General features: G+C 43.8%; 3 protein-coding genes across 8 annotated transcripts in view; 1 reads left to right on the forward strand and 2 right to left on the reverse strand.

The window, feature by feature from the left end:
- Positions 1-23,197: 23,197 nt before the first annotated feature.
- On the reverse strand, positions 23,198-34,555 carry LOC120049647 (palmitoyltransferase ZDHHC21-like). Of its 3 annotated transcripts, XM_038995971.1 has the most exons (9): positions 34,467-34,555; positions 33,723-33,923; positions 33,533-33,631; positions 32,904-33,015; positions 32,394-32,532; positions 31,553-31,669; positions 30,258-30,301; positions 29,809-29,987; positions 23,198-23,242 (listed from the first exon to the last, which is right to left on the reverse strand). In XM_038995971.1, exons 2-8 carry the CDS (start codon positions 33,874-33,876, stop codon positions 29,843-29,845), a joined length of 810 nt encoding a protein of 269 aa, XP_038851899.1. In that variant the 5' UTR covers positions 33,877-33,923; positions 34,467-34,555; the 3' UTR covers positions 23,198-23,242; positions 29,809-29,842. The 3 variants fall into 3 exon arrangements, with proteins under 3 accessions (XP_038851899.1, XP_038851898.1, XP_038851900.1); XM_038995970.1 differs by lacking the exon at positions 23,198-23,242 and having other exon boundaries at positions 28,854-29,987; XM_038995972.1 differs by lacking the exon at positions 23,198-23,242 and having other exon boundaries at positions 28,854-29,987; positions 33,723-33,887; positions 34,467-34,553.
- Positions 34,556-34,823: 268 nt separating this feature from the next.
- LOC120049648 (phospholipase A-2-activating protein-like) lies at positions 34,824-53,879 on the forward strand. The gene is made up of 14 exons (XM_038995973.1): positions 34,824-35,040; positions 35,545-35,738; positions 35,876-35,976; positions 36,143-36,263; positions 36,359-36,526; positions 39,762-39,897; positions 43,171-43,340; positions 43,672-43,823; positions 48,026-48,245; positions 48,976-49,041; positions 49,166-49,237; positions 49,417-49,524; positions 49,762-49,929; positions 53,159-53,879. The coding sequence occupies exons 1-14, from the start codon at positions 34,892-34,894 to the stop codon at positions 53,731-53,733; spliced, it is 2,400 nt and encodes a 799-aa protein (XP_038851901.1). The 5' UTR covers positions 34,824-34,891; the 3' UTR covers positions 53,734-53,879.
- A 10,022-nt stretch (positions 53,880-63,901) lies between these two features.
- The window catches only part of aco1 (aconitase 1, soluble), a 12,378-nt gene continuing 4,190 nt past the window's right edge, over positions 63,902-72,089 (reverse strand). For all 4 annotated transcript variants that reach the window (XM_038995975.1, XM_038995977.1, XM_038995976.1 and 1 more), the window contains exons 7-21: positions 71,899-72,038; positions 71,442-71,613; positions 70,997-71,097; positions 70,604-70,720; positions 70,245-70,404; positions 69,842-69,977; positions 69,382-69,466; positions 69,029-69,185; positions 68,604-68,728; positions 68,255-68,359; positions 67,867-68,009; positions 67,433-67,580; positions 67,029-67,151; positions 66,100-66,285; positions 63,902-65,773 (exon numbers count right to left, since the gene is read on the reverse strand). In XM_038995975.1, the coding sequence (XP_038851903.1) occupies positions 65,657-65,773; positions 66,100-66,285; positions 67,029-67,151; positions 67,433-67,580; positions 67,867-68,009; positions 68,255-68,359; positions 68,604-68,728; positions 69,029-69,185; positions 69,382-69,466; positions 69,842-69,977; positions 70,245-70,404; positions 70,604-70,720; positions 70,997-71,097; positions 71,442-71,613; positions 71,899-72,038 (2,015 nt within the window). In that variant the 3' untranslated portion in view covers positions 63,902-65,656. The remainder of the gene's footprint in view (positions 65,774-66,099; positions 66,286-67,028; positions 67,152-67,432; positions 67,581-67,866; positions 68,010-68,254; positions 68,360-68,603; positions 68,729-69,028; positions 69,186-69,381; positions 69,467-69,841; positions 69,978-70,244; positions 70,405-70,603; positions 70,721-70,996; positions 71,098-71,441; positions 71,614-71,898; positions 72,039-72,089) is intronic.

A 72,089-nucleotide genomic window follows, 5' to 3' on the forward strand; every position in this document is an offset into this window, starting at 1 on the left:
TGAGCGGAAGACTTTGGACCAGCGCCCCGTTCAAAAAGAATCGCAATGGAAAATTCCCCTCACAGATACAGTAAGGACTCGAGACATTATTCGAACTCTGTTTTACATACAGCTTTAACCGGGTCGATCATTTTCCTTTACTGTATACAGGCATATGTAACAGAAAATCCAATAGAAATGCCCAATATAGCGTATAATAAACTTCTAAAATGCATTTCTCACTCACTCCACAATATATACAATGACCCCCTCTACTTACAATACATGTTGAAACACCTTTAATAAAACTGAAAATAGTTTAGAATTTCTGCAAAAAGCTCAGTACTCTCCTGAAGAAATGTAACCACTCTCAAATGCATAGACTGAGCTATGGATACAAGGACTGGCCATCCATGATATCAACATTATAGTTTTAACCATGTTTTGAGGTTATATAATGTTTGTTTACATGGACATTCTTTACAAACATTGGAGTAAAAACAGCTTTTGGGTTCTGATGAGGCATGACAGTTGAACTAAGCTCGTGAGGCATTTATAAAGTATATTCTTCAAGAATCAATGGGTACATATCATTAATTTATATGTCCAAAAATGGATGTAGCAACTGTATATTGCCACTTTAAATGTCGGCAAATATATAGCATATGGCCTTTCTAAACTATGCCAGTTACAGGAAACTGTTCAAACCGTGGTATGTCACCGTGGCGCGTGGTTCTGATGTAATTTGAATAAACAGTGGACTGGTTCCAAAACTCTGACACACCTGAGGTCATTACAATTTCCGCATGACCCACCACATAAACGAGACAACAACATTTTCCAACACCACAACTCATAGCTACGACCTATGAGGTCCCGACTAGTCATCCAGATCCACCATTTAGGAACTACTGGAACAGCGCAGAGGACAGCCTGTCAACGACTCTTCGCTTCAACTCCACAGTAATATACATGTACTGGCCTAAACTACCATTTTGTGTCAAACATAGTAAACAATGTTTCATTATTAATCCTGAGAGAGTAAAAAGCGATTATGCGTAAAAGTATTCTCGACAACTTCGCCAATTGCACGTAACCTGTTTTTCATTGCACGCGGAGGAACATCGTGTTGTTAACCTTTTCACGGAAGTTACGGCTCATTATTGGACTATATAGCAATGATATAAATATGGTGTAAATTAGAACAATTATCCCTACAAATGTGCACTTTTTCGTTAGCAGAAAACTAGACATTGTTGTAAACGCCTTGCCTCTGTAATCTCCTATAGAATTGCTCCATACATTACGAATGAAGTTCATTGCCAACAAAGGGGGCAGGGGAGGTTAACGCAGTATGTGTGCCAATACATTTTCTTTGGGCGCCTCTCCGACCAATGAAAAGCATTTGCATATCTGTTAACGGGTCTTGTCCAGTTGTGATTGACATAATTCTATTCCTGCTCAACCAGAGCGGGTTGCAGTGAAGAGCAAGTCAACAGTAGGAAAAGGCGATGTTGTAACAGTTGTAAAATGACACATTATTGCAATAATAATCCACGTTCACGTACCATTGCACTGTATTGCATGGATTTAAAGGGGGATCCTGGAACCTGGGTGAAACACAAGCCGATGCCTTCACATTTCTCACGTTCAACTTTGTGCTTTTCAGGCTTTTTTTCTTGATAGTGCTTGCAACAAAAAAAAAACGGAAGAGAATTCTTGGCAGAAATGCGCGTAAAATCAAGTCGCCCCCCCCCAAAAAAATCTTCCTTCCTCTTCAAGTCTTACTTTTGGATGGGTTTTGGGTTGTTCAGTTGTTGTTGAATGCGATCCAGAAGAGGCTGAGTTTTCGGAACTGGGCAGGTCTACGCCTCACTTTCCCTATCTGACTGCCTTCTCTGTGCCGCTCTGCGCAGCCAAAGAGAGCTCCGCACTAGAACTTGAATTCTCGCCTCTCATTGGTCAGTGCAGCGGCGGCCTCACGACTCCGCTTGTAGACCCTTCACTTCCGCTCGCTACTCAGTGTTTGTGGCAATACATGACAGGCTGCAAACTGCTGGACTGGCAGAAGTTGTGGTTATTCAGTGGTTATAGATGTGAGTTAATTTATGTTATCTGTGGTTACAAGGAAACCCCCCAAAAATGTGTTTGTTATTAATATGTCAATTAGACATATAGTCACAACACAATGTTATTATATTATAGGCTATAGCCTACTGGCCACTAATAATAATAATACTCTTTATGAAATTGCTTTTAATAGGCATACTATTATTAGCATATTACCATGATTATTATACCAGGTACTTTTATTGTTTTTACAGCCCATCATCTAAAATAGTTTTCAAATTGTACGAAAGGCTACCAACAGTGAGGCTACTGTCGTTTATTGATTTGAACTAGGCTTAAAGAACTACTCTTGGTGAAGTATTTCCATAATATGCAAATCATTCATATTCTATATGAGGCAATTGCATCAATTCTCTGGACCAATACAGTAGGGAAGGTCAGGCTTGGGTGACTCCAAATGATAATGGATAATGGACTGTGACAGGATTTATACAGTCCACAGACTCTGCATTTTGTTTCATACATTGCCATTGTAGTTCAATGTTTTATAATTAAAAATGCTTAATGAATGATAGGCTAAGTGAATATAGCCCCAGAGGACGCGACATAAATATAAATGCCCAACAGAACGTGGATATGGCCTAGAGAGGTCACTGAATCTAACCGTCTAATATAATAAAGCTGATTAGAAAGTTATTTATTTGTTCTATATAACTTGTATAACTCCGAAATGAAAACAAATATGTATACGCTATATAATTTAAGTGTTTTGCACAGACCTTCAATCAATGCAACAATATTCCATTTGCCAATTAACATTGATTGTTCAATTTGCTATAAGAGCAAATTAGGCTGCTTTATTCAATTACTTTTGATATTGTCCTTGATATAGTCCCTGACATGCATGCAAGGGAAGAATGCACTCTGCAAAAACTCAGAGGCAAATGAACTAAACTAGCGCTATATGTTATAACATATGCTCTCAAAATGTATGCCTATCTGACAAACACATGTTTTACGATAAATAGGTTACCGGTAATAAAGAACTTTTACCATTGTCCTCATCTGATTTCAACGCCTAAGCTTTTTTTTACAGCAGTCCTTCCCTTCTTACGAAGAGGGAACTGGTGTATAAATCGACACCATGCACGGAGAGAGGTTGGAAAAATTGGTCAACCGAAACATCGAAGACTGCATGATCCCTTTGGTGCACTGACTCCGCTGAGAGTGAACTTGAGAACATAGGTTATTTCATGAGAGAAAATGTGAGTTTTCATACTGCCTCTTTCACAGTAGGCTACTCTATTTGAAATGCTGTGTGTTTTGACACTCTCTAGATAACTTTTGATTTGGAGTATTTTTGGCACGCAATTATTTCTAGATAAATGCATGAATAAGATGCGACAAAATCTAAGACGTAGCCAAATAAAATTTTCAGATCTTCACATTAATTAATGTTTTTTACCCATTTTACGCACGCATTACGCACAACGTGCCCACAGTTTTTACATGTATTTTTTTTTTGCATTAAATGCGTTGTATATGGTCTTCTTTGCTATAGCTTACTGTATGCAAATGGTAAAAATCTTTTCAATGATAATATACATTGTGCTTATGTCGACCCATATGTATTTGGTCACGCCTTACAAAACGCTCAAGTGACGGCGAGAAGATTTCAGTGCGCTCAAAGTCACTGAACCTTGTTCTATTGGCCGTTGGACATATGTTGGCAATATGGATGTGATTAATATGTTGCCTTTTGATCAAAGTGCATGCTGAGTTTAACCACGTAATGTCATTGCATAATATTTTGATTAGGATTATTCACTAAGATTTCATAAAAGAATCATAATTTCGAATGTCCATTGTTCGTTTGAAACCATGAACTCCAAGTCGCATTCGACAGCTACTATCAGGACCTTTGTATTCTACATTTTCTGTAAATTATATTGTTTTCCAACACTGTACACTCACTGTACTCTAACAACACTCATACTTAATGTGGCACTCATTTGTGTGTGTGTGTGTGTGTGTGTGTGTGTGTGTGTGTGTGTGTGTGTGTGTGTGTGTGTGTGTGTGTGTGTGTGTGTGTGTGTGTGTGTGTGTGTGTGTGTGTGTGTGTGAATTTGAATGCATGAAAGACAGAGGAAAAAGGTCCCTTTCCCTTAAAGTTACCAGAAGGACTGGTGTATATTGATATAATGCTAAAAAGAGAGGTGGAGTATATTGATAAATACATTGATGAATCAACAGACTTGTATAGCAGGTAGGCGTAGCACAGAGATAGAAAGCATGTAAATGAGGTCATCAGTTGCAGTTGCAGTTGCTGGGAAGATTTGGACCAGATTCATGGATTGGAGGAGAGAAAGGAGAGGGGAAAGAGAGCCCTGCTGGTGTCAAACTGGGCCTGTAGACTATACAAGGAGCCAAATAGTGGGCCAGACAACAACATTGACTTGGAGAACAGACAAGGAAGATTGCGAAAGAGTCATAAGTGTATCAGACAAGATTATTAATAATGTTACCCCTGTTTTTTATAGTTATGTGAAAATTAAATTCAGAATTAAATTGATTAATTGACCACCATTTTCAGCAGTGATCATTGATTGACTTGATGGTTAAAAACACTATTGACTGCAACCCTATCCGATTTTAAATATCTGTCTTATCTTTGTGACTATTGTCCCCCAGTGGTGTTGTGTGGGATTACATCGCACATACTTTCTGAAATAGTCTATTGCAGTGGCGAAAAAAATGTAAGAAAAGGTCTCTCTCATAGTTTCTCATTTTAACTTTATATTGATGTTGAACTGCAAACCCAGTGTGGATATTACATCATCAAAAGCCTTCCCTAATCCTAGCAAGACATTACTAAACTTACAAAAAAATATGTATTATTGGTATATGGATAAGTTCTCACTTTACAATACATAAACTTTATACCATAGTAATAACATGCTACTGCCTATGTAAGTACAGTGTAATGACAGTGGATGTACATGCATTGTAGAGTGAGGGGAGGTTCATAGAATTGAGATTGTATTTCATTTTCTATTCCAGTAGGAGGCGCTAGTGTTCTTGATTGTGATAACTATATCGTGAGTTTGGCACAACAGTGGCTTGGGACTGACAAATCCTAATTCAAGTGTCAACATCAAACAGACATGAAAGCACAGTGTAGAAACCCACTATGTGCAATGACACAATTCCGGCAAAAGCAGGCTATGGTCTGTATCCCATTGTGAGGTTTGACACTGTTAGGAATAGATTTCTAAATAAACTGGACCTCAGAATTGATCTCCTATTGTCCTAGACCTAGACACAAAACAAGCTGGACAAATGAGCTTTAGTTGAATAAAAGTTTGTCAAACCACAGATGTAAATTCCTTTGCTCTGGAGAGAAGTTTCTCCTAGATATAGATCTAGGGTCAGCTCCCCCTCCCCTTAACCATTAGCGGGGGGAATGCAAAACTGACCTAAGATCAGTGTCTAGGGGTAACTTCCCGCTACACGACTTCCTTCACCCTGGGAAATGCACGGGTACAACTGCCTTTTGTCTCAGATCGCTAAATGAACATAGTAGAGGTGAACTGGAGGAAGGCTCTCAAGACAGAACAACAGTCGAGGTGAACTGGAGGGAAGCTCTCATGGCAGAAACACAAACTCCTCGCTATCTCATCATAACCATAAAAAATGTTTTTAAATGTCTCTCGTCCAACGTCTCCTAATTTATCTACACTGTCAATTCTTTCCACCCCTTCTTCAGGTAGGAGGAAACCTTTCATTCATTTGGTATATTACATCCAGCACACTGATCAAATCCAATAATAATATCCATCTGGAGAAACACATGAACAGGAAAGCAAAGCTAGCCTGCGGATGTACAGTATCATAAATAGGGTTGACACCAAATCAGACGGGAAAAAACTGAAAATCTGGAATCCTCCAACTATAGGATCTCTAGGAAACCGTAAACATGACATAAAAAGGATAACAATGAAAACCTGAGCAGTTGCTAAGCAAAGGTTAGAAGGAGCGATAGGACTTGGGACAGAGAGGTAGTGGTATTCTGTAGCCAACCCAGGGATGCTCACTAGAAGACATTAAAGTGCTAGAGAGGGCTGTTTCACACTTACACAAAGACCACCACCGTTGAGGACACCCTGTTCTCATTATAGCAGCCATTCGGGAATGTCAAGTTCCAGTAAGCTCATCTGTGATTGCTTGACTTAGTCATCTAAACAAGTACAGCGTTTGGAGAAGTTGTGATCGCTGGGTGGTCAACAAGCTGATTATGAAGCACTGTAGCTGTAACATGTCTGTTACAGTAAAGAACCATTGCCAAACCGTTTCAAACGTAGCCCTTCTAAAAGCTGCTCAGGCTTGACCTGTAGACACAGTGTCACAGCTCAAAAGAGAATTAAAGCGAATGAGGTCTAACATATTGACAGGTATTGTAGCGAAGTATAATACAGTAGCGGCGCCAGTGGTCAGACTTACTTCAAAATGTATTGCCTCTTAAAAAAAGCAATCTGGGCAACTTGGGCCAACGAATATCAATTTGTGCTAACTAATACCTTACATAAATGCCCTTTAAATTCGATCATATTTGCAGCTGAAAAGTACAACTCACAGCAACGTTGAGCTTGGTCAAAACAGGATGTAAAAGAGAGGGAGTAACTAAGTTGCTAACCGTAGGTCGCTCTGGATAAGAGCGTCGGCTAAATAACAAAAATGTAAAGGTAGAACGACAGCAACATACAGAGACAGTGAGAGAGAAAGAAACCAGAACTTACCATCCACCAGGTTCTGGCTGACATATCGTAACATAGCTGCCATTTGATGGCACTGTCTGAAGCTTTCTGTCCAGCCATTGTTGTGTTTGCTACCTTCATCGGACGCAGCTCAGTGGAGGATGAGACACCTAATCAAGGAGAGATCAGTCACAAGTGGCATGCTGTGCTACATGTAAGCCAATCCTACCTGACAGACTGCATTATGGGAAGGAGGCTACAACACGACCACTGACCGTGTCCAGACTCCCTCATATACCCAACCAGCTTTCTCTCAGTCTGTGTGTGTGCGTGTGTATGTCTGTCTATTTCTCTTTCTCACACATGCAACACACACACACACACACACACACACACACACACACACACACACACACACACACACACACACACACACACACACACACACACACACACACACACACACACACACACACACACACACCTTCAGCCTGGATTAATCTTGAGAACAGGAGCATCATTCTTTTGTAAGGTCTCAGAGTCAGCCAGTGGTTGTTAAGCTGCTTTGTTGTGATGCAGTGCTGGCTGAAGTTTACTTGTATTCTTGAGTGTTTCAACTTGTCTTACCTATGTTCCATATAAACATTTTATAAAACAACAAAAAAGTCACATAGTCGACTTCTGCAGATTAATGTTACATACTATACATCCCCAAACAACCAAGAGAATACCAGCTTTGTTACTTGGTTAGGCCACACAAGAAAACAAGTGATTTTTCTTCTGAGAAACAAGTACCAACATATTATTTAAAAGGGCAGTAGAAAAGACCGTCTCTCTCCTGCCACATTCCAAGCCACCAACTGGTCACATTGTCCTCTTCCAGGCAGCTGGGTTACCCCACGTGAACCGTGGGTGGACTGAGCAGTAAAACATGAATGGCAGTGGTTCTGAACTGTTGGCATTCAGAGTCCATGGCATTTAGACAGAAGGCCATTGGAAATAATACCTTGAGTGTTGTGCAAATAACCTCTTGCATGCATTTGCCCCCATGCTCGTAGAAGGGGACTGTGAGATCTGAACTCTTCGTTTTGTGAAGCACTTACTGCATGCTGCTAAAGTTAGCTACCTGATTAGTTAATACCAACACAATAAGTATCTGTTTCCCGGACACTGAATTAAGATTAGTGCTAAATAAAAAGCTATTTCAACTAAGATTCTCCATTCACCGTGCATTTCAGTCTAACACTAAGCTAAATCTGTGTCCGGGAAAATGTAGGCACCAGCCAACAAATGGCATAATTTTATTACTGTTATTGTTCTAAATAGTACTGTAACATCGTATTAAAATTGAAGGATCTACGCCCATTTATACTTACTTGAAGATCATTTACTTTAAGATAATGTACTTACCTTAAGGGTCTCATTCACTATACTGCTTAGACCCCCAAAGCCTCTCAAACCACATGGAATAATCTGCAACAAACTAAAAACAAAATACATTACTGCCTTGGCATAACTTACACAATACAATTCTGAATATTGTCAAGGATAAACAAACAAACACTGATAACCAAAGTCAACATGCAGATTTGCAGGTGTTATAGCAGGTGCAGCAAAATGCCAACAGGGCAGTAGAATGCCTTATGTTACCAGCTCCAACAGGGCAGTAGAATGCCTTATGTTACCAGCTCCAACAGGGCAGTAGAATGCCTTATGTTACCAGCTCCAACAGGGCAGTAGAACATCTCATGTTACCAGCTCCAACAGGGCAGTAGAACGTCTCATGTTACTAGCTCCAACAGTGCAGTAGAACAAACGTCTCATGTTACCAGCTCCAACAGGGCAGTAGAATGTCTTATGTTACCAGCTCCAACAGGGCAGTAGAATGTCTTGTGTTACTAGCTCCAACAGGGCAGTAGAATGTCTCACAAATACAATACAAATACACAACTAATCTAAAATCTAAACTAGAAATCAAGAACTGACAGAAGAGATCAAATTAACAATCAAGAGTGTCAGAATCCAGAATATAAATATGTGGTGTGTATAGACAGTATATCAAAGAAAATGCCATGTACAGTAGTATGGACCACACCCCAAAATTGTCCAGTGTAGCTCAGTTGGTAGAGCATGGTGCTTGTTATGCCAGGATAGTGGGTTTGATTCCTGGGACGACCCATACTTAAATGTATGCACTCATGACCGTTAAGTTGCTTTGGATAAAAGCAACTGCTAAATGGCAGTTGTTATTATTTACTCTCCAACGGAATGGTCGCCCTCAAACAAATAGACTGATGCAGCAACGGCAGATAAAAACTGTACATTCAGAATGAAGCTTTCACCTGAACAGGGTTATGACTAGTTACCACAGCCACAACATCAAAATTGTCTATTATAAAAATTCATAAAAACGTCATTTAAGGTTAGGATTAGGCATAAGGTTAGCAGTGCGGTTAAGGTTAGGGTTTGGTTTAAAATCAGATTTTAAGAAATAGGCAGGGTTTAGCCATAATTATGACTTTGTGGCTGTGGTACCTAGTGATGACCGCTGAAGAGGTCTATGGCTGCTATTATACTATTTGTCATGTCCCTTCCTAATTAGGGTCCCCTGGGAAACACTGACCAAATAAATGGTATCTGCCCTATGAAAATACTTTATGGCACAAGGCCACTTGTGCAGGCAGCAAAAACATAGGACATACATCATGAAACATGGAAATACAAGTTATAAAAGTTGATTTATTGAAAGAGCATAGCCTAGTTGCTTAGGCTTGTTAATGTGGTTCAGGCCGGCAGAAAGGAAAGTAAAGGACCACGCTCACACACACTGAAGGGTCGACAGTCGGCACGCACCACGCGCTTTATTGATTTGGAACGAAAAATCGATAGATTTCGTAGTCTTGATTGGATTAGGCTTAACTGTTTGGAGATCCTGCTTTAATTGGATTTCTACACTCTTTTTTTCAACTACAATGACATCTAATGTGAAAATCAATATGCCAAATCAATACCTTCACTGACCAGTCCAGAAAGTGGTTCTGCTACAGCTGCTAGAGTTGGGAGGAGGGACATTCCAACCACCTGCTAATGGAGACACAGTAATGAAGAAGAAACCCCACTTTTAGAACCACCTGCTAATGGAGACACAGTAATGAAGAAGAAACCCCACTTTTAGAACCACCTGCTAATGGAGACACGGTAATGAAGAAACCCCACTTTTAGTACCACCTGCTAATGGAGACACGGTAATGAAGAAACCCCACTTTTAGAACCACCTGCTAATGGAGACACAGTAATGAAGAAGAAACCCCACTTTTAGTACCACCTGCTAATGGAGACACGGTAATGAAGAAACCCCACTTTTAGAACCACCTGCTAATGGAGACAAAGTAATGAAGAAGAAACCCCACTTTTAGTACCACCTGCTAATGGAGACACAGTAATGAAGAAGAAACCCCACTTTTAGAACCACCTGCTAATGGAGACACAGTAATGAAGAAGAAACCCCACTTTTAGAACCACCTGCTAATGGAGACACAGTAATGAAGAAGAAACCCCACTTTTAGTACCACCTGCTAATGGAGACACGGTAATGAATGAAGAAACCTCACTTTTAGAACCACCTGCTAATGGAGACACGGTAATGAAGAAACCCCACTTTTAGTACCACCTGCTAATGGAGACACGGTAATGAAGAAACCCCACTTTTAGAACCACCTGCTAATGGAGACACAGTAATGAAAAAGAAACCACACTTTTAGTACCACCTGCTAATGGAGACACGGTAATGAAGAAACCCCACTTTTAGAACCACCTGCTAATGGAGACACAGTATTGAAGAAGAAACCCCACTTTTAGAACCACCTGCTAATGGAGACACAGTAATGAAGAAGAAACCCCACTTTTAGTACCACCTGCTAATGGAGACACAGTAATGAAGAAGAAACCCCACTTTTAGAACCACCTGCTAATGGAGACACAGTAATGAAGAAGAAACCCCACTTTTAGAACCACCTGCTAATGGAGACACAGTATTGAAGAAGAAACCCCACTTTTAGAACCACCTGCTAATGGAGACACAGTAATGAAGAAGAAACCCCACTTTTAGAACCACCTGCTAATGGAGACACAGTAATGAAGAAGAAACCCCACTTTTAGAACCACCTGCTAATGGAGACACAGTATTGAAGAAGAAACCCCACTTTTAGAACCACCTGCTAATGGAGACACAGTAATGAAGAAGAAACCCCACTTTTAGAACCACCTGCTAATGGAGACACAGTAATGAAGAAGAAACCCCACTTTTAGAACCACCTGCTAATGGAGACACAGTAATGAAGAAGAAACCCCACTTAAATCAAATCAAATCAAATTTTATTTGTCACATACACATGGTTAGCAGATGTTAATGCGAGTGTAGCGAAATGCTTGTGCTTCTAGTTCCGACAATGCAGTAATAACCAACAAGTAATCTAACCTAACAATTCCACAACTACTACCTTATACACACAAGTGTAAAGGGATAAAGAATATGTACATAAAGATATATGAATGAGTGATGGTACGGAACGCCATAGGCAAGATGCAGTAGATGGTATAGTGTACAGTCTATACATATGAGATGAGTAATGTAGGGTATGTAAACATAAAGTGGCATAGTTTAAAGTGGCTAGTGATACATGTGTTACATAAAGATGGCAAGATGCAGTGGATGATATACAGTACAGTATATACATATACATATGAGATGAGTAATGTAGGGTATGTAAACATTATATTAAGTGGCATTGTTTAAAGTGGCTAGTGATACATTTTTACATAATTTCCATCAATTCCCATTATTAAAGTGGCTGGAGTTGAGTCAGTATGTTGGCAGCGGCCGCTAAATGTTAGTGGTGGCTGTTTAACAGTCTGATGGCCTTGAGATAGAAGCTGTTTTTCAGTCTCTCGGTCCCTGCTTTGATGCACCTGTACTGACCTCGCCTTCTGGATGATAGCGGGGTGAACAGGCAGTGGCTCGGGTGGTTGTTGTCCTTGATGATCTTTATGGCCTTCCTGTGACATCGGGTGGTGTAGGTGTCCTGGAGGGCAGGTAGTTTGCCCCCGGTGATGCGTTGTGCAGACCTCACTACCCTCTGGAGAGCCTTACGGTTGTGGGCGGAGCAGTTGCCGTACCAGGCGGTGATACAGCCCGACAGGATGCTCTCGATTGTGCATCTGTAGAAGTTTGTGAGTGCTTTTGGTGACAAGCCGAATTTCTTCAGCCTCCTCCTTTTAGAACCACCTGCTAATGGAGACACAGTATTGAAGAAGGAACCCCACTTTCAGAACCACCTGCTAATGGAGACACAGTATTGAAGAAGAAACCCCACTTTTAGTACCACCTGCTAATGGAGACACAGTATTGAAGAAGAAACCCCACTTTTAGAACCACCTGCTAATGGAGACACAGTAATGAAGAAGAAACCCCACTTTTAGTACCACCTGCTAATGGAGGGAGACACAGTATTGAAGAAGAAACCCCACTTTTAGAACCACCTGCTAATGGAGACACAGTAATGAAGAAGAAACCCCACTTTTAGTACCACCTGCTAATGGAGACACAGTATTGAAGAAGAAACCCCACTTTTAGAACCACCTGCTAATGGAGACACAGTAATGATGAAGAAACCCCACTTTTTGAACCACCTGCTAATGGAGACACAGTAATGATGAAGAAACCCCACTTTTAGAACCACCTGCTAATGGAGACACAGTATTGAAGAAGAAACCCCACTTTTAAAACCACCTACTATTGGAGACACAGTAATGATGAAGAAACCCCACTTTTAGAACCACCTGCTAATGGAGACACAGTATTGAAGAAGAAACCCCACTTTTAAAACCACCTACTAATGGAGACACAGTAATGAAGAAGAAACCCCACTTTTAGAACCACCTGCTAATGGAGACACAGTATTGAAGAAGAAACCCCACTTTTAGAACCACCTGCTAATGGAGACACAGTATTGAAGAATTGTCACGATCGTCAATGGGAGAGAGAGAGGACCAAGGCGCAGCGTGTGGAAAATACATCTTCTCTTTAATTGGAAGAAGGACAACGAAACAAAACAACAAACAGACGAACGTGAAGCTATCAAAAGACTAAGTGCAAACATGCAACATAGACACAGACATAGACAATTACCCACAAAACCCTAGTGCCTATGGCTGCCTTAAATATGGCTCCCAATCAGAGACAATTAATGACATCTGTCTCTGATTGAGAACCCTTCAGGCAACCATAGACACAGCTAGACTTCTATACTAAACATAAACCCAACTACTCTAATAAACCCCCTAAACCTTCCAACCACCCTAGACACTACAAAAACCACATACATTCCCCATGTCACACCCTGACCTAACTAAAATAATAAAGAAAACAAAGAATACTAAGGCCAGGGCGTGACATAACCCCCCCCTTAAGGTGCGAACTCCGGGCGCACCAGCATAAAGTCTAGGGGAGGGTCTGGGTGGGCGTCTGTCCACGGTGGCGGCTCTGGCACTGGTCGTGGTCCCCACCCCACCATAGTCACTACCCGCTTACTTAACCCCACTAGAATAAGGGGCAGCACCAGCCTAGGGGGCAGCACCGGACTAAGGGGCAGCACCGGACTAAGGGGCAGTACCGGACTAAGGGGCAGTACCGGACTAAGGGGCAGCACCAGGATAAGGGGCAGTACCAGGATAAGGGGCAGTACCAGGATAAGGGGCAGCACCAGGATAAGGGGCAGCACCAGGATAAGGGGCAGCACCAGGATAAGGGGCAGCTCCGGACTGAGGGACGGCAGCTCCGGACTGAGGGACGGCAGCTCCGGACTGAGGGACAGCACCGGACTGAGGGACAGCACTGGACTGAATGGCGGATCCTGGCTGGACGGCTCTGGCGGATCCTGGCTGGACGGCTCTGGCGGATCCTGGCTGGACGGCTCTGGCGGATCCTGGCTGGACGGCTCATGGCTGGCTGACGGATCTGGCTGCTCATGGCTGGCTGACGGATCTGGCTGCTCATGGCTGGCTGACGGATCTGGCTGCTCATGGCTGGCTGACGGATATGGCTGCTCATGGCTGGCTGACGGATCTGGCTGCTCATGGCTGGCTGACGGATCTGGCTGCTCATGGCTGGCTGACGGATCTGGCTGCTCATGGCTGGCTGACGGATCTGGCTGCTCATGGCTGGCTGACGGATCTGGCTGCTCATGGCTGGCTGACGGATCTGGCTGCTCATGGCTGGCTGACGGCTCTGGCAGATCCTTTCTGGTTGGCGGCTCTGGCAGATCCTGTCTGGTTGGCGGCTCTGGCAGATCCTGTCTGGTTGGCGGCTCTGGCAGATCCTGTCTGGTTGGCGGCTCTGGCAGATCCTGTCTGGTTGGCGGCTCTGGCAGATCCTGTCTGGTTGGCGGCTCTGGCAGATCCTGTCTGGTTGGCGGCTCTGGCAGATCCTGTCTGGTTGGCGGCTCTGGCAGATCCTGACTGACGAATGGCTCTAGCGGCTCCTGACTGACTAACGGCTCTGACGGCTCGGGACAGACGGGCGGCTCTAATGGCTCGGGACAGACGGACGGCTCAGACGGCACTGGGGAGACGGATGGCTCAGATGGCGCTGGGGAGACGGATGGCTCAGATGGCGCTGGGGAGACGGATGGCTCAGATGGCGCTGGGGAGACGGATGGCTCAGATGGCACTGGGCAGACGGATGGCTCAGATGGCACTGGGCAGACGGATGGCTCAGATGGCACTGGGCAGACGGATGGCTCTGGCCGGATGAGGCGCACTGTAGGCCTGGTGCGTGGTGCCGGAACTGGAGTCACCGGGCTAAGGACACGCACCTTCAGGCTAGTGCGGGGAGAAGGAACAGGGCATACTGGACCCTGGGAGCGCACATTAGGCCTAGTGCGTGGTGCCGGAACTGGTGGTACCGGACTGGGGACACGCATCTCAGGGCTAGTGCGGGGAGCAGCAACAGGACGCACAGGACTCTGGGGACACACAGGAGGCTTGGTGCGTGGTTTAGGCACTGGTGGTAAAAGGCTGGAGACACGCACCATAGGGCTAGTGCGTGGAGGAGGCACTGGTGGTACTGGGTTGGGGCGGGGAGGTGGCGCCGGAAATACCGGACCGTGCAGGCGTACTGGCTCCCTTGAGCACTGAGCCTGCCCAACCTTACCTGGTTGTATGCTCCCCGTCGCCCGACCAGTGCGGGGAGGTGGAATAACCCGCACCGGGCTATGTAGGCGAACCGGGGACACCATGCGTAAGGCTGGTGCCATGTAAGCCGGCCCGAGGAGACGCACTGGTGACCAGATGCGTTGGGCCGGCTTCATGACATCCGGCTCAACGCTCAATCTAGCCCGGCCGATACGTGGAGCTGGAATGTACCGAACCGGGCTATGCACGCGTACAGGAGACACCATGCGCTCTACTGCGTAACACGGTGTCTGCCCGTACTCTCGCTCTCCACGGTAAGTACAGGGAGTAGGCGCAGGTCTCCTACCTGACTTCGCCACACTCCCTTTAAGGCCCCCCCCAAGAAATTTTTGGGTTGTACTCACGGGCTTCCAGCCTTGCTTCCGTGCTGCCTCCTCATATCGCCTCCTCTCGGCTTTCGCTGCCTCCAGCTCTTCACGAGGGAGGCGATATTCTCCCGGTTGTGCCCAAGGTCCCTTTCCATCCAATATCTCCTCCCATGTCCATGAATCCTGTGTAGGTGGGTCCTGTTGCCGCTTGACACACCGCTTGGTCCTAGAATGGTGGGTAATTCTGTCACGATCGTCAATGGGAGAGAGAGAGGACCAAGGCGCAGCGTGTGGAAAATACATCTTCTCTTTAATTGGAAGAAGGACAACGAAACAAAACAACAAACAGACGAACGTGAAGCTATCAAAAGACTAAGTGCAAACATGCAACATAGACACAGACATAGACAATTACCCACAAAACCCTAGTGCCTATGGCTGCCTTAAATATGGCTCCCAATCAGAGACAATTAATGACATCTGTCTCTGATTGAGAACCCTTCAGGCAACCATAGACACAGCTAGACTTCTATACTAAACATAAACCCAACTACTCTAATAAACCCCCTAAACCTTCCAACCACCCTAGACACTACAAAAACCACATACATTCCCCATGTCACACCCTGACCTAACTAAAATAATAAAGAAAACAAAGAATACTAAGGCCAGGGCGTGACATAACCCCCCCCTTAAGGTGCGAACTCCGGGCGCACCAGCATAAAGTCTAGGGGAGGGTCTGGGTGGGCGTCTGTCCACGGTGGCGGCTCTGGCACTGGTCGTGGTCCCCACCCCACCATAGTCACTACCCGCTTACTTAACCCCACTAGAATAAGGGGCAGCACCAGCCTAGGGGGCAGCACCGGACTAAGGGGCAGCACCGGACTAAGGGGCAGTACCGGACTAAGGGGCAGTACCGGACTAAGGGGCAGCACCAGGATAAGGGGCAGTACCAGGATAAGGGGCAGTACCAGGATAAGGGGCAGCACCAGGATAAGGGGCAGCACCAGGATAAGGGGCAGCACCAGGATAAGGGGCAGCTCCGGACTGAGGGACGGCAGCTCCGGACTGAGGGACGGCAGCTCCGGACTGAGGGACAGCACCGGACTGAGGGACAGCACTGGACTGAATGGCGGATCCTGGCTGGACGGCTCTGGCGGATCCTGGCTGGACGGCTCTGGCGGATCCTGGCTGGACGGCTCTGGCGGATCCTGGCTGGACGGCTCTGGCGGATCCTGGCTGGACGGCTCATGGCTGGCTGACGGATCTGGCTGCTCATGGCTGGCTGACGGATCTGGCTGCTCATGGCTGGCTGACGGATCTGGCTGCTCATGGCTGGCTGACGGATATGGCTGCTCATGGCTGGCTGACGGATCTGGCTGCTCATGGCTGGCTGACGGATCTGGCTGCTCATGGCTGGCTGACGGATCTGGCTGCTCATGGCTGGCTGACGGATCTGGCTGCTCATGGCTGGCTGACGGATCTGGCTGCTCATGGCTGGCTGACGGCTCTGGCAGATCCTTTCTGGTTGGCGGCTCTGGCAGATCCTGTCTGGTTGGCGGCTCTGGCAGATCCTGTCTGGTTGGCGGCTCTGGCAGATCCTGTCTGGTTGGCGGCTCTGGCAGATCCTGTCTGGTTGGCGGCTCTGGCAGATCCTGTCTGGTTGGCGGCTCTGGCAGATCCTGTCTGGTTGGCGGCTCTGGCAGATCCTGTCTGGTTGGCGGCTCTGGCAGATCCTGACTGACGAATGGCTCAAGCGGCTCCTGACTGACTAACGGCTCTGACGGCTCGGGACAGACGGGCGGCTCTAATGGCTCGGGACAGACGGATGGCTCAGACGGCACTGGGGAGACGGATGGCTCAGATGGCGCTGGGGAGACGGATGGCTCAGATGGCGCTGGGGAGACGGATGGCTCAGATGGCACTGGGCAGACGGATGGCTCAGATGGCACTGGGCAGACGGATGGCTCAGATGGCACTGGGCAGACGGATGGCTCAGATGGCACTGGGCAGACGGATGGCTCAGATGGCACTGGGCAGACGGATGGCTCAGATGGCACTGGGCAGACGGATGGCTCTGGCCGGATGAGGTGCACTGTAGGCCTGGTGCGTGGTGCCGGAACTGGAGTCACCGGGCTAAGGACACGCACCTTCAGGCTAGTGCGGGGAGAAGGAACAGGGCATACTGGACCCTGGGAGCGCACATTAGGCCTAGTGCGTGGTGCCGGAACTGGTGGTACCGGACTGGGGACACGCATCTCAGGGCTAGTGCGGGGAGCAGCAACAGGACGCACAGGACTCTGGGGACACACAGGAGGCTTGGTGCGTGGTTTAGGCACTGGTGGTAAAAGGCTGGAGACACGCACCATAGGGCTAGTGCGTGGAGGAGGCACTGGTGGTACTGGGTTGGGGCGGGGAGGTGGCGCCGGAAATACCGGACCGTGCAGGCGTACTGGCTCCCTTGAGCACTGAGCCTGCCCAACCTTACCTGGTTGTATGCTCCCCGTCGCCCGACCAGTGCGGGGAGGTGGAATAACCCGCACCGGGCTATGTAGGCGAACCGGGGACACCATGCGTAAGGCTGGTGCCATGTAAGCCGGCCCGAGGAGACGCACTGGTGACCAGATGCGTTGGGCCGGCTTCATGACATCCGGCTCAACGCTCAATCTAGCCCGGCCGATACGTGGAGCTGGAATGTACCGAACCGGGCTATGCACGCGTACAGGAGACACCATGCGCTCTACTGCGTAACACGGTGTCTGCCCGTACTCTCGCTCTCCACGGTAAGTACAGGGAGTAGGCGCAGGTCTCCTACCTGACTTCGCCACACTCCCTTTAAGGCCCCCCCCAAGAAATTTTTGGGTTGTACTCACGGGCTTCCAGCCTTGCTTCCGTGCTGCCTCCTCATATCGCCTCCTCTCGGCTTTCGCTGCCTCCAGCTCTTCACGAGGGAGGCGATATTCTCCCGGTTGTGCCCAAGGTCCCTTTCCATCCAATATCTCCTCCCATGTCCATGAATCCTGTGTAGGTGGGTCCTGTTGCCGCTTGACACACCGCTTGGTCCTAGAATGGTGGGTAATTCTGTCACGATCGTCAATGGGAGAGAGAGAGGACCAAGGCGCAGCGTGTGGAAAATACATCTTCTCTTTAATTGGAAGAAGGACAACGAAACAAAACAACAAACAGACGAACGTGAAGCTATCAAAAGACTAAGTGCAAACATGCAACATAGACACAGACATAGACAATTACCCACAAAACCCTAGTGCCTATGGCTGCCTTAAATATGGCTCCCAATCAGAGACAATTAATGACATCTGTCTCTGATTGAGAACCCTTCAGGCAACCATAGACACAGCTAGACTTCTATACTAAACATAAACCCAACTACTCTAATAAACCCCCTAAACCTTCCAACCACCCTAGACACTACAAAAACCACATACATTCCCCATGTCACACCCTGACCTAACTAAAATAATAAAGAAAACAAAGAATACTAAGGCCAGGGCGTGACAAGAAGAAACCCCACTTTTAGAACCACCTGCTAATGGAGACACAGTAATGAAGAAGAAACCCCACTTTTAGTACCACCTGCTAATGGAGACACGGTAATGAAGAAGAAACCCCACTTTTAGAACCACCTGCTAATGGAGACACAGTAATGATGAAGAAACCCCACTTTTAGAACCACCTGCTAATGGAGACACAGTATTGAAGAAGAAACCCCACTTTTAAAACCACCTACTAATGGAGACACAGTAATGAAGAAGAAACCCCACTTTTAGAACCACCTGCTAATGGAGACACAGTAATGAAGAAGAAACCCCACTTTTAGTACCACCTGCTAATGGAGACACAGTAATGAAGAAGAAACCCCACTTTTAGAACCACCTGCTAATGGAGACACAGTATTGAAGAAGAAACCCCACTTTTAGTACCACCTGCTAATGGAGACACAGTATTGAAGAAGAAACCCCACTTTTAGAACCACCTGCTAATGGAGACACAGTAATGATGAAGAAACCCCACTTTTAGAACCACCTGCTAATGGAGACACAGTATTGAAGAAGAAACCCCACTTTTAAAACCACCTGCTAATGGAGACACAGTATTGAAGAAGAAACCCCACTTTTAGAACCACCTGCTAATGGAGACACAGTAATGAAGAAGAAACCCCACTTTTAGTACCACCTGCTAATGGAGACACAGTAATGAAGAAGAAACCCCACTTTTAGAACCACCTGCTAATGGAGACACAGTATTGAAGAAGAAACCCATTTAAAACCACATAACCTTTTACTGCACCTCAATGAAAGTGATTCAAAACAACTGGTATCAAGTAAACATTGTGTCCTACATAAAAAACAGTTGATTAAATCACACATTTTCTGTCAAGTAGCCATGGCATTTTAAAGATTGCAGGTTTGTGGATATACTTTTGAACCTCTGACATTCATGCTGGGCATGGAAAGTTCTATGTGGTTGCTCTTATGTGAGAAGGCACAAAATGTTTCATTTTTATGGAGATGCGACATGTTGGTTGTTTTGGCTATGATTTGCTTTGAAGATAACTGTGTTAGAATTAATAAAACATTGTTGGAAATATAATGAATGTCCTAAGGCAATTCCAACACACTACTAGATGCATATTGTAGATAAATTAAACTGACCAAAACATTTTTATGTGTAGTACATGTTTTGGAAGTTTTTTTGTTTACCAACGGAAATAAAGAGCACATCATAAATTCTATTAGCAAAGTATCACCAGCCGTTTCTATGCCATAATTATTTGGCAAGCAGACAGAGTGCTGCCCAGCATTTGTCATATAGGCTTGGATTAAACATGACCCACCTGGAAACAAAGAGACCTGAAGTAAAAAAAAAAAAAAAGACTGTCTGCGATTAATTACCAATTTAAAAAATGTAAAGATGTTTGACATGTCTATCACATACTTAATCCTAATCTAGGTGCGGTGAAATGGAGCAGAGCCATTTGTGGCAGTAATGCCTCCAATCATACTCCTAATAAAGCTCTACGTAGACATGGCTTGCATCCTCCACGCTTTAGTTATGTTTATATCAAGCCTATAATTGTTTCCTTTGTTCAGCCAGATGTCCTCTCCTGTACTGGTAACAGGTGGCCCACTTGTTTAATTAGTCCACTTGACGAAGCAGGGCCAGAGATTAAGGAAATAATTTAACATGGACTCTAGGTAGAACATTTTCATATCATATAATTACTTAAAGAAATATGCCATTGGCATCGACCACTCGTGATGGGTAAGAAGTAGGCCCATCTCATCTTCATCAGTGACTTTGTAAGTTCACTCAGACATACACAACATATGTGGACATGTCTAAGCATGGTTATATAGGGTATGTTTCAATGTCAATGTTACACCAAAGTTTAATTGGTTGATTTTAAAAATCCATGTCATTATCTGAATACTAATTCACAAAGGGATTTGTCTGGTCCCGTGTGGCTCAGTAGGTAGAGCATGGCACTTGCAACGCCAGGGTTGTGGGTTAGATTCCCACGGGGGACCAGTACAGAAATGTATGGACTCACTTAATCGCTCTGGATAAGAGCGTCTGCTAAATGTCAAGTCTTCTTGGGCCCAGACTTTTTAAAAACATTTTTGCACTAGGTACAAAGTTTGCACCTGTTATTTCCTAAAGTAAATAAAACATTTAGAAATAAACAAAAAGGTAAGATTTAGTCAGAAGAAATAAAACATTAAGGTAAATTGTAATGTCACTGGATTAGAGAATAGCCCCACAGTACCCATACACTTAAGTATGAAACATTTAACTTTGTAAATTTAAAAGACAGAAATTGCCTCTATGTCAGTTTTGCTAGGGACATCCAAAAGGCACAAGTCATCAGAGTTTGCGAGGAACGTGTGCCATACATGTTGCCACCAACAATGGTGGCATAAATTAAATTCACGGATCATGCACACATTATGAACACTTCATTGAGTTGTTTGGACCTGGGGGATAGGGACAACGGACAATGTAGGAGGACCCACATATTATTTTATTGAATTTTAGGACACCATAGTTACACCATGGTCATCTTACGTATGAAGTCATTCAAACAGTGAACAGTCAGTCATAACTACATCACACACCTATAACCACTACATACATGTGACATAACAGCTTTATAGATAATTACATTATCTATTTTTATGTATACTTCATTTAAATAACCAGGAAGATCATGACATAGACATTTAAGAGCTTGAATGTACAGGGGTCAACGGCCAGCCTGCTCTACTGAACGTAGAAGGGTTAATGGCCAGCCTGCTCTACTGAACGTAGAAGGGTTAACGGCCAGCCTGCTCTACTGAATGTACAAGGGTTAACGGCCAGCCTGCTCTACTGAACGTAGAACGGTTGATGGCCAGCCTGCTCTACTGAATGTACAAGGGTTAATGGCCAGCCTGCTCTATTGAATGTACAGGGGTTAACGGCCAGCCTGCTCTACTGAACGTAGAAGGGTTAATGGCCAGCCTGCTCTACTGAATGTACAAGGGTTAATGGCCAGCCTGCTCTACTGAATGTACAAGGGTTAATGGCCAGCCTGCTCTACTGAATGTACAAGGGTTAATGGCCAGCCTGCTCTACTGAACGTAGAAGGGTTAATGGCCAGCCTGCTCTACTGAATGTACAAGGGTTAATGGCTAGCCTGCTCTACTGAACGTACGGGGGTTAACGGCCAGCCTGTTCTATTGAACGTACAAGGGTTAATGGCCAGCCTGTTCTACTGAACATACAGGGGTTATTGGCCAGCCTGTTTTACTGAACGTACAAGGGTTAATGGCCAGCCTGTTTTACTGAATGTACAGGGGTTATTGGCCAGCCTGTTTTACTGAACGTACAAGGGTTAATGGCCAGCCTGTTTTACTGAACGTACAAGGGTTATTGGCCAGCCTGTTTTACTGAACGTACAGGGGTTAATGGCCAGCCTGTTTTACTGAATGTACAGGGGTTACTGGCCAGCCTGTTTTACTGAACGTACAGGGGTTATTGGCCAGCCTGTTTTACTGAACGTACAGGGGTTAATGGCCAGCCTGTTTTACTGAACGTACAGGGGTTATTGGCCAGCCTGTTTTACTGAACGTACAGGGGTTAATGGCCAGGAGAGGGCATTATCGGCCTTGCCAGCAGAGACTGGAAACACATTGTGTGACCAAGACAAAAGGTCTGTTAAGTTTATCCTTCCTCAATGTCTTTGGGTGTGCAGGCTTTTGCTCCAACCTTATTCCAACACCTGATTGAGTAAGTGATTAGTAGAACCAGGTGTGTTTTAGCAGGGTTGGAGTGAAAGCCTGCACACCCAGGAGCTCTCCAGGAGGAGCAGTCGACCACCCCTGCTGTACAGAAATGATCACGTAAGAAACAACAATAAAACCCATTTCAGAACTTTGTTACACCATTTATTTAATACATGATAATAACTCTTGGCAGCATTTATATTCCCCATGATTAAAACATATGGTAAAATAAAATGTATATATTATAACCCAGATAAATTAATATTCAACATTTGTACATTAACTTCACATTATTTCTCTCCTTACATGTTCCCAAAAGATATTTGAACTGAACAATTAAAAAAAAAACTTTTGGGGATAATAAAAGGCCACTTTAAAATGTGCAGTTTTGTCACAAAACACAAAGCCACAGATGTCTCAAGTGTTCAGGGAGCGTGCAATTGGTATGCTGACTGCAGGAATGTCCACCAGAGCTGTTGCCAAAGAACTGAATGTTAATTTCTCTAGAGAATTTGGCAGTACGTCCAACCGGCCTCACAACCGCAGATCATGTGTAACCACGCCAGCCCAGTACCTCCACATCCGGCTTCTTCACCTGCGGGATTGTCGGAGACCAGTCAACCGGACAGCTGATGAAACTGAGGAGTATTTCTGTCTGTAATAAAGCCCTTTTGTGGGCAAAACGAATTCTGATTGGTTGGGCCTGGCTCCCAAGTGGGTGGGCCTATACCCTCCCAGGCCTACCCATGGCTGCGCCCCGGCCCAGTCATGTGAAATCCATAGATTAGGGCCTAATTAATTAACTTCAATTGACTGATTTCCCTATATGAACTGTAACTCAGTAAAATTGTTGCATTTATATTTTTGTTCAGTATATGTATTATGAGTGCAATAAAAAAACTGTAATGGCGTATAGGTGGCCCATCAACATCTTAGAGACATTTCCTTTAAATATATATATATATATTATGTTGTGTATGGAGACATCAGCATTGAGTAGAGTAATTGAGATACAGTTAAATTCAATTCCAGCTTATTGCAACCTCCTGGGGACAAAAGCTTATTAAGCTTCAAGCCTCTATAAATTCTAATACATCCCCAAGTGTATGTCTTGATGTCCGGTTAGAGTCCAATTCATTACACAACAGTCAGGAAGATATAAATGCTATATGCACAACACATGCATTCTCCCTAATTACACTGAGAAAGAAAAGTTGTTGCCGCACAAAAGGCCTAATGAGAATCAAATAGCAAAACGTACGAGTCAGCACAACTTTGGTCCTTCAAGCTGAAATCTCTAACCGTGAAATATTACAGCTTATTTTTTAAATATAAGAGCAGCAAACAATGTGTAAACGTTTATCTTTGAACATGCGTGACTCATCTATGCCAATTAAATTAGATTTAAAACTACAATAGACTTAACGTGGTCTCTCCTTCCTAGTTTTTCCTACATTTTAGTCATTCAGCAGGAGGTACTCTTATCTAGAGCAAGTTATTAAAAGTTGATTCTAATAAGGAGGTTAAACAACAAAATAAAATAAAACATTTAGTAGATCCATGTCAATGGCAAATGTTAATGCCAATTTCCTTACCAAAACAAAATAAAAAGTGCAAAATCCCAACATCAAGGCACATAATGGAGTGCAGTAGTAGGAAGTCCAATGACTACAGCAGAACTGGTACATTACATGACATAAGACAACACACCATCACAAGTGATTAAGTTAGTGGGGAGGGTTTGGTCAGAATTGGCCCCTACAGTGACTTCAGAAAGTATTCACACCCCCTACTTTTTCCACATTTTGTTGTGTTACAGCCTGGTTTTAAAATGGATTACATTTAGATTTTGTGTTACTGGCCTACACACTACACCCCATAATGTCAAAGTGGAATTCTGTTTCTTGAAATGTTTACAAATTAATAAAAAATCTAAAGCTGAAATGTCTTCAGTCAATAAGTATTCAACCCCTCTGTTATGGCAAGCCTAAATAAGTTCAGGAGTAAATGTGTGCTTAACAAGGGACATAAGATGCATGGACTCATTGTGTGTAATAAGTGGTTAACATTATTATTATTTTTTTTCATTGACTACCTCATCTCCGTAGCACACACATACAATTATCTGTAGGATCCCTCAGTCGAGCAGTACATTTCAAACACAGATTAAACCACAAAGACCAGGGAGGTTTACCAATGCCTCACAAAGAAGGGTGGTCCCGTGTGGCTCAGTTGGTAGAGCATGGCGCTTGCAACGCCAGGGTTGTGGGTTCAATTCCCACGGGGGGACCAGGATTAATATGTATGAACTTTCCAATTTGTAAGTCGCTCTGGATAAGAGCGTCTCCTAAATGACTTAAATGTAAATGTAAGGGCACCTAGTGGTAGATGGGTAAAAATAACTACAAAAATAATACAGACATTGAGCATGATGAAGTTATTAATTACACTTTGGATGGTGTATCAATACACCCAGTCACTACAAAGATACAGGCGGCCTTCCTAACTCAGTTGCTGGAGATGAAGGAAAACGCTTAGGGATTTCACCAAGAGGCCAACGGTGACTTCAAAACAGTTACAGAGTTTAATGGCTGTGATGGGAGAAAACTGAGGATGGATCAACAACATTGTAGTTACTCCACAATACTTACCTAATTTATAGAGTGTAAAGAAGGAAGCCTGCTCAGAATAAAAAAAGATTTCAAAACATGCATCTGGTTTTAACAAGGCACTAAAGTAACAGTGCAAAACATTTGGCAAAGCAATTAACTTTTTGTCCTGAACAAAAAGTGTTATGTTTGGGACAAATCCAATACAACGCATTACTGAGAACCAGTATCCATATGTTCAAGCATAATGGTGGCTGCATCATGTTATGGGTATGCTTGTAATGGTTAAGGACTGGGGAGTTTTTCAATATAAAAAAAAGAAATGGGGATGGAGCTAAGCACAGGCAAAATCCTAGAGGAAAACCTGGTTCAGTCTGCTTTCCACCAGACACTGGGAGATGAATTCACCTTTTTGCAGGACAATAATCTAAAACACAAGCCCAAATCTACTCTGGAGTTGTTTACCAAATAGACAGTGAATGTTCCTGAGTGGCTGAGTTACAGTTTTGACTTAAATCTGTAGTAAAATCTATGGCAAGACCTGAAAATGGTTGTCAAGCAATGATCAATAACTAATTTGACAGTGCTTAAAGAATTTTGAAAATAACAAAATGGGCAAATGTTGCAGAATCAAGGTGTGGAAAGCTCTAAGAGACTTACCCAGAAGGACTCACAGCTGTAATCAATGCCAAAGGTGATTCTAACATGTATTAACTCAGGGGTTGAATACTTATCTAAGCAAGATATTACAGTTTTATTATTATTTTCTATTATATATCTATTTTTTTATTTATACAAATGGTATACTTTTTCCCCCAGTTTGACAGAGTATTTTGTGTAGATCGTTGACAAAAAAAATGACAATTAAATCAATTTGACTCCCACTTTGTAAAGTCCAGGGGTGTGATACTTTCTGAAGGCACTGTACATGGAGAACAGCAGGGGACTCAGCACTGAGCCCTGTGGGACATAGTGAGGATACAGATCCTCACAAAAGGCTCTTGTTAGACACCAAAGTAGGTTGGTGATTCTGTAAGCAACAGTAGCAGTGTTAAAAATATTTTTTTTAAATACATCTATGGTTCAAGACAGTTGTTGGTAGAACTCCTATTGGTGATGTGCAATGCATTGACAGATACTTCAAGTGTAAACAAAAAACATGTACTTTGCATTAATGCAACATTAACATTCCCCTTATCCTATATATAATGCATACTATATGATGAAAAAAGTATGGTAAGTATGTAAGTATAAAACATAAGTAAGTATAAAGCATACAAATCAACACAATGCCAACCAGGAAATTAAAATTAAAGACAATATTGTTATAAAAAAGAAAGAATTCAGTGTCCACTACCATTTACGAACAATCAAAGAAACTACAAGTATGACAGACAATTGACAGCAGCTGTCCTCACAATTAACATGAAAACAAGTCAACATCAATCAATGTCTAGATACTAACATAAACAGTGTTCTGAGATTCCACTAACCTAATGAGTCCCACCGTAATGCCCGGGGCGTTTTGGACTTCTAGACCCTTTTAAACATAGTGTGTTTGAGCTACAGACTTCTGGGTTTCACCATTGGATTAATCTATTTCTTCTGCATCCGTAGATACCATTAGTCTGTGTGATTAACAGGGGCTGACTAGAGCTGTGTTGTGAGACAAGGGCGGATCCCGAGGGGGCTCGGACCGGTTCTTTTTACAAAAATGAGTCCGAATAGTTTGAGCTATAAAAACGATTGAAAGCTGCCCATGAAAAGCCAAAACTCTTACAAACACGCACGTGTAAAATGTTTTGCTCTGTGATGCCCACATGTTACACAAGAGTCATTAGAAGCTAAGGGGTTCTTCTACATAGAAGATCATAGGAAATCCCAGGGCATAGTGTCTATACTACTGTAACAAGCTCATAGTTGCTATCAAACTCCAAAGAGTTGTCACTGACGAGTTGGATATTAATTTCCCAGTAAGCAAACAATTTCTGCACTTACAGTGTTCATATACATTCATTTATATCAGCTTTTTGCTTTGGCTGATTATTATTATTATTATTATTTATTTTTTTACATTTGTCAATAAAACTCATGAATGCAACTATTTATGTCAAATAGTTTTGTGTTCTACTTGTAGCCCTGATAACATAAGGGTTGTACATGCAGATACATTTAAATCAAATTTTTGCTGGGGTCTCGGGACTGATAGGGTTAATTAGGTCACACTAGGTTCAGAAAACTCAAAGTTAGTATCATACATTCAAATTATCAAAAGTAATCGAGTCAACAGTCATGAAAACATGTACATAAAAACAAAATAAAACTTGAGTAGAAAAATAAAGTGGAATGTGTACAAAAAAATACACAGAGGTACAGTATATCAGTGTATATTTAGTAGGAGGAGGATTTATGAACAATGTTACAACCAAGTGTACAACAGCAGATAAATATAAATACATCTATTTGGTATACCCTGAAATTAATGTTGATACAGTTCATTGTGACATTTTTAGTCTTAGTCTGTGGTCATTGGTAAGGTTAAATCATTTGGCTTTAGGCAGTGTGGAGGTTTGAAAAAGCAAGAAGCAAAAATGTTTTTAAAATGGATGAACAAAGACTCTGTGATGTTTGTCTAATTGATGGTAATGAAAGTGGAAGATAAAGACACGGTTACCACTGTTGATGCAAAATAAGTCATGGTTGGTTGTTAAAGCCCTGTAGCTCGATACGTAATTAGCTATCTATCAACCAATTTTGTAAGGTACAGTATGTGAATAGTGCACACATTTGTACTTTTTTATTTATTTATACTATATAATAAATAAAATATATACCATTTAGCAGACGCCTAATCCAAAGTGACTTACAGTCATGCGTGCATACATTTTACGTACGGGTGTCCCGGGAATTGTACCCACTATCCTGGCATTGCAAGTGCCATGCTCTACCAACTGAACTACAGAAACAAACAGTGCAACTGAGTTGCGACGGCTAAGAAATTCAACTACCAACTTTGACAGTAAGATATTTGGGTAACGCTTTACTTGAACCCTGTCATAAGGCCTGCATAATACTATCATAAGGCCTGCGTAACTGTCATAAGGCCCGCGTAACTGTCATAAGGCCTGCGTAACTGTCATAAGGCCTGCGTAACACTGTCATAAGGCTGACATTATAGATATTATTAGGCGTCATGCTAGTTTATGGCAAAATTATGCATGACAGACAGTCATGTTGCAAGCAAAGGTCTCCTTCATTGCCGGTCTCTACCATATATCTGTGGCATGGGCACAACGTTGGGTTTTAGAAGTGGGGGGGACATTATTATTATTAGATAAAAAAAAAAAAATCAAGTCTGATAAACACTCCAAACAACCGACCCGACCGCTCGGAGGCGTCGCACGGTCCTAAAGGCCACCGTTACCTCGTTTTGTATCACATTCCAATTATAAAATGGGGGGGGGGGGGGGGGGGGGGGCAAAAATGCAACTTCAGTATGTGTCGGGGGGGGTGGTATGTCCCCCCCCGTCCTCAGTGGAAGTTGCACCCCTGATCTGTGGTACACTAAACCTTGTGTTTCAGTGCATAATATAATAATAATAGAACATAATATAACTTTATTTAGCCAGGTGAGTAAATTCTCCTTCAAACCCTTCATAAAAAAGTTAATGGAGCAAATATCAAAGATGCGACACATAATGAGTTTCATGGCAACTTTAAGTTTACCTTCTGTACGAGGCATTATAACATTGTTCAAATCAGGTGTTACTAGTGGCATTTCTTTTTGGTAGGAGCATCATAACACATTCTTTAAAAAATATGGGTAAAAAAGTCAAGCAGAGGAACTCTTTTACAATATCATTATGGAATGCAGTTCAATCATGGAACTACTCTTTCTTATAGCAATCCACAAACCAATTTGCCCACCACTTGATATCCAACTTCTAACCAAAATAATTACTTGTATAGCCTTCTGTAAAAGGCAAGTATACAAACCACTTGGGAGATTGACAAAAAAATGTCATTTTTTATCTTGAAAACAACAGGCCACAGCCCACCAGACAACAGCAGAAACTGTTGATTTATGACACATGAATGGACCATAAGTCCCAAGAAGAAGGCACAAATTATATATATTTTTTAATTGGCTGTCTATTGGCTATTGAGTTAGAGTTAGCATCGTTTGAAGGTCTACATGGCCCTACAATCAACTTGTAGTTCTTAGCGATTTCCCTTTTGGCAAAGTTTCCTTTAAAAAGCAATTTCCCCTTAAAGTGGTTCCCTCAATGTAACAACAGAGCACAATGGAGCCCCTAGTAAGTATAAGGGAGGGCATTAGGTTGCACTTGGTAAAATGTCTCTCGACTGTGGCAGAAGTTTGTGACCCAGTTCAAGCACTTTCAATGTGATTCCTATAGGAAAAAACGAAAAGGTATCCACTGGCCAACCAATACTACCAACCTGCTTAGATGGCACAAAACAGGGAGGTGAAGGCAGGTGGGGGGTGCTGAGAGTATGCATAGTGTTTTCTCTGTCGGAGATGGCAGCCTACCGTCTGGACTGAAGTGGGACAGAGCTCCACTTATCTACACATGACTGCGGAAGTGGTGGGGAAAGGTCAGTGGTTGCCTGCTCCTCAACGGGATGAACCACAGGATTTTCCAGGTAGTGCCAAACACCTCGGCCAGAGTCCGCTGCCAGGATGTCTTTGACCCACCACCAGACCCACCTCTGTGAAAGAGAAAATAATGTGCACAAGCGTGCGCACAGATCTCAAGTCTGAATGGGCCCAAAATGGAAAAACAGAGGTACCAACACTGAACCTTGTGGAACACCTAATTCAACTTAATGGTACTGCAATGACTTGTCAACTAGCTGGACAAATTGTGTCCAATCAGATAAGTAAAATCGGAACCTGAAGAGGCTGTCCAGAGCCCGGCAAATTATTTTCTTGTCCCTTGTATCAAAGGCAGCTCAAAGGAACAAACCCATGCTACTTACATTTCATTTGAGAAGTGAGCCATTTTCTCAATGGTGGTGGTGTCCTGTTAGGCGGTAACACAAGAGGAACATAGTTTAAACATTGATAGATTTCACATCTTTGAGTAGGGTGGCTAAGAAATCTGCCGATGTGCCCTTGAACAAGGAACTTAACACTAATTGCTCCTGTAAGTCGCTCTGGATAAGAGCGTCCGCTAAATTACTAAAATGTAATTTGCATGATCACAGGCTGTCCTGGAATATATATTTGCATGTGTACTAATTAGCCAGGTAAATCTCCTCAAATGGACGCCTTACACACAAAGCGCGACACCAAACAGATAACACACCACATGCTAATTAGGAGACATTAATGCACCTGCCCACCCGTGCTGTGAGGCCCAGGTTTCCAAATTAAGTTGTTTTCTGAAAAGGACATTTCTACGTGTTTCATCAACAAGAAAATAGCCTAACTAGCACATGACTATCCATAGTTATTGTCAATTGTTAACATGCTGTTATCATCTTAACGTATTCCTGAAAGGTTGTTTTTCTCTGAACAACAAACAACTGATCAACATCCTGCAATTCCCTTCCTTACCATAGGATTTGTTGTCTGAAAATAACCTATGGCCTCTGGTGACATGCACCTATACATTGAGACCTGAACGTGTAGGGATTTGGCCAATCACCAAATCTGTTACTAAGCTTGATCATGGGTCTGTGCAACAAGACAAGTACGAAACTAACTAGGCCTTCAAGGCCCCAATCCCTTAATGTCATCAAGTAGAAAAAGTCTGTGTGGCTACGAGAAGGCCCCACGTTTACCCAGAGGGACAGTAATAGAAATAAAGACTTAGCACTCCAGATAAGACGGTTTTACGCAGCTGGGCTCACATGTAAGCTGTTAAGTCTATTACACCTTGGTGCTGGTGCATTACATCCTGTCAATCCACTCACAGAGGTTAAAGGTGAGGGCTCATCTGGTAAGGAGTCATGACAGTCAAGGACACAGTAAAGTTCCCCAACACATCCTAATATTCCCACTACTCCAGTAACAATAGCTAAGAATCTGGATTGAGTAGCACACCCAGGGAATGGAATTGAGGCAGATTGGCATACATCGGAATTAGAAAAGAACTAGGTTGCATGAAATGGGCAGTGTAAACAGTGCATAACATGCTACTTTGACACATAACAAATACGTTGATATTTACTTGACTACAATTTTCTAACAAGAGACAGTAGGAAGAGTAGCTGCTGCTTCTGCAAAAGCTAATGGAGATCCAAATAAACAGGAGAGAGATTTGACTCACTGTCAGGATGCCAGCCATCTGAGTATAGAAGAGGCTGCTCATGCCTCCGATCATCACCAGACCCATGATCGCAGACACACGGATCAGGGCGAGCTCATGACGTGCCATGAATGCCTCCTATGACAGTACAACCAGAAGAGGCCAAAGTCAACTTCACAGCACCATGTACATACTCCCGTACTCCTTTCACACATTCAGCATACTGCCTATCTACACCTCCTACTCTGCATGTAAAGACCTGGGCTTACAAACCTTGGAGTCTCATCTCTGCAGATTCTTTGCTCAGAAGCTTGCAAAATCCCAGGAAAACAGCACATGGTTGTCTGAGACGAGGCCATTTCTGTTGCAGATCTACCCGATCCAGTCAAACGGGACCTTCCCTACTCTCACTGACGTATTACTACAGCCCTATGCCTGCCCTACTTTGTGAGACTGCTCAATGCTGCTGAACTGTGAAAAAGGTTTGATGAAATCTGAAATACCAGTAACTTAAAAAATATCTGTTTTGTTTATTTGCCTACGTAGGCCTATGTATGCTGCAATTCAGCTTTTAGCTGCAAATGTGTACATGTACATCTCTATTAAAATGTTCATCATCAAGGCATAGAAGGGAGAGTGGTTTTAGGGGTCTGGCAGGCAGTTATCTGTAAGAGCTTGATTACACACTTTCCAAGGAAATATGGAAAATCTTGAATTGAATTAGAAAGTAATCCAAATCGTTGATGACGAAATTCTTCCTTGTGATTGCTATTACAACAACAAAAAATCATGAAACCAAGCTGTCCAGTAATGTTCATTCTAGTTTAGCGTTAAAGCGCTCACTTTTCATTCTTGACTTTACCTGGTCCAATGTGGTCAAGGGCTGGAAGTAATAGAACTGGCAGAAGTCTAGAACCAGGGTGAACAAACTGAGGACCTGTGTGTAAAAACAGAGTTGCAAGAAGAGCCAGTGGTTGTCCTCCCCTACACAATTATTGATCCTGCCAGGAGACAAGAGGGATAAAAATACATTTTACAGGACTGCTCAAATGCCTAGGTTACAAGCTAGGCAAATAAATATCAAGCACATTTTCCCAAGCAGATAAACAGATATGTCGGCCTAAACCATTCAATGAACTGTTTATCAATTTTTAAAATATGTGGCAATCCTGGGGGTGCTGCTAGAGAAGAGGTGCAGCGCTAACTACTGTGCAGTTGTCCCCCTCGCTTGGCCGGTTCAGTGAAAGACACCCTGACAATATCACCGTCAGCTCTTTTAATGCAACAGAAAATTCTAAATGTCCCCCCCAGAACGAGCTGTCTTGTTTAGCTGAATGTCCTACGGGAGTGATAGAAGTGTCTGTAGTCTTACCATGGACAGTGGTGGTCCATTCTACGTACACAATGGCCACAACGACTGCAGTGGTGGGACCTTTTTGGTCTCCTCATGTTGCACTTGGTACACATTTCCCACTGCTCTCGCTCTGAAACAAAGTAACCATGTCAAAATCTATACTTTTGCCATGACCCAGGCAACAAACCTCATATCAGTGGACCTTATCCCGAGTGTACAAAACATTACGGACACCTTCCTAATATTGAGTTACCCCCCGTCCCCAGATGTCCTGGGTGGTGGGCCATTCTTTATACACACAGGAAACTGTTCAGCGTGAAAAACCCAACAGCTTTGCAGTTCTAGACAAAGTTATTGCACCTACTACCATACCCCGTTCAAAGACACTTAAATCATTTGTCTTGCCCATTCACCCTTTCAATGGCACACACACAATCCATGTCTCAATTGTCTCAAGCCTTTAAAATCCTTCTTTAACCTGTCTCCTCCCCTTCATCTACACTGATTGAGGAGGACATCAATAAGGGATCATAGCTTTCACCTGGCCAGTCTGTGTCATGGGCAGAGAAGGTGTTCTTAATGTTTTGTACACTCAGTTTATATTATATATCAGTATTTGTGACAGAGGCTGTGGAATGTCAAATTACCTGAGTGAGGGATGTGAGGGTCGGGTGGGAGTCGGCCAGGATCTGCTGTAGAAGCTCTAAAAAGTGCAGCCATACAGAGGGCTGATGCTAAGTAGTAACCTAGGAGGAGAGGTACAGGATGACTACAGCAGTCAAAGTCATTGATGAAGCAGACCGAACTAAACACCTGGTCTGTGGGATTAATACTCACTGACAACCAAGGCCCAAGGGATATTCCCCTCATAGAAATGGGGCAGTAGCACCAACTTGGGGACGAAGAAGGAGTTGTAGAGCCAGATGGCGAAAACCATACTGGTGCAGAACCAGCCCATGGGGTCCATCACAAAGTGCAGCCGAAGCTTCATGGCTCCTGTCACTTTGGGACACAGATGGACAATGTGTCATAACCTCCCTGGGAAAAAAGATAGCTAAATTAGAGCTTATGATCAGAGTTAATCAATAGGTTAGGTTGCACCTGTTAAGGCTGTTCTCAATAACCATTGAGTTTACAGTCAATTTTATCTCACTTTCTCATACACTTCTTCTGACTTTTATCTGAGGTGTGTACAGGAGTTATTAAGATAGGGTACACCCCCCACAACACGTCTCCTTAGATACACACACCCACAACTACACAGGTTAAACAATCTGATTGTACCTTACATACTGACACTTTAGTAGCCAGCTACATATTTTCTGAAAGTAGATCATGCCAAGCATACAGGTAGATATTAGAATATAGAAACATTAAACATGTTGGCCTATCTACTGTACCTTGCTAGCTAGCTATTCTGACAGGTAGCTAACGCGTTAGCTAGCTAACTAGCTGGGCTTGGTCTTCCTAGAAATTTAACTTGATTTGTAAATAACTAACGTTAGACCTGGTGATAACTAGTTAGCATAGCAGTAACCGATCAAAATGTAGATATCACATTACTTTAGTTACTCCACCTACCTATCAAGCTGGGGATGTGTATTGCTAAACTTCAGAGGGATACCCACTTACAATCGCTCTTTTACCATGAGCACACACATACTTCCGTGGAGGTGCAGCAACACTGTGATGAATGATATGCCGTCAAAAATATGAGTTCTGCTGCCACCTATTGGACTTGCGTTCGAACTTTTTTGGAGATTTATTTTTTGCCAGACCACAAAACATTATTCTGGCAGTGTTATTTCTATTCGTAAAAATTATATTCAAACGTCAAAAGCAAAAAATATATATAATTTCAAAAGCTAAATGTAATTGACCCCTCATGCAATCTGAGGTCAAGGTTCGTTTTGCATTGCTACTTCCGCCTTACTTGCCGGCCGCTTCTTGTTGTCAAGAAACGTCACTTCTCAGCTCAGAAATTTAATTGTGATATTGGGGATAAAATGGCATCACCTAACTCATATAAATTAAGCTGCTCTATACCTGGTCATGAAATGGATGTGCGAGGTCTTTCAGCTGCTTTTTTCCCTGACGGAGCCTTTGTGTCTGTTTCCCGAGACCGAACCGGACGAGTCTGGGTACCAAACTCAAGGTACCGCGAGCTAGCTTAGCTCAACAGACAATAATGTGGTTCTCACCATTTTAATGTCGTAAAGATAATCAGTTAGGAACCCTAGCCACACACATCGATGCCTCTCTCAATTCACCATAAGCATTATGTAAAGGCAAACCAACAAGTCGCTGCTATTGCAACGACGCTAGCTAACAAAATTAGCGTTGTCATTCTCTCAGCAAGTATTATGCCGTGTTTTTTCCACATCGGATAGTCCCCCATTCATAACACGCCAACTGTAGGTGATACAAGGTTTCTAAAACTTGAAGGACGAGATTTATCGCTCGACCTTATGGCTATTGTTAGCTAGCTAGTTAGCTAACGTTATTAACGTTTCCTTTATAGCTAGCAACGCTTTTCTATAGCTAACGTTAGTTAATCATTAGAAATAGCCAGAGCCTGTTAAGAATTTGACACCGCCCTGTTCTGCGTTTTAAATGTAATACAATTTCATTTCATATAACATGTTTTGTCTCTCTTCAGCCCAGACAGGGGGTTCACAGAAATGCATTGCATGACAGGTCATCAAAATTTTGTATCCTGTGTATGCATCATCGCTCCAAGTGACACATATCCTCGGGGACTCATAGCCACTGGTGGAAATGACCACAACATATGTGTTTTCACACTGGACCAACCACAACCATTGTTCACCCTCAAGGGACACAAAAATACAGGTAGAGTTGATAAACAGTTGATGCATTATTGTGCAACACCTAATTGAACGTGATTACTTTACTTCAAATACCAACTTGGTCTGATGACACTTTCGTTGTGAATAGCTAGAAACTATCCATGATATGTATGTCCACAGTGTGCACTCTGTCCTCTGGAAAGTTTGGAACCCTACTGAGTGGCTCATGGGACACCACAGCAAAAGTCTGGCTCAACGAGAAGTGCATGATGACCTTACAGGTAAAGTGTATGAGACATGTTCAGTAGGGCTCAATTTAGCAAAAACGTTTTGCGACATAAAACTAAAATCTGTGTTCTTAATGAATAAGTTTCGCAAAACTTTTTCTCTGTACTGAACACAACCCAGGTGAGTGAATATGGCTAGATGTGCTCTTTTGTATTCCAGGGGCACACAGCAGCAGTGTGGGCAGTGGTCATATTACCTGAACAAGGCCTCATGTTGTCAGGATCAGCTGACAAGACCATCAAGCTGTGGAAGGCTGGGCGTTGTGAGAAGACATTTACAGGTGAGAGATTAATGCACCCACAAACCACCGTTCCCTCCATAAATATTGTGGCAGTACTGAGGCCAGACATCACTGAATGCGTTCGTCTGTCCCAGGTCACGAGGACTGTGTCAGAGGGCTAGCGGTGGTCAGCGACCTGGAGTTCTTATCCTGCAGCAACGACGCCAGTATCAGGAGATGGCTGGTGACTGGGGAATGTGTGCAGGTATACTACAGCCATACCAACTACATCTACAGCCTGGCCATCTTCCCCAACGGACAAGGTACAGTATGGACGACTGATACCAGACAATCTACCTGTGCCCTGTTTGTAGAACCACTATGCCCTAGGAAAGTTTGACAGTCTGTTTGTAGAACCCATATGCCCGAGGAAAGTGTGACAGTCTGTGCTTCAAATTTTATTTGTCACATGCGGCGAATACAACCTTACAGTGAAATGCTTACTTACAAGCCCTTACCCAACAATGCAGTTTTATGAAAAGTAAGTGTTAAGTAAAAAATAGATAAGTTAAAAACAATTAAAGAGCAGCAGTAAAATAACAGTAGCAAGGCTATATACAGGGGGTACTGGTACAGAGTCTATGTGCGGGGGCACCGGTTAGTCAAGGTAGTATGTACATGTAGGTAGAGTTAGTGACTATGCATAGATAATAACCAGAGAGTAGCAGCAGTGTAAAAGAGGGGGGGGGGGGGGGGGGGGTGTAATGTAAATAGTCTGGGTAGCCATTTGATTAGCTGTTCGGGAGTCTTATGGCTTGGGGGTAGAAGTTGTTAAGAAGCCTTTTGGACCTGGACTTGGCGATCCAGTGCCGCTTGCCGTACAGTAGCAGAGAGAACAGTATGACTAGGGTGGTTGGGATCTTTGACAATTGGTAGGGCCTTCCTCTGACACCGTCGGGTATAGAGGTCCTGGATGGCAGGAAGCTTGGCCCCGGTGATGTACTGGGCCGTATGCACTACCCTCTGTAGTGCCTTGCTGTCAGAGGCTGAGCAGTTGCCATACCAGGCAGTGATGCAACCGATCAGGATGCACTCGATGGTGTGGCTGTAGAACTTTTTGAGGATCTGAGGACCCATTCCAAATCTTTTCAGTCTCCTGAGGGGGAATAGGCTTTGTCATGCCCTCTTCACGACTGTCTTGGTGTGTTTTGACCATGATAGTTTGTTGGTGATGTGGACAACAAGGAACTTGAAGCTCTCAACCTGCTCCACTACAGCCCTGTCGATGAGAATGGGGGCCTGCTCGGTCCTCCTTTTCCTGTAGTCCACAATCATCTCCATTGTCTTGATCACGTTGATGGAGAGGTTGTTATCCTGGCACCACATGGCCAGGTCTCTGACCTCCTCCCGATAGACTGTCTCATCGTTCTCGGTGTTGTGTCGTCGGTAAACATGATGATGGTGTTGGAGACGTGCCTGGCCATGCGGTCATGGGTGAACAGGGAGTACAGGAGGGGGGCTGAGCACGTACCCCTGAGGGGCCCCCGTGTTGAGGATCAGCGTTGCAGATGTGGGTTTTTTTCTTAAGGGGTGTGTTGTTACCTACCCTTACCACCTGGGGGCGGCCCGTCAGAAAGTCCAGGATCCAGTTGCAGAGGGAGGTGTTGAGTCCCAGGGTCCTTAGCTTAGTGATGAACATTGAGGGCACTATGGTGTTGAACGCTGAGCTGTAGTCAATGAATAGCATTCTCACGTAGGTGTTCTTTTTGTCCAGGTGGGAAAGGGCAGTGTGGAGTGCAATAGAGATTGCATCATCTGTGGATCTGTTGGGGCGATATGCAAATTGTAATGGGTCTAGAGTTTCTGGGATAATGGTGTTGATGTGAGCCATGACCAGCTTTTCAAAGCACTTCATGGCTACAGACGTGAGTGATACGTGTCAGTAGTCATTCAGGCAGGTTATCTTAGTGTTCTTGGGCACAGGGACTATGGTGGTCTGCTTGAAACATGTTGGTATTACAGACTTAGTCAGGGACAGGTTGAAAATGTCAGTGAAGACACTTGCTAGTTGTTCAACGGATGCTCGGAGTACACGTCCTAGTGATTCGTCTGGCCCTGCGGCCTGGTGAATGTTGACCTGTTTAAAGGTCTTACTCACATTGGCTACAGAGAGCGTGATCACACAGTCATCCGGAACAGCTGATGCTCTCATGCATGCTTCAGTGTTGCTTGCCTCGAAGCGAGCATAGAAGTAATTTAGCTCGTCTGGTAGGCTCGTGTCACTGGGCAGCTCACGGCTGTGCTTTGTAGTCTGTAATAGTTTGCAAGCCCTGCCACATCCGACGAGCGTCTGAGCCGGTGTAGTACGATTCAATCTTAGTCCTGTATTGACGCTTTTCCTGTTTGATGGTTCATCTGAGGGCATATTGGGATTTCTTATAAGCGTCCGGGTTAGAGTTCCGCTCCTTGAAAGCGGCAGCTCTACCCTTTAGCTCAGTGTGGATGTTGCCTGTAATCCATGGCTTCTGGTTGGGGTATGTACTGTGGGGACGATGTCATCGATGCACTTATTGATGAAGCCAGTGACTCATGTGGTGTACTGCCATCGGAAGAATCCTGGAACATATTCCAGTCTGTGCCAGCAAAACAGTCCTGTAGCTTAGCATCTGCACCATCTGACCACTTCTTTATTGGCCGAGGCACTGGTGGTTCCTGCTTTAGTTTTTGCTTGTAAGCAGGAATTGGGAGGATAGAATTATGGGTAGATTTGCCAAATGGAAGTCTAGGGTGAGCTTTGTATGCGTCTCTGTGTGTGGAGTGAAGGTGATCTGAGGTCATTTTTCCCCTCAGATTGCACATTTTAATATGCTGATAAAAATGAGGTAAAAAGGATTTAAGTTTCCCTGCATTAAAGTCCACGGCCACTAGGAGTGCCGCCTCTGGATGAGCGTTTTCCTGTTTGCTTATGGCCTTATACAGCTCATTGAGTGCAGATTTAGTGCCAGCACTCTTTTGGTAAATGGTGTGGTCTACAACTTATCATGAGATACTCTACCTCAGGTAGAGTCCCGCCAGCTGTATTTTATCCATGTTGTCATTCAGCCACGACTTGATGAAACAAGATATTACAGTTTTTAATGTCCCGTTGGCAGGATATTCGTGATCGTAGTTCGGCTATTTTGTTATCCAATGATTGTACGTTGGCTAATAGGACTGATGGTAGAGGCAGATTACACACTCGCCGTCAGATCCTTACAAGGCACCCCAACCTACGTCCCCGATATCTCCATCTCTTTCTCATGTGAATGACAGGGATGTCATAAGAGACGGTGGCAGAAACATTATGTACAAAATAAGTTACAAATGACGCAAAAAAACACACAATAGCACAATTGGTTGAGAGCCCGTAAAATGGCAGTCATCTCCCCCGGCACCATTATGTTTTCATAGTAGAAAAGATAACTCCTGCACACACGATATTGCCTCTGCACATTTACTTTGTTGAAGGTTCTGTCAGACATTTTTCAAGACAATCTGTTGGTGCTCTCCTCCCCTCAGATTTTGTGAGCACAGGAGAGGACCGGACCTTGAGGATATGGAAGCAGGGCGAGTGCCAACAGACCATCCGTCTCCCAGCCCAGTCAGTGTGGTGCTGCTGTATCCTGCCCAATGGGGATATAGCTGTGGGAGCCAGGTAAACCCCAAACCCCACTGTTAATCCACTGTCCAACCATTTCTATCTCACTGTCAAAGGACATGAGACATAGCAGTATAATACATGAAAACCATTGCATCACCTCTTATCAGAGATAGATATACAGTACCAGTCAAAAGTTTGGACACACCTACTCATTCCAGGGTTTTTCTTTATTTGTACTATTTTCTACTTTGTAGAACAGTAGTGAAGACATCAAAACTATGAAATAACACGTGGAATCATGTAGTAACCAAAAAAGTGTTAAACAAATATTTATATTTAAGTATCTTCAAAGTAGCCACCCTGTGCCTTGATGACAGCTTTGCACACTCTTGACATTCTCTCAACCAGCTTCATGAGGTAGTCACCTGGAATGCATTTCAATTAACAGGTGTGTCTTGTTAAAAGTTCATTTGTGGAATTTCTTTCCTTAATGCGTTTGAGCCAATCAGTTGTTTTGTGACAAGGTAGTGGTGGTATACAGAAGATAGCCCTATTTGGTAAAATACCAAGTCTATATTATGGCAAGAACAGCTCATATAAGCAAAGAGAAATGACAGTCCATCATTACTTTAAGACATGAAGGTCAGTCAATATGGAAAATTCAAGTGCAGTCGCAAAAACCATCAAGCGCTATGTTGAAACTGGCTCTCATGAGGACCACCACAGGAAAGGAAGACCTAGAGTCACCTCTGCGGCAGAGGATAAGTTCATTAGAGTTACTAGCTTCAGAAATTGCAGCCCAAATAAATGCTTCAGAGTTCAACAGATACATCTCAACATCAACTGTTCAGAGGAGGCTGCCTGAATCAGGCCTTCATGATCGAATTGCTGCAAAGAAACCACTACGGACACCAATAATAAGAAGAGACTTGCTTGGGCCAAGAAACACAAGCAATGGACATTAGACCAGTGGAAATCTGTCCTTTGGTCTGGAGTCCAAATTTTTTGTGTCTTCGTGAGACGCAGTGTAGCTGAACGAATTATCACAGCATGTGTAGTTCCCACCGTGAAGCATGTAGGAGGTGGTGTGGGGTGCTTGGCTGGTGACACTGTGATTTATTTAGAATTCAAGGCACACTTAGCCAACATGGCTACCACAGCATTCTGCAGCAATACGCCATCCCATCTGGTTTGCGCTTCGTGGGACTATCATTTGTTTTTCAACAGGACAATGACCCAACACACCTCCAGGCTGTGTAAGGGTTATTTGACCAAGGAGGAGAGTGATGGAGTGCCGCATCAGATGGCCTGGCCTCCACAATCCCCCAACATCAACCCAATTGAGATGGTTTGGGATGAGTTGGACCGCAGAGTGAAGGAAAAGCAGCCAACCAGTGCTCAGCATATGTGGGAACTCCTTCAAGACTGTTGGGAAAGCATTCCAGGTGAAGCTGGTTGAGAGAATGCCAAGAGTGTGAAAATCTGTCATCAAAGCAAACGGTGGCTACTTTGATGAATCTAAAATATATTTAGATTTGTTGAAAACATTTTTGGTTACTACATGTTTTCATGTAAGAAAGACCCTTGAATGAGTAGGTGTCAACTTTTGACTGGTACTGTATATATTTATATACGCACACACATACAGTATATACACATACAGTGCATCTGGAAAGTATTCAGATCCATTGACTTTTTCCACGTTTTGTTGCGTTACAGCCTTATTCTAAAATTGATTAAATAAAAAAATTTCCTCATCAATCTACACACAATACCCCATAATGACATAGCAAAAACAGGGTTTTAGAAATACCTTATTTACATAAGTATTCAGACCCTATGCTATGAGACTCAGAATTGAGCTCTGGTGCATCCTGTTTCCATTGATCATCCTTGAGATGTTTCTATATCTTGATTGGAGTCCACCTGTGGTAAATTTCAATTAATTCGACATGATTTGGAAAGGCACACACCTATCTATATAAGGTCCCACAGTTGCCAATGCATGTCAGAGCAAAAACCGAGCCATGAGGTCGAAGGAATTGGCCATAGAGCTCTGAGACAGGATTGTGTTGAGGCACAGATCTGTGAAAGGGTACCAAAACATTTCTGCAGCATTTAAGGTCACCACAAACAGTGGTCTCATCCTTCTTAAATGGAAGAAGTTTGGAACCACCAAGACTCTTCCTAGAGCTGGCCTCCCGGCCAAACTGAGAAATCAGGGGAGAAGGGCCTTGGTCAGGGAGGTGATCAAGAACTCGATGGTCACTCTGACAGAGCTCCAGAGTTCCTCTGTGGAGATGGGAGACCTTCCAGAAGGACAACCATCTCTGTAGCACTCCACCAATCAGGCCTTTATGGTAGAGTGGCCAGGCGGAAGCTACTCAGTAAAAGGCACATGACAGCCCGCTTGGAGTTTGCCAAAAGGCACCTAAAGGACTCTGACCATGAGAAACAAGATTCTCTTGTCTGATGAAACCAAGATTGAACTCTTTGGCCTGAATGCCAAGCATCACGTCTGGAGGAAACCTGGAACCATCCCTACGGTGAAGCATGGTGATGGCAGCATCATGTTTTGTGGATGTTTTTCAGCGGCAGGGACTAGAAGAGACTCGTCAGAATCGAACTAAAGATGAACTGAGCAAAGTACAGAGATCCTTGATGAAAACCTGCTCCAGGTTCACATCCCAACAGGACAACGACCCTAAACACACAGCCAAGATGATGCATGAGTGGCTTCGGGACAAGTCTCAATGTCCTTGAGTGGCCCAGCCAGAGTACGGACTTGAACCCAATCTAAAATCTCTGGAGAGACCTGAAAATAGCTGTGCAACAACGCTCCCCATCCAACCTGACAGAGCTTGAGAGGATCTGCAGAGAAGAATGGGAGAAACTCCCCAAATACAGGTGTACCAAGCTTGAAGCGTCATACCCAAGAAGACTCGAGGCTGTAATCGCTGCCAAAGGTGTTTCAACAAAGTACTGAGTAAAGGGTCTGAATACATATGTCAATGTGATATTTCCGTTTTTTTATATATACAAATTACCCAACATTTCTAAAAACTTGTTTTTGCTTTGTCATTATGGGGTATTGTGTGTAGATTGATGAGGGGGGGGGGGACTATTGAATCCATTTTAGAATAAGGCTGTAACGTTACAATGTGGAAAAGTCAAGGGGTCTGAATACTTTCTGAATTCACTGTATATTATTATTAATTAGTCAGTGAGTAGTTCACAGTAAATTAAGAGAAACAGTTAGATGGAGAGAGCAATGTTGCTGCTATTACCTTGCTTTTGTGTCACCGATTTGTTTTATTCGCCTCACAGTGACGGCCTCATCAGAGTGTTCACTGAGATGGAAGACCGCATGGCCAGCCCTCAGGACCTCCAAGCTTTTGAGGATGAGCTCTCCAAGACCACCATCGACCCCAAGACCGGGGACCTGGGGGACATCAAGATGGAGGATCTTCCAGGAAGGGATCACCTTGATGAGCCTGGTAATTATATTACGTACATATTCCATTATATTAATCCATTTCATTACACTACATATGTATTGATATCTATATATTCAATTAACAGAAAACTATTAGGACATTACATGCCCAACATCACTGTTTGGCTGTTATTGTTTTTTGCATCTACAGCCCCTGATCACTGACATCTTTCATGAATGATAAACGTATTTTACCAATCACCAATCTTTAGTAGAACCTGAAACTATAAACCACAGAAGCACATGAAATGTGGAGTAATTCAGAAACCCCCCTTGTTGTATTGGAGTGTGTAAAGTATGCACACTCATTAAGATGTGTGTCTGTCTCCCAGGGAATCGGGACGGACAGACGCGGCTGATCAAAGAGGGCCAGAAGGTGGAGGCGTACCAGTGGAGCGTGGCCGACAGCCGCTGGATGAAGATAGGAGATGTGGTGGGAGGTTCCAACCAGCAGACCTCCAAGAAAGTCAACTATGAGGGGAAGGTGTGGTCACGAAATTTTGTCAGCCGGTGATTGTCAAGCAAATAACTGTCGGTCTCACGGTAATTGACCGTTAATTAACATGAACACCTTTAGCATATCCTGGCTTCCCCATTGATGCAGACATTTGGAACATCTACATTTTAAAAAGTGTAATAAATCAATTTATTTTAGACAGGTCTAAAGAAGCATGACATGAAGAAATTGTAGTCTTTCAGAAGAACAGAATAGCATACTGTGAGTTGTTCTTATGTTAGGTCCAGATCTGGCAATGCCAAATGGCTGTGGGCTACGCAAGTTCATTTAGGAGACGATATTTGCATTCAATTCCATGGCATTTGTTTTTATTATTTTATAGTATGAAGAATACAATTGAACAAAGTTTAATAAAATAGAAAGGATATTTTCTCCAAACGATTTGAGGGAGTGCAAACATGCAGCTATTCTGTGTTGAGCGGTTCACAAAGATATAGGTACTCCTATATGCTTCATTTAGAGTTATTTATCTTCTACCGCCTCAGAAACCCGGATCCGGGAGCACCCCCACCAGTAAAAAAGCTGACTAGCATAGCTAGCATAGCGTCACAAGTAAATACTAGCATCTAAATATCATTCAATCACAAGTCCAAGACACCAGATGAAAGATACACTTCTTGTGAATCCAGCAATCATTTCTGATTTTTAAAATGTTTTACAGGGAAGACACAATATGTAAATCTATTAGCTAACCACGTTAGCAAAAGACACCATTTTTCTTTGTCCACCATTTTTTCTCTCCACCAGTAGCTATCACCAATTCGACCAAATAAAGATATTGATAGCCACTAACCAAGAAAAAACCTCATCAGATGACAGTCTGATAACATATTTATTGTATAGCATAGGTTTTGTTAGAAAAATGTGCATATTTCAGGTAGAAATCATAGTTTACAATTGCACCCACCATAACAACTCGACTAGAATAAATACAGAGAGCAACGTGTATTACCTAATTACTAATCATAAAACATTTCTTAAAAATACACAGCGTACAGTAAATGAAAGACACAGATCCTGTGAATCCAGACAATATTTCAGATTTTCTAAGTGTTTTACAGCGAAAACACAATAAATCGTTATATTAGCATACCACATGTGCAAACATTACCCCAGCATTGATTCAAGGCAAAAAGAGCGATAGCGTTATCATCACCAAAATATATTAATTTTTTCACTAACCTTCTCAGAATTCTTCCGATGACACTCCTGTAACATCATATTACACAATCCATATAGAGTTTGATCGAAAATGTGCATATTTAGCGGCACAAATCGTGCTTACACAATGGAAATACTGTCCAACTACTCAAGCAATCTGCCCGGCGCCATCTTGGAAAGACACCTATTTTTATCGAAAACTATTCATAAACTTGACTAAAAAAATACAAGTTGGACAGCAATTGAAAGAAAAATTAGTTCTTAATGCAATCGCTGAATTACATTTTTAAAATTATCCTTACTGTGCAATACAGGGTGCGCCAAAGCGAAGCTACCCAAAAAAAAATGGCGACATATGCGTTTAACATTTTTCAACAGAACAACGATTTATCATCATAAATAGTTCTTACTATTAGCTGAGCTTCCATCAGAATCTTGGGCAATGTATCCTTTCTCCGGTCTAATCGTCTTTTGGTCGAAAGATGTCCTCTTGTCCTGTCGAAATGGCCACTAACGTTCGGCATGTACTGGAAAAGTGTCCAACTATTGGAAGTGCGTCACAAAGAAATGCCAGAAAATCACACTAAACGGATATAAATTGCTATAAAACGGTTTAAATTAACTACCTTATGATGTCTTTAACACCTATAACGAATAAAAATATGACCGGGGATATAGAAGTGGCTAAACCAAAGCTTGGAAGGAGGCCAGTCCGACGTCCATCGTGCGTCAAGCGCAGGGAAGAAAAGAAAGGTACTTCCGGCCTTTGGTCTTTTATAAAGTCCCAGATTGCGCAATCGACTCCATTCAAATTGTCACCACTTACTGACATCTAGAGGAAGGCGTAGGCAGTGTTTGTAGCCCCATAGCATTCACAGGGACCTAAAAACTGACCTGGGAACAGAGGCCAAGATTTCTGAAATCTCACTCCCTGGCAGGAAAAGTGCTGTAGAATGAGTTCTGTTTCACTCAGAGACATAATTCCAACTGTTTTAGAAACTAGAGAGTGTTTTCTATCCAATAATAATAATAATATGCATATTGTACGAGCAAGAATTGAGTACTAGGCAGTTTAATTTGGCAACGTCAACAACAAAAAAAAGTGCTAACAGCTCCCCCTATTGAGTAGAGGTTAACTAAGTGGCTCGGGGAACAAAACATCAATATTTTGGGTCCATGGCCAGGAAACTCCCCAGACCTTAATCCCATTGAGAACTTGTGGTCAATCCTCAAGAGGCAGGTGGACAAACAAAAACCCACAAATTCTGACAAACTCCAAGCATTGATTATGCAAGAATGGGCTGCCATCTGTCAGGATGTGGCCCAGAAGTTAATTGACAGCATGCCAGGGCGGATTGCAGAGGTCTTGGAAAAAGAAGGGTCAACAATGCAAATATTGACTCTTTGCATCAACTTCATGTAATTGACAGTAAAAGCCTTTGACACTTATGAAATGCTTGTAATTATACTTCAGTATTCCATAGTAACATCTGACAAAAAATATCTAAAGACACTTAAGCAGCAAACTTTGTGGAAATTAATATTTGTGTCATTCTCAAAACTTTTGGCCACGACTGTACATAAGTTGACATTCTATTCTGTGCAAGAAATAAATATTCAGAACAGTCTGAGACAGTTGTGAGATGTGATAGATCCCAAATTAATACAACCACTAGCATCCCGAAAAATGTTTACGCAATGTGTCTAACGCAACAGATCAGAACGTTTAGCTTTACATTTTGATAAACTATTAGGTTATTTGTTCACATTTAAAAGCACAGCAATGCGCACATGGCAATAGGCTAAAAGTGCGAATGTTCCATTAGCGTGAAAACACCATTATAAAAAGTGACCACAAATGCGATTATGCATGTAATGCTTTTATTATAAAGGTGCATTTTTATGGTGAAAATTATCTTCCCCAAACTTGAAACTCACGCGCTGCAAATGTATGCCAGTTAGGCTCTACAACCGTTGTAAAGCAGATGAATGTGCTTAATTTAAAAAGGTTATTTGGCCACTTTAGTTGTGATACTAACCTTATCAAAACATATAGGTCAGAAGGGCAAGGCTACATGAGGTGTGCGACTATGATTAGAAAAAGTCGCAAAAAAAGGCATTGTTTCTTGCCTTAAGCTGGGCTTCATAAGTGATAATATATCATTCACAAGTGATAGGCTAATATTGTCACCCATCAGAGTATTATTGATTTAATCTTGTCATTACATATACTAAATAAAATATTTGTTTTGATTTAGAATGTACCTTTATCATGCACCTGTCTCAAAACAGGGGCAGCGGGAAAAAATACGTCACCTTTGCACTTAAATAGCGAATGGAGGACGCTTTTTCCATGGTTCATTTTCATGACAGCCAGGTAGGCTATACTCCTGTTGTAAAGAGAAGCAATGTGCTTAATATTAGGAAAGTTGAGAAATAAATATAGTAGGCATAGCCTATAGAAAGCTGATGGGATCCTCCTCTTTTTAATAGTGGCCATCACTCTGTTTTCTCACTCAATTGCGTGGCCAAAGAAATGTTGCGTTACATGAGCTTCTCATGAAGTGTTTGATTAGATTTTCAATCACATTTGCATTGATGTCAGCGTTATTAGAGGGACAATAGAGTGCTGAGTACCAGGCAGTTAAGCAAGTTTGATAGGCTACTAATGACCATCAGCAGCATTAGAGCTTGGAGAAGCCTAATTACTGTGACTAAACGGTCACTTGGAATTTGACTTCCTTCATGACTTGTGACCGCGGTAATAAGGTCACCGCAACAGCCATAGGTGCACCCCAACGTTAGGTCAATGATGATAACAATAGATGGACAGACGGATAGATAGAGACTTTGTCCTCAGAGGAAAATTTGTGTGCTGACTACAAGACAACTCTGGTGAACAGAGTACAGACGCAAGGCAAATTATTCACAACAAGTGCATTTGATCTTCACTGAGGCGAGCTGTCAGACAGTGAATCACTCAACCCATCTTCCGAATGATTTTCCAGGAGTACGACTTTGTCTTCACCATCGACATCAACGAGGGTGGCCCGTCCATGAAGCTGCCCTACAACGTGACGGACGACCCCTGGCTGACGGCTCACAACTTCCTGCAGAAGAACGAGCTCAGCCCCATGTTCCTGGACCAGGTGGCCAACTTCATCATCGAGAACACCAAAGGACACATCTTGGGAGCCGCCCCACCCAGCGCTGCCGACCCATTCACTGGTAAAGCCACTGGATCAACGAGCGCCATAGGCTACACTTAGGGCAATGTTTTCTTCTAAAGAAAACGTGCAGTGGACCAAGTTCCCATAATGTTTGAAATAGACCAGCCTAGCCCAGTAGTATCAATCCATTCACTGGTGAAGCCATTGAGCCATCTTCACTCTATAGGCTACACCTGGTGCAGCATATTTCTCTTCGAAGGGAAATTCCACTGTAACAGAGTGACTCAGAATTTTCACTTTAAAATGTATGTCAAACAAAAACCAGTGATTGCAAAGTTAAACAAACCACACAAGTCTTTGCACAAGGACGACTTTCTAAAAAGGTTCACTGAAAATTTCACAAACGCATTGACTTGAAGAGCAGTGCAGACGCAAAGTCCGGTAACAGAATGACGGCACCAGCAGCACAAACCGTCATTCCGTCAACTGCACTCTTCTTCAAGTAAATGTGTTTTTGTAAAATGTTCTTTGGAAATTCTTAAGTCATCCTTGTGCAAAGAATTGTATAGTTTGTTTAAATTTGCAATCATTGTTTTTTTGTTTGACATACATTTTAAAGTGAAAAATCTCAGCATCACTCTGTTACAGTGGAATTTCCCCTAACAAACATTGTGCAACGTCACCGTAAACAATTGGAATAGACGAGCTCACAGCAAGTAAATACAAAATGTGTTTGGAATACCAGACTAACTGTATATTTACCCTGCTTTTGTCATGTTCACCATCAGGTTCAGGCCGATACATCCCTGTAGCTGCCGACAATAGAGCAGGTTTTGGGGCTGACCCCTTCACAGGTAAATAAAAACAATTGTCCTTTTCTTGTAGATTTCAGTTTGTTGAGAACATGCTGCTCTAATGCATTATATGGCATTTTCATTCTATGGCTATGCTAATACATTATTACGGCGCTTTCCCCAGGCACTGGGCGGTACATCCCAGGATCGGGGACTCCCACAGGGGCGCCGGTGGGCGTGGCAGACCCCTTCACAGGTAACAGTCACTATAGCAATGCCTCGGGTTCAATCAAAGGTTACATTGACACACAATCCTGTTTTTTTATTGTCACTCATAATAAAAGACAACCCAACAACACTGCTAAAGCAGATGAAATCTAGTCTCTAGTATTTTGTTTGTTTGAGGTGTAACATTTGCCTGTCTTCTCTTCCCAGGTGGGGGTGCCTACTCCTCAGCTGCCTCGAGGCAGACCTCCACCAACATCTACTTCCCCAAAACGGACGGGGTGACCTTCGAGCAGGCCAACGCCACACAGATAATGGGTAAGTGAGCACTGACCAAAACATGATCCCTTCGTATTTTATTCCATATTTTCCTACTAGCAGAAATAATATGTCTATTTATTCAGCGTACAAAACTGATCAACCAGCACTGTGGCTGAACTGAAATAATGTGCATAGCTATATGAAAACCTCACTACAGAAAATACATACCGGATATTAGTGTCCTAACATACTCAATTTCCTCTCTCTATGTTAACTTTGCCCTTCCACCACCAGCCAAGCTGAGGGAGCTGAACGGTGGGGCCCCTGGGGAATACAGGCTGTCTGAGGAGGTGCTGGGGAGCCTGGAGAAGCTGCTGGTATCTGTATGTGACCCCTGTGCCTCAGAGCAGCCCACCACCGAGCAGATCAGCCTTCTCTGGAAGACCTCTCACTGGCCAGAAGGTAGGCTAACAAACATTATGGGTTTTGTATTTGTATTTATTAAGGATCCCCATTTAGTTACTGCCAAGGCAGCAGTTACTCTTCATATCAAAGTTTATTTGTCACATGCGCCGATTAGACCTTACAGTGAAATGCTTACTTACAGGCTCTAACCAATAGTACAAAAAAAGGTATTAGGTGAACAATAGAGAACAATAAAGAAATAAAACAACAGTAAAAAGACAGGCTATATACAGTAGCGAGTCTACATACAGACACCGGTTAGTCAGGCTGATTGAGGTAGTATGTCCATGTAGATATGGTTAAAGTGACTATGCATATATGATGAACAGAGAGTAGCAGTAGCGTAAAAGAGGGGTTGGGGGGTGGCGGGACACAATGCAGATAGCCGGGTTAGCCAATGTGCGGGAGCACTGGATGGTCGGCCCAATTGGGGTAGTTTGAACATGAATGTATAGTTTTAAGTGACTATGCATATATGATAAACAGAGAGTAGCATCAGCGTAAAAGAGGGGTTGGGGGGGGAGGCACACAATGCAAATAGTCCAGGTAGCCATTTGATTACCTGTTCAGGAGTCTTATGGCTTGGGGGTAAAAACTGTTGAGAAGCCTTTTTGTCCTATACTTGGCACTCTGGTACCGCTTGCCGTACAGTAGTAGAGAGAAAAGTCTATGGCTGGGGTCTTTGACCATTTTTAGGGCCTTCCTCTGACACCGCCTGGTGTAGAGGTCCTGGATGGCAGGCAGCTTAGCCCTAGTGATGTACTGGGCCGTACGCACTACCCTCTGTAGTGCCTTGCGGTCAGAGGCCGAGCAATTGCCGTACCAGGCAGTGATGCAACCATTCAGGATGCTCTCAATGTTGCAGCTGTAGAACCTTTTGAGGATCTCAGGACCCATGCCAAATCTTTTTAGTTTCCTGAGGGGGAATAGGCTTTGTCGTGCCCTCTTCACGACTGTCTTGGTGTGTTTGGACCATTCTAGTTTGTTGTTGATGTGCACACCCAGGAACTTGAAGCTCTCAACCTGCTCCACTACAGCCCCGTCTATGAGAATGGGGGCGTGCTCGGTCCTCCTTTTCCTGTAGTCCACAATCATCTCCTTCGTCTTGGTTACGTTGAGGGATAGGTTGTTATTCTGGCACAACCTGGCCAGGTCTCTGACCTCCTCCCTATAGGCTGTCTCGTCATTGTCGGTGATCAGGCCTACCACTGTTGTGTCGTCTGCAAACTTAATGATGGTGTTGGAGTCGTGCCTGGCCATATAATGTAATGCCTGGGGTCCAGAAACATTAAGGCAATTATATACAATTTAAAATATTACATGACATTACATTTCATAACACTTTTCACAACATGTTGTGTTTTCAGGCCACTACTCTATCACATATCTACAATACAAAATCCATGTGTGTGTAGAGTGCCTGTTCTACCTACATGTACATATTACCTAAATTACCTCGACTAACCGGTGCCCCCGCACATCGACTCTGTACCGATACCCCCTGTATATAACCTCGCTATTATTATTTTACTGCTGCTGTTAATTATTTGTTACTTTTATTTTCTATTTTTTACTTTTCAATTTTTTTACTTAACATATTTTTCTTAACTTCTTGAGGTATTGTTGGTTAAGTAAGCATTTCACTGTATTCGGCGCATGTGACAAATAACATTAGATTTGTTTTATCGTGTGTGTGTGTGTCTCTTCACAGTCCCCGCTGTTCCATAAGGTGTGTTTTTATCTGTTTTTTAAATCTGATTCTACTGCTTGCATCAGTCACCTGGTGTGGGATAGAGTTCAATGTAGTCATGGCTCTATGTAGTACTGTGCACCTCCCATAGTCTGTTCTGGACTTGGGAAAAGTGAAGAGACCTTTGGTGGCATGTCTTGTGGGGTATGCATGGGTGTTCGAGCTGTTTGCTAGTAGTTTAAACCGGCACTTCGGTGCATTCAACATGTCAGCACTTCTTAAAAAAACAAGAAGTGATGAAGTCAATCTCTCCTTCACTTTGAACCATTAGAGAGTGCTGCCCTGTTCTGAGCCAATTTGTCATTTTCAGAGGTGCCTCTTTGTGACACCTGACCACACGACTGAACAGTAGTCCAGGTGTGACAAAGCTATGGCCTGAAGGACCAGCGCTTTATTATAGACAGACTTCTCCCCGTCTTAGCTACTGTTGTATCAACATGTTTTGACCATGACAGTTTACAATCCAGGGTTACTTCAAGCAGTTTAGTCACCTCAAGTTGCTCAATTTCCACATCATTTATTATAAGATTTAGTTGAAGTTTAGGGTTTAGTGAATGATTGTGTCCCAAATACAATGCTTTTCGTTTTTGTAATATTTAGGAATAACTTATTCCTTGTCACCCATTCTGAAACTAACTGCAGATCTTTGTTAACTGATGCAGTGATATCACTCTCTGTAGGAGCTGACGTGTATCGTGTTGAGTCATCCGCATACATAGACACTCTGGCTTTAGTCAGTCAGTGGCATGTCATTAGTAAAGATTTTTTTAAAGTAAGGGGCCTAAACAGCTGCCCTGGGAAATTCCTGATTCTACCTGGATTATGTTGTAGAAGCTTCCATTAAAGAACACCCTTTGTGTTCTGTTAGACAGGTAACTCTTTGTCCACAATAAAGCAGGGGGTGTAAAGCCATAACACATACGTTTTTTTTTTTTTCATCAGCAGACTATGATCGATAATGTCAAAAGCCGCACTGAATTCTAACAAAACAGCTCCCAAAATCTTTTTATCATCAATTTCTCTCAGCCAATCATCAGTCATTTGTGTAAGTGCTGTGCTTGTTGAATGTCCTTCCCTATAAACGTGCTGAAAGTCTGTTGTCAATTTGTTTACAGTAAAATAGCATTGTATCTGGTCAAACACTATTTTTTTCAAACGTTTCCAAAGGGTTGGTAACAGGATGATTGGTGGGATATTTGAGCCTGTAAAGGGTGCTCTACTATTCTTGGGTAGCGGAATTACTTTTGCTTCTCCAAGCCTGAGGGCACAAATTGTTTTACTATAGCCTTGGGCAGGACTAAGGTTTATCTCACTAGACTGGAGTTCTGATAAGCATTTTATTGTTTGACTTCAGTTTCAGTGTTTGTCAAAACACGTGAAACTATTGCACATTCCAGTATTTAAACATATGGTGATGTCCCTTGTGAGCCTGCTATCACTTCATTGACCTGTAATCTTCTCTCTCCTGTCCTACAGACATCGTCTTCCCCGTCCTGGACATCCTGCGGCTGGCGGTGCGCCATCCACAGGTCAACGAGAGCCTGTGCGGCGGCGACGCGGACGATGGCGTTGCGCTCTGCAACCACCTGCTGAGCCTGATGAAGCCGCAGGCCCGGCCAGCCAATCAAATGCTGGCGCTGCGGACACTCTGCAACTGCTTTAGTGGCTGGCGTGGCCGAGCCCTCTTATTGGCCCAACGGGAGGCTGTACTGTCGCACGCTGCCGACCTGTGCTCCGTGTGCAACAAAAACATTCACATCGCCCTGGCCACTCTCGTCCTCAACTACGCCGGCTCCCTCCACGGCCAGCCTGACCTGGAAGCCAAGGCCCAGTGTCTGTCGGTGGCCAGCGCAGCGCTGGAGTCGGTGCAGGACAAGGAGGCAGTGTTTAGGCTCCTAGTGGCCCTGGGGACCACAGTGGCCTCCGACCAGACGGCCCAGGATCTGGCCAAGTCCCTGGGGGTCATGTCACAGATCGCCAAGTATACCTCCGTCACCGACCCGGCCAAGGTTGGCGAGTGCTGCCAGCTGGTATTAAAAGAACTGCAGTGATCTGATCTCATTTCCTGTGTTTTAATCCGCACCAGTATCCCCTTTCCCCTTACATTATTACTAGTCTTTGTTCAAGTGTTTTATTGATTTCAGACTGGTGGACTGTTGGATTGCATGTGCTGCAATAAAAAGATGTACAAATTGAATATTTCATTCAGCCTTTATTAATGATGGAGTTGGTGAGAAAGTAGAATTTAAATAGAAATGGCTGTGTTTACACATGCAGGCCAATCCTGATCTTTTGACCAATCAGATCAGCTCTGAAAAAGATCTAATGTGAAAGATCTGACGTGATTGGTCAATAGACCAATTAGTGGAAAACATATCCGAATTGGGCTGGGATCAGGCTAGTTTATCACCCATCTGCTACATTAACGGAGTTAGACACGGTTGAATTATTAGATTAATACTGAAAGGTCATTGATCTTAAAGGAATAGTTCACTGAAATTACAAAATGACACATTTGGTTTTCTTACCCTGTCCATAGACTGCTTACAGGGAAAGGAAAGCAATATGGAATTTGGGTGAACTATCCCTTTAAGTTTAGAAAGTCATGTAACATCAAGCAAAAGCAAGTTTTCACCTGGCATCGTGATCCGAGACTCAGAAATGCATCAATAGCAGATCAGATCACAGGTGAAAGCATGCAATGAACGTCCACTCTGCAACAATGAAGTAAGTGGCATGTTGTCCCCGGTGCCACCCTCTTGGTGAACTATTTACCCAGCACCTCAGTTCCTCATGGTAAATACTGTAACTGTAAACAGTGGAATCTCAACTATGACGCTGCATGGGATAGCAGCTGTCTTACGGGCTCCTAACCAATTCTGCTATGTTTTTTTTGAGCTGGTCTTAACTTTCTTTTGTGCATAATGTTTCTGCCATCAGTTCCTATGACTGGAAACCGCTTCTGGACATCAGAACAGCGATCACTACCCTCTATTTGGACGAAAATGTCGACTTAAATGAGTTGGCAGCTCTGGACGTTCTGCTTACTCTGGACCAGGCCCTAATCCCCGGGAATCGAAAGAGGAAGCGGCGGAGAAAGAGAGGCAGGTGAGTGATCACCATGACAAGACTTCGTCAGTGAGTAAATAGACCGCCATTGCCCTCTGTCCTACTAGAAAACGTGCAGTCACTGGAGAACAAACCATGACTATCCTATCAACGGGACCTAATATCCTATGTTTTTTCAGAAGTTGTGGCTGAACTAGGACATGGATATACCAGTCAAAAGTTTGGACACTTACTCATTCAAGGGTTTTTCTTTATTTTTACTATTTTCTACATTGTAGAATAATAGTGAAGACATCCAGACTATGAATAACACATATGGAATCATGTACTAACCAAAGTGTTAAACAAATCAAAATATATTTTATATTTGAGATTCTTCAAAGTAGCCACCCTTTGCCTTGATGACAGCTTTGCACACTCTTGGCATTCTCTCAACCAGCTTCATCTGGAATGCATTTCCAACAGTCTTGAAGGAGTTCCCACATATACTTCTCGTCAGATTCTCTCAAGTTGGATGGGAAGCGTCTCTGCACTGCTATTTTCAGGTCTCTCCAGAGATGTTTATCGGGTTCAAATCCGGGCTCTGTCTGGGCCACTAAAGGACATTCAGAGACTTGTCCCGAAGCCACTCCTGCGTTGTCTTGACTGTGTGCTTAGGGTCGTTGTTCTGTTGGAAAGTGAACCTTCGACCCAGTCTGAAGTCCTGAGCACTCTGGAGCAGGTTTTCATCAAGGATCTCTCCGTACTTTGCTCAGTTCATCTTTCACTCATTCCTCATTAGTCTCCCAGTCCCTGTGGTGATGCTGCCACCACCATGCTTCACCGTAGGGACGGTGCCAGGTTTCCTCCAGACGTGATGCTTGGCATTTTTGTTACTCATGGTCAGAGTCCTTTAGGTGCCTTTTGGCAAACTCCAAGCGTACTGTCATGTGCCTTTTACTAACGAGTGGATTCCGTCTGGCCACTCTACCAGAAAGACCTGATTGGTGGAGTGCTGCAGAGATGGTTGTCCTTTTTGAAAGGTTCTCCCATCTCCACAGAGGAACTCTGGAGCTCTGTCAGAGGGACCATCGGGTTCTTGATCACCTCCCTGAACAAGGCTCTTCTCCCCCGATTGCTCAGTTTGGCTGGGCGGCCAAGAGGAAGAGTCTTGGTGGTTCCAAACTTATTCCATTTAAGAATGATGGAGGCCACTGTGTTCTTGGGGATCTTCAATGCTGCAGAAATGTTTTGGTACCCTTCCCCAGATCTGTGCCTCTACACAATCCTGTCTCAGAGCTCTACGGACAATTAATTTGACCTCATGGCTTGGTTTTTGTGCTCTGACATGCACTGTCAACTGTGGGACCTTATATAGACAGGTGTGTGCCTTTCCAAATCATGTCCAATCAATTACATTTACTACAGGTGAATTTCCATCAAGTTGTAGAAACATCTCAAGGATGATCAATGGAAACAGGATGCATCTGAGTTGAGTTGAATATTTATTTAATTAAGGTATTTTTGTTTTTATTTTGTATATATTTGCAAAAATTTCTGAACCTGTTTTCGCTTTGTCATTATGGGGTATAATGATGCTTTCCAAATGCACTGTATAGGGAGAAGGTCAGAGACCTGGTAGTGTGGTGCCAGGACAGCAACCTCTCCTTCAACGTCAGCAAGACAAAGGAGCTGATCGTGGACTACAGGAAACGGAGGAGGATGTAGTGGAGCGGGTTGAGAGCTTCAAGTTCCTCTGTCTACATCACTAAGGAATTAACATGGTACACCCACACCCACACAGCTGTGAAGAGGGCCTGACAACACCTTTTCCCCCTCAGGAGACTGAAAAGATTTGGCATGGGTCCCCAGATCCTCAAAAAGTTCAGCTGTAGGGGCCTCTCGGGTGGCGCAGTGGTCTAGGGCACTGCATCGCAGCGCTAGCTGTGCCACCAGAGATTCTGGGTTCGCGCCCAGGCTCTGTCGCAGCTGGCCGCGACCGGGAGGTCCGTGGGGCGACGCACAATTGGCCTAGCGTCGTCCGGGTTAGGGAGGGTTTGGCCGGTAGGGATATCCTTGTCCCATCGCGCACCAGAGACTCCTGTGGCGGGCTGGGCGCAGTGCACGCTAACCAAAGTCGCCAGGTGCACGGTGTTTCCTCCGACACATTGGTGCAGCTGGCTTCCGGGTTGGATGCGCGCTGTGTTAAGAAGCAGTGCGGCTTGGTTGGGTTGTGTTTCGGAGGACGCATGGCTTTCGACCTTCGTCTCTCCCAAGCCAGTACGGGAGTTGTAGCGATGAGACAAGATAGTAATTACTAACAATTGGATACCACGAAATTGGGGAGAAAAAGGGGGTAAAATTTTAATTAAAAAAGTTCAGCTGCACCCTTCGAGAGCACCCTAACCGGTTGCATCACCGCCTGACCGGTTGCATCACCGACATCCAGGACCTATATACTAGGCAGTGTCAGAGGAAGGGCCAAAAAATTGTCAAAGACTCCAGTCACCCAAGTCATAGACTCTTCTCTCTGCGACTGCACGGCAAGCAGTACCAGAGCGCCAAGTCTAGAACCAAAAGGCTCCTTAACAGCTTCTACCCCCAAGCCATAAGACTGCTGAACAATTAATCAAATGGCCACCCAGACTATTTACATTATTATCTATGCATAGTCACTTTACAAATTACTTCCACACATTTACCTGTACCCCCACACATTGACTCGGTACAGGTAACCCCTGTATATAGCCTCATTGTTGTATAATTTTATTGTGTTACTTTTTGATTTTGAATTTTTTTACTTTAGTTTATTTAGTAAATATTTTCTTAACTCTATTTCTTGAACTGCATTGTTGGTTAAGGGCTTGTAAGTAAGCATTTTACGGTAAGGTCTACCTGTTGTATTCAGCGCACGTGACAAATAACATTTTGATCAAAAATGTAGATTTTGATTTGCATCACGGCTTGGTACAGCAATTGGAACGCAGACGACCGCAAGACACTACAGAGGGTGGTAAGTACGGCCCAGTACACAACTGGGGCCGAGCTCCCTGCAATCCCTGCCACACCCTGCCATACAGGACTTATTTGTGTTCCACCTGCTAGATGGGAATAACCACTCCCCCTCACAGCAAGTCCACATATCCCTCCAGGACATGGATAAAGGTTTGTGGACAGACAGACTACCAAATGGCACTTTTTATGACATGAGTTCATTGTCAGTGCTATAGCCACAATTTTTCTGGAATCATTTCCGTCTTCGTGAAGCCGGTGAAAACCAGCCGCGGCGAGTGTGTGGTCCTGACAACAGACGTCCTGCTGTTGACAGATGGTACAGACAAACCCGAGGCGCTGCTGGACATGGTCACGGTCCCACCCCGGCAACAGCCACATGGAGTACATCAAACACCCCGTGGTGGCCATCAGCACCTTCAGCCAGATGGACATCGCTGCCAACCTGGTGGGCTACGTCCACAACAACAGAGCTACTGCACCGATGGAGACACTACAGTAATGGCAACACCTCTTCCAATCTATACAATTACTCTCTTAGGGGTCAATTCTAAGTTGATTTATGCACACCTACATATCCTGTGAAATCACTTTTTGTATTACATTTACAGTGTTCATTAAGCGCCAAAAAATGGTTATACCTGCTTTTCAAAATATACAATCAAAAAAATTATCAAATGCATTGAACAATGCAAGCTAGGTGCAATAATATCCTAGGTTCACACCCACAACCTTACCTAATATACAGGTATATTTAGTATCTACTGTTTATGAATAAGGTCTATTGCCCCCCGTTCTTTAACGGGTTTGTAGTCAGCAGCGGCAAGGCCACCCGTAACAGCACCCTGGAGATCTCTGTGGAGACCACCGGCCACGTCCTGCCCTTGCTGGCGTGTAACGGCGGCCTAAGAGTCCCCCATGGCAGTGACCCCCGACGCCCTCGTCCTGTCTGACTCCGACACCCCGTCCAGTGACCTCCTGTTCTTCCTGGCACAGCCTGCTCTGGGGCGGCGTCCCGTTCACTGCCGGGAATAACTTCACCCAGTGGGACCTGTTGGAGGTGACCTACAGGCATGGGGGTGGCCCCTCACAGATGGGCCGCATTGCATTCACGGCCTCACATACTACCAACAGGGGCCTCTTGCTGGAGGGGAGGGTTCAGACGGAGCCTGTGTACTTCACTATTCAGGTAGGACATACTCATCTGCATACACACCTCTGCCCAGATATTTAGCTGGAGGGGTCTATTCATACAGGTATAAATCAGCACAGAAACTTCTTCGTTAGTAATGGAATCTAAATAATAAGGAGGTTTTGAACATGTTCCAGATGGATCCGTTGGGCAGCTCGGACCCTGAGGTAGTGCAGCTGCTGTCTCTGTGGAAAGCTGAAGTTCTGTCTGACGGTCGCTATGACGGTCGCTATGGGATCTACCTCTCGTCCCGGGAGCTGAGAGCGCAGGACGCCTGCACCAAGGATGAAGACCTCACCTTCCACATCCACAGACCACCATACTTCGGTTACCTGGACAGCACTATCACAGGTGTCCCCATATCCAGGGGCTTGAGGCCCCCTTCCCTCAGTTGAATATTTGATTTGATTTTACTCATAATTCATCTAAATGCATTGAATTTGGCCATCAGTGCCACTTCAAAAAAAGACCGTTACCATTGCCCAAAAACAGGTTAATTGTGTTTGCTCTTCAGTAAACTGTGCTTTTGCAGGCAGCTTTGCCCAGCAACAAAGGGAGGGACCAGAGCCAGAGGACTATTGTGTATATCATAGACCCAGCAACAGAAGCTCTGACAGATAGCCTGAATTTCAGAGTGTCTGATCCTCTAGGGAACACTGGACCCTCCCACATGTAAGATGCTGCTCCGTGCACCACACAAATAGTATTAATATGGTCAGTTAGGGGAGGAGAACCAATGGTCACATACATACTATATGAAGATTTGGTAAATGGTCCTCGACGACTGTATGTCTCTATGTAACATATGTACTGTATTCTTCTAATGAAAGAAGATACCATCACACTGAACCAATTTGGAAAGACAATGCACAATCCTTGGTTGGTGTGTAAAACAATTTTTTGTCCCTCATGGCTCCCTGCTGCAGACTGGAATTGAAGTGGTCTCGCGTGGAGCTGGCTGTGTCTGAGTACCAGACATGTACTGAGTACCAGGCATATGACAACCAGGGCGCTGTCTCACTGGACATCCTACGGAAAGACAACGTGGCAGAGTCCTCGTACATCACCATCTATCCCAAGTCCTGTCATCTAGGGACTCGAGTGATAGATGGCACATTAAATGAATTATAGTGCGATAAATGTCACTTTTGGAATCTATTTTTCTTAATATCTTAGGTGAGAAAGTCACAGTGACCGCTGGATTCCATTCTGAGCCCTTCCAACCTAATCCAGTTTAATCCTGGTGTGTATGGCTTTGTAGTGGGATGTTGAACTACCATCATAGATTAGAAACTAAAACCTCTGCTCTTTATGAAGGTGTGTCCAAAAGGAGCTGGCAGATGGAGACTACCCAAGACCAACTGGAGGAGGCGTAGGAGACATTTGAATTGACTGGTGTCCCCTGAGGAGGCCGTGCTGGGCAGCACCTCCAGGGCTCAGGAAAAGATGAGACTTTTGGGCAGAAGTACAGTCATGCTGGTGTAACAATGTGTTTGTCTAAATTGGTATTTTATTTATCACATTTTCTTTTATTACATAATATGTATTTACATCAAGAAACATGATCGACCATGATAGATTCTCTCCAACTACTCTCTTGAGCCTTTTTTATTTAACCTTTATTTAACTAGGCAAGTCAGTTAAGAACAAATTCTTATTTACAATGACGGCCTACCCCAGCCAAACCCGGATGACGCTGGGCCAATTGGGTGCCGCCCTATGGGACTCCCAATCACAGCTGGTTGTGACGCCTCTAGCATGGCGATGCAGTGCCTTAGACCACTGCGCCACTCGGGAGCCCAGAGCTCAGGTCGGCTCCTATGCTGCAACGGGGTCTCCTGGAAGCCTTGGGCTTCCACTAATGAGGTAATCAACCTGAGATGGATAGTGCCTGAAAAAGAATAGCAAATAATGTACCCCCATTAGTGGAGGCTGGTGGGAGGAGCGGGCTCACTGTAATGGCTGGAATGGAATCTATGGAACAATATCAAACATATGGAAACCACGTTTGACTACATTCCATTTACTGTACTTAATTTCAGCTGTTACAATGAGCCTGTCCTCCTATAGCCCTCACACCAGCCTCCATTGACCCCTAACATTTACCCAATTGTGTTGTGAATATCATACGTAGACTATTTCAGGGTTGAGTATGGGTTACCCGGGAATCATATCTCAACATTCTGGGCCAGTTTCCTGGACTAAGCTTGATATGTGTCAGGGAAACCGACCCTGTATGTCAGTTGTTTCATGTTTCAGTAACCTCATTGGTTGGCCATTCCTCCTCACCAACACAGATGGTCAGTGCGCAGACGTGTTGTAAGGGCTGGACTTATCACAACGGTTACTGCCACTTCCATAGTACCGAGCGCAAGGCGACATGGAGCGCTGCCGTCAGGGAATGCAGGGAGAGGTGAGAACAAGGAACATGTAACCTATTTTGATAGAATGTGCCCTTCTGTTGTAGGAAACTAAAGTTTCTTATTTTTCCTGTGGTTCAGGTCACCAAGCCAATCGGGTGGGCATTTTCTCCAAGGCTGATATGGACAGGCTGTTGGACTTAAGTGGACGGAAACCATTCTGGATAGGTCAAATAAGTATCCTGTTCTATCTCCATTGGCTGAAAAGTGACTCAACATGCATGTGTGTGCGTGCATCTACCTCACCTCACTCACTGTCCTCTCCATATCTCAGGACTGAACGACAGTGAGAGTAGGGGACGCTGGGAGTGGGTGAGTGGAGAGCCCGTCACCTACACCAACTGGAGGAAGAGCCCGGCCAGAGCACCAGGAGGTGTGTTCTGGTGTCGAGGTCCAATCGGCAGATCAGAGACTGTAAGACTGGCAGGGGACATCGCTACGTCAAGACGGATCTCTACGTTGTATTCATGATATGAAACAGAACTATGTTTCTTTCCACTGCCTTTGCAACAGGAATGGAGCTGACCCTCACAAGACAAGCTGCATTCATACAGCTAATCAACTGATTACCTAAAGGTACCCAAATAACATGGTACTACAGCAATAGACTAATTAAGAGGTCAGCTTCAATTAAGAGTTATAGTAGTAGTAGTGCATTAAACATCAGTTGCAAATTCAAGTCAGCAAACATGTCAGATGCACCGCTGAAGCCCTCAGTTTATTAGGTACACCCATCTAGTACCGGGTCAGACCCCCCTGTAGACATGAAGGGATGCACCTGGTCAGCAACGATGTTCAGATACGCTGTGGTACGCAACAGCCTGTACTGTTGACACCAGGCAGGATGGGTCCATGGACTCACGCTGCTTACACCAAATCCTGACTCTGTCATCAGCATGATGCAACAGGAACTGGAATTTGTCAGACCAGGCCATGTTTAACCACTCCTCAATAGTCCACTGGAGCTGCTTCTTATTGTTTTTAGCTGATAGGAGTGGAACTCGGTGTGGACGTCTGATGCAATAGCCCATCCATGACAAGGACTGACGAGTTGTGCGTTCTGAGATGCCGTTATGTCTGTTTGTGGCCTGCCTGTTAACTTGCACGATTCTTACCTACCTTCTTTGACCTCTCTCATCAACCAGCTCTTTTTGCCCACAGGACTACCACTGACTGGATGTTTTTTTATTTATCCCACCATTCTCGGTGACCCTGTCGTATGTGAAAAGCCCAGGAAGACGTCCGTTTCTGAGATACTGGAACTGGCGCACCTAGCACTGACGATCAAACCATGCTCAAAGCCGCTAAGGTCACTCGTTTTGCCCAATCTAACTTTCAATAGAACAGTAACTGAATGCCTCGATGCTGGTTTGCCTGCTTCAGACCTGGCAACCCTGTCCAACTTTTTAGAGTACCAGACACTCACGGCAAATTGGAGATTCAACTCACGCGCGTAGCACGTGCCGAATTGGGATTTTCTTCCCCCGCACGATTGTGCGCGCGCTGTTTGTGAGTCTGGTCGCTAATCAACACAATTTTGAAAACATAGAATCGCATCGACCGCAAACGGAATCTGAACTCTGTTCGCTAGAGGAGTACGGTGTTTCAGCCTATGTAAAGGTGCCTATTGTATTTCTTGGCAGAGCATACATAATTTCCGAAATTGATAACATCTATAGAAGCATTGCCTCGAAAATAGTGTTGTCAGATTCACTCTGGATTTTTATTTATTACAATTTAAAAAATAAAAATCAGGCTCTATTCATTTCTGCGTACTTTTAACTCGAAAATCACCTGCGTACATGGACAGATAACTGCGTAGTTGGCAGGCCTGCTGCTTTATAATGGCAAGATAGACCACGTGACTCAGGAGCGAACCTTTTCGTGAACGGGGTGGTGTACCTAATGTCAATCTGCTCCTAAACACTATTCCAGCTCCAGTAGTTTAAAGGGATAGTACACTTAAATTACATGAGTTTCTTTACCCTTCTGAATATGAACTATCCATTTAATGTTCAGTACCGTTCACCTGTGTAACATTGTGTGCCATTATGCTAATTACTGAGAGCTGTAACTGCTGCACTGGTCATCTGTGTATAACTAATAGTATTGTGAGTAATTGATACCTCTTGTGTACATTCCAAGTGTTATTTGACCTAACTGTCTCAGTGGTAGCAAGGCTGTATTCAAATGTATGTCCATGATGGTAGCAAGGCTGTCATGTCTGAAATAAGTCATAACTGGGTTTGAGGAATACTGAATATAAAGACAAGTTATTTTATGAATAACATGGTGCCAACTTTACATATTATGCCACAGAAATGTTAACTTTGATACAGCTTTGTATGCAGTTTTGGGTTAGGGTTACTAAAATGACATTGTGATATTTGCACCATTTTAGCCAGTTATTGTACTTCATTTTCAAATTCCAGTTAAATGTAATTGTGTGTGCCATTCCTATAGAATGTTATTATTCAAAATCCAATGGTCTTCATTGCATTTCTGTAAATACTAATAATGCACAATTATTTTGACAACAGTGCTGCATTTGAGTTATGTAGAAGTTAAAGTTTATTAGAGGCGAAAGAACCGCACACCTGTTTAGGCGAGGTGCTGGCTAGCGGAGAATATACTTTGATGAAGACAGCTTGTCTGTCGAAACGTGGTTATTCAATTATTGCATCTGAGGTCCTAATGTGCAGCTCTCCTTTTTCAAAAGTTTTTTAGAGAACATTCCTGTCTTAAGTCAAATGAATGTGACAAATGTAGTCTTACTCTGCCCCTTAGCCATTTCATAACAGGATTGTTGATAACATTATGCAATCACTGAAAATACATGATAGGGGACAGCAATATGGTGGATATGTCCAGTTATTTGCAGAAAGAAAAACAGGAAGGACGAAGACTACCACTATCCCCGGTGTGGCCTTGTAGCAGACTCCTTCTGCTAACCTTGGGGGAAAAAATATACACTTTATCCATACCACAAACAAGTACCTTCTGAAAAGAATCTCAAAGTAGGACTTCGTCCTTATTGATAGAAACGATTTGGTCCATTAAACCCCAAGTGCTTAGAGAAAATATGAATTCTCGCTTCAGCTAAGAAACTTCATTCAGTTTGGAATTCATGATTATATTAATTTGATTTACTAGCCTCCCTGTCAAACCGGCAACTGGGAATTAAGTCCAGCCACACTCACCAATAGGGTTGCACAATTCTGGTAACTTCACAGAAATCCTGGTTGGAGGATTCTAATAGGGATTTCTGGAAACGTACTAAAATGTTGCAACCCTACTCACCAACAGTAGTAAGTACTCACTGTGACAAAATCATATAAGTTCTATTGCCAACATCAACAGGTTAAGAAAGAAAAGTGGATTTATGAAACAGAGACAAGACTGAAATTAGTGATCTAGTAAAAACATACCTCTGCACTGAAGCAGCATTTAAAAGAAACGAGGCACACACACAATATACTGTTCCTCTCAAAAGGTGAGGGTTAATGTCAACTTTACCATTTAAGGCAATTAAACTTAGGTATTCTAATAAACTATGCTGGTCTCTTTTTCATAATACAAAGATAACACCCTCGTTGTCAGGAGTCGAAGCCAACCTATTACAGTGTCTGGGGTTAACACCTTATTCCCTATATAGTGCACACATTTTGGTCACAAGTAGTGCACTATGAAGGGAATAGGGCTCCATTTCAGAAGCAGCCGATGTCTGCTTCACCACAGCAGCAGTTTGTAAAATAACATATAAGACATGAAATCAACAAATACAACCCTGGTCGGAACAGATGACCATGACTGGCAGCTTTGAACCGACGATGGTAACAACTGGACAAGACAGCCAACCAGGGCAGACTAGGTTTGTGTGCATGGCTAGCTAATGTTAGCATGGACGGTGGGAGGGATGAGGGTGGGTGAACCACTGGTTTGGCAACAAAGAGGTAGGGTGGTTACTGTACTGTCGTCACATCATACAAGACCTGGGTTAAAAAAGTGTTTGTTTTCTTTCAAACACTTGAGCTGGGCTTGATTAAGAAAGCTAAGACTATTTGAACCCAGGTGTACATCATACCAGTGTTAAATGTGCTGTGGGGTACTTCTGACTCACTACATCATTCCGACCTGCAATGGATCAAGTATGGGACCAATTAATGCACTAAAACCACAAGATTATGTAAACCAAATGTTAAAATCGAACAGAAACAGAGAGGGGGACTCAGCATGTTCTGTTTTGCCTTCTACACGGAGGATTTTCGTGTTCAGCATGACTTGGTCCCGACGGTGTGCTCTCTAGTTCTCAGACATCTTGCGGATCATGTAGTTCAGGATGCCTCCATTGTGGAAGTACGTCAGCTCCACGTCCGTGTCGAACCTCATCCTCACCTGGAATGTTTTGCCTGTGTCGAGCTGTGACGGAAGGGAAAAGGAGAGCAGTAGGATATTAGGATTAACTGCTGTTGATGCCGTATGCTCCAGGAGTAAGCTACCCAGCTAAGTATACTTTAATTTAACACTACAAAATAATAGTAAAATATGAGCACATTACTATATACAAAGTATTGCCACAGAATCACAATATACAGTACAGAAAGTGAACAGAAACTACTAAGTTCCATTTGTTAGCTGTGTCATGAAAGGATCTAGAAACTCCTGCAAAATTGACCATATGAATGATTGGTAACCCTTCCTCAGTCCAGTATTTCCCATCCCATTTTATCACCACGCAGACCAACCTTAATGTCAACAATCATCCTGGGTGTGAGTGGCTCAGGGATGACCACGGTGTAGCGCTCGTGTCCTGTCAGCCCCAGGCTGTCTGCTGTGTCCCCAGCCAGGTACTCCAGAGGAATCACCCCCATGCCCACCAGGTTACTGCGGTGGATTCGCTCATAGCTCTCTGCCAGCACCGCCTTGATTCCCTGGGAGAGGGGCACAGAAGAGGGGTATCAGGGAGGTATCATGGGGGTATCCCTGCAGCCCACCCTCTGAGAAACTCTTAATTATACATGACTGCCATGGCATCATCCAAGTGGGTGCTTCATTTTGGTAGTAGTGAAGGAGTAGCTAGCTACCTACTTACTACAGAGTCCATGGACTGCAATGCCATAGCTAAAACTTAAATCTAAGTTATACTACGGAGAAGCCAGAAACAGTGAGACACCTTGATGAGACCGTGCTTCCTGCCTGCCTCTGGACTTTCTCTCCCAGCTTGACCACCTCCTTCAGATGACCACACAAGCCATGAACTTTCTAATGACTGTCCATCTCATGATGTTTTATTAAATGACTTGTATTTTGTGTGTGCTTTGAAGCGCTTTGAGATTATTTGAAAAGCACTATACAAGTTGAATAAATTATTCAAGAGTCTTGCTAATTGTGTCTTTTCTTTACTGTCTTTCTCATGGTGCCATCTGGTGTTTATGGCTTCTGTGTACATTGTCCCTACTTTGAATTGTATGTTTGTTCAATAACACAGCTCACCAGAATCTTATCTTGGCTAATGGAAAGTATCATACAGTCAACGGCATTCAAATCCCTTTTTTCCATACATTCTTCTAATCTACAACATCATACATTATCAAAAGGTAATGTAAAAAAAGATAACGTAAATGTATAACAGATAACATATCAAAACACAGTTATGATAAGAGGAGAGACAGACCAGGAGGAAGGGACCTTTAGCGGCCCAGTCTCTCGAGCTGCCCGATCCGTACTCCTTCCCAGCCAGGATCATGAGGGGGAGGCCAGCCTGCTGGTAGCGCTCAGCAGCATCAAACACATCCAGCTGTAGAGAAACAGACAACCCAAAAATACACATTGATGCAAGTGGACAACCAGAGTACATATAACAGCTACACAACAAGGAAACTGTAATATGCAGTGAAAATACAAGAACAAACTCGAAACATACAATAAATTTAAGTTATTACATAAGCTAAAAAAAATTACTCATCTGATAATGTAATAACTTTTTACATAATCTGGTGGCTAACATTATCAGGAGATTTTTTACATTATAAGAGATTATTACAGAGATTATTATTGATAATTATTACAGGGCCTTACCGTTTCATCAGAAGGTAAGTGCAGGGTGCGCGGAGCCTGCTTGTTCAGGAACTTGTTGAAGAGACGGATGTTGGCGAACGTGCCCCGAGCCATCACAGCATCGTTGCCACGCCGAGATCCGTACGAGTTGAAGTCACGTGGGTTTAAACTGCCAGGGCAAAGGATAAAAGATTAAACCTTTGACCCTTCATATAACTTCACTCTATCATAAACATACTAAAAAACCCAGCGTTAAATTTCACACCATCTTGCGGACCAGAAACGTATACTCTGCTGGTTGGGATTATTTTCCTTCCGCATGATCCTTTCCAGCACGGTTCCACCCATGGGGGGGGGGGGGGGGTGTATTACCAGGCAAGTGCAGTACAGCTCTGCTCAGTAGTATGAAAAAGACTATTAGTAATGTGAAATAGTGACTGCCTCCCATCTCTCACCCTCTGCTGGTCAGGTATCGTGCTGCAGGACTGTTTCGGGCGATGTTCCCAGCAGGAGAGATGTGGTCTGTGGTCACAGAGTCACCGAAGTTCAGCAGCACGTAGGCGTTAGTTATGGACTTGGGGGTCTGTAGTTCCTTGGTCTGAATAAATCACCGAAAGGTTAAGGGGGTAGTTCCGCGGAATTGCATGAATGACAATGACTTTATAATATTAGCAGTTGGTAAAAGTGTCTAGTTGTGGATTGCAGTCTCTCCTTGTCCATAGACTACTTGGAAACAAATATATAAATATGTACTTTCTCTGAACTATCCCTTTAACGAAACCTGAAAGCCGATGGGAAAGAACTCAGACATTACAATGACAGCATTAGGTTAGTGTGTTGTACCAGTCCATCGAAGAAGGGTGGAGACTTGATGTAGGTGGACTTGGGGTCCCAGGTGTACAGCTTGTCTGAGGGGGCGTTGAGGGCGTTCCAGCGTTCATTCACTTTCTGACAGGGCGGAGCAAGGTAGAACAGTCCAATATCAAAACTACAAAGACAACAGCTCTTTACACTAATGTACTAACCAATACCTTGAAAAAGTAACCTATTGACACACATTTTTACACTTTATGGCCTTCTAGAGGCTGAAATGTTGAGGCATTACTTAACCCCTCCCCACTAATCAACTTGTCTACACAATCAAACCAGGGGAAAAATCATATAAAATTAATATCCAAAGAGTTTAGTTGACCTCAATCTTCTCATAAACCTCTTTGAACATAGCAGGAATGACAAACTGTCTCTCCACAGCCTGGATCTCCTCCCGTGTGGGCCAGATGTCCCTGAGGAAAACCTCCTTCCCTTTGTTGTTCAGAGCTACACCATGAAACCAGAGGCGGCGAGAGAGAAACAACAGAAACCAGTATCAGCACCGACAGCCCAATCTGCTGAAACATCTTGAGAGCTCCAGGAACAGTGTATGTGTGAACCAGTGAAGGCTGGTGTCACCTTAAAATTGGAGGATTTGGCTCATTGTAATGGGTGGAATTGAATGAATGGAACGGTATCCCCTCGATTCATTTAATTCCACCCATTACAGCCTCCACTGGTGTGAATGCTATATAGAAAAACTACAGAACGATTGCCAATTCACGGCGTTGGTTTGAGGACACTCACCAATGGGCTCTGTATCAAAGTCAATCCTCACGGTTCCGGCGATAGCGTAGGCAATGACCAGCGGGGGAGAGGCCAGGTAATTGGCTCGTGTGTTGGGGTGGACACGCCCCTCAAAGTTCCTGTTACCTGATAGGATCCCAGCGGCTACCAGATCTCCCTGAAGGTAGAGGAACGTGTGAGGAGCTGTAGCCATTGACCATGCAGGGTCGTGTTCATTAGGCACCCAAAAGAAGAAAACGGACTGAAACAGGGGGATTAAATGGACCACCCCCCCAAAAAATTATGTTTTCCATTGCATGCCCTAATGAACACAGCCCAGGTGTGGGTGTAAAATGTTAAAAGTCAGTAGTTACCTGAGTAATGGCCTCCACCACAGGCTCTGGGAGGGGCCCACTGTTGCCTATACATGTCATGCAGCCATAACCCACCACTTCAAACCTGACGGGGGGGGAAATAACATATACCGACAAAAAGGAAATTATAAACTGGGTGGTTCGAGCCCTGAATGCTGATTGGCTGAAAGCCATGGTATATCATGGGTATGATAAAAAAAAGTATAATGTTGGTAAGCAGTTTATAATAGCAATAAGGCACCTCAGCTGTTTGTGGTATATGGCGAATATACCACAGAGTTGCGCATAAGAAAAGCCCTTAGCCGTGGTCTACTGGCCATATACCACACCTCCTCGGGCCTTATTGCTTAAATACGTCACATACCGTCATCCTGAAATGGAGGATAAAGAAGCTAGCAAAGACTTTTGAGCTGAACCCGTCATTCTCCAGACAATTAGTCTTCAGGAAGGAGTGCCTTACCCGAGCTGGAAGAGGTAGTCCATGACGCCACTCTCCTTTAGGTAGTAGGTGACCACTCCGCTGCCGGGAGACAGGCTGGTCTTGATGTAGGGCTTCATGCTCAGACCAGCCTCGATGGCCTTCTTCGCCAGGAGACCTGAAAAGCAACGCAGAGCCAATTCAACCTTATTGACTGAGCAACTTCCCAGATATTAGTCAAATTACAGCCGCTGATAGCTGGGGTGTGTTCATTGGGGCACGAAAACGAAAACTTTGGAAACATTTTTTGTTATCTGCTGCAAAAACAACATTTATTTTTGGAGTCCAGGTAGTCCCTCTGTTTCCGTCAATTGTGTCTGCTTGGTGTCTAACGAACACAACCCAGACAGCGCAGGGTATGAGGTATGGAGCGAGGGATACGTACCAGCACCCAGCATAACAGAGGGGTTGCTGGTGTTGGTACAGCTGGTGATGGCAGCAATGACCACTGAGCCGTGGGAGAGGCTGTACTCCTTGTCATTGTATTGGAATGGAACCTTCACGTGGTGAAGCTCCGGAGTCACCTGGAAACCTTTGAAGCCTTGCTGCAATGGCACACATCCACAGAGTTAGAAAAGCTAGTGGGCTCACCTATAGCACCTATATATGACCTATAGGTTTTCTAACTCTGTGCACACCTTATACACACACATGCAAATATAAAAAGGGAAGGACTTGAGATAACAGGATGCTATTAGCATGTAGATACCAAAAAAGTCAGTGTTAAGCAGGTGTCGTCATTACCTTAGCTGCCAGGCAGGCCTCAAAGTCAGTCTTCATGTCCGACACAGCCACCCTGTCCTGAGGCCTCTTGGGACCACTGCAGCACGGAACCACAGTGCTCAGGTCCAGCTCATGCACCTGCATAGGATGGAGTGAGGAGGCGGCACAGAGGGAAAATCACAATGAGACCGAAAGCAAAAGGAGCAGATTAAAAGGGAGACATGCCAATTATTTTACAAATACATTCCAGTCATACACTTGTCAAATCATTTTCAAAACTGAATGACTTCCAAAAGTCACCATAGCTAGTCAAGCATGCCTGACAATCTTTAATCAAATGCATCCAGAAACTATAAGTCCTAATTTCTAAATGACTAAAGGTGTTTGAAAAGGATCCACTGTGGAATAGAGTACCTGGGTGAAGTCAGGATCCTGGGAGGAGTTGCTGTAGTCTCTGAACATGGCTACTGCTTTCAGATACCTGGTGATGTAATCCAGTTTCTCAGCATCTCTCCCTGGGCAGAGTGAGCAGGGGAAAGAGGAATGAGGAAAGAAAATGAAGAATCCAGACATGAAGTAAATTAGACTTTGCCAGTTACATCTACAGTTCCCTCAGGATTTTAATACTACTATTATCATCCCCGTTTTACATTTAAAATGTATTCAGAAAGATTTTTGCCATTACAAAAGGAGAAAAATTACTCCGCTAAGTAGGTGGTGTAACATTCAAAGGCTGTTTGAAAGTTTGCAATTTAAAAAGAGGCCAATGTAATATCTGTATTGCTTTCCATCGGAATCAGAAACACCCATTGTAAATATAGACAAGTGCTGCTCATGTGCATTGGTGTGGATATCTCACCTGTCTGCTCCAGGTACTGAAGACTGATGTGGTCTACAGGGAAAAAAGCTGCAGTGGCGCCGTACTCTGGGCACATGTTGGCGATGGTGGCTCGATCGGCTATGGACAGCTGTGCCACACCTGGCCCGAAGAACTCCACAAACTTCCCCACAACACCGACCTGGCGCAGGTGCTGTGTGCACAGAGGGAGAGAATGGGACACTCAGACAAACAGTGTTTCTATGTGACATACACTGGTGAAATGAAATTGCTGCCACTGTTAATCTACAACTAATCTAGTCAATACAACTTTATTTATCCCCTTATCAAATCAACACAATTCTCCAAACCAATAGCATTGATAGGGCTACTTTGCTGAATCATTTCATGCCTTGAGCTACATTGATTAGACAGATTTGTCCAAAAAAGATGTCCATTGATAAAACAGTGGCAGTCGTGGAACCGCGTAACCAGTTACCTTAGTGACGGTGAGGACGATGTCGGTTGAGGTGATGAACTTGTTGGGGGTGCCCTGTAGCCTGTAGCCGATGACTTCGGGGAGCACCATGCTGATTGGCTGGCCCAGCATGACGGCCTCCGCCTCGATCCCGCCCACACCTACAACAAACATGTTCGACAGGATTTATTCCAGCTCTGGGCACATTCCAG

The sequence above is a fragment of the Salvelinus namaycush genome, chromosome 6, assembly GCF_016432855.1.
Source record: "Salvelinus namaycush isolate Seneca chromosome 6, SaNama_1.0, whole genome shotgun sequence".
Lineage (NCBI taxonomy): Eukaryota > Metazoa > Chordata > Actinopteri > Salmoniformes > Salmonidae > Salvelinus > Salvelinus namaycush.

Excerpts from the sequence above, each read along its gene's own strand:
- LOC120049647 (XM_038995971.1), bottom strand. The coding sequence starts at position 33,876 with ATGAAGCTTCGGCTGCACTTTGTGATGGACCCCATGGGCTGGTTCTGC. Across the intron at positions 33,016-33,532 it reads CCCTCACATCCCTCACTCAG|AGCGAGAGCAGTGGGAAATG; the intron begins GTAATTTGACAT and ends ACTTTGTTTCAG. Across the intron at positions 31,670-32,393 it reads CCTTGACCACATTGGACCAG|GAGGCATTCATGGCACGTCA; the intron begins GTAAAGTCAAGA and ends GTACTGTCATAG.
- LOC120049648 (XM_038995973.1), top strand. The coding sequence starts at position 34,892 with ATGGCATCACCTAACTCATATAAATTAAGCTGCTCTATACCTGGTCAT. Across the intron at positions 35,041-35,544 it reads GTCTGGGTACCAAACTCAAG|CCCAGACAGGGGGTTCACAG; the intron begins GTACCGCGAGCT and ends GTCTCTCTTCAG. Across the intron at positions 35,739-35,875 it reads CAAGGGACACAAAAATACAG|TGTGCACTCTGTCCTCTGGA; the intron begins GTAGAGTTGATA and ends GTATGTCCACAG.